General features: G+C 44.0%; 4 protein-coding genes and 3 long non-coding RNA genes across 9 annotated transcripts; 3 read left to right on the top strand and 4 right to left on the bottom strand.

Annotated features, from left to right (window-relative positions):
* Positions 1-16,645: 16,645 nt before the first annotated feature.
* LOC127311429 (uncharacterized) lies at positions 16,646-17,575 on the bottom strand. The gene is made up of 3 exons (XR_007857700.2): positions 17,365-17,575; positions 16,928-17,029; positions 16,646-16,802 (listed from the first exon to the last, which is right to left on the bottom strand). It is a non-coding gene; the product is annotated as an uncharacterized lncRNA (long non-coding RNA).
* Positions 17,576-25,651: 8,076 nt separating this feature from the next.
* LOC139830881 (uncharacterized) lies at positions 25,652-38,231 on the bottom strand. Its single transcript, XR_011744394.1, has 2 exons — positions 38,071-38,231; positions 25,652-25,887 (listed from the first exon to the last, which is right to left on the bottom strand). It is a non-coding gene; the product is annotated as an uncharacterized lncRNA (long non-coding RNA).
* Positions 38,232-41,739: 3,508 nt separating this feature from the next.
* LOC127302381 (uncharacterized) lies at positions 41,740-43,525 on the top strand. Its single transcript, XM_051332857.2, has 4 exons — positions 41,740-41,852; positions 42,654-42,709; positions 42,812-43,040; positions 43,122-43,525. Exons 1-4 carry the CDS (start codon positions 41,768-41,770, stop codon positions 43,412-43,414), a joined length of 663 nt encoding a protein of 220 aa, XP_051188817.1. The 5' UTR covers positions 41,740-41,767; the 3' UTR covers positions 43,415-43,525.
* A 1,948-nt stretch (positions 43,526-45,473) lies between these two features.
* LOC127311421 (nicotinamide adenine dinucleotide transporter 1, chloroplastic) lies at positions 45,474-50,769 on the bottom strand. Its single transcript, XM_051341852.2, has 9 exons — positions 50,424-50,769; positions 50,238-50,333; positions 47,484-47,590; positions 47,264-47,312; positions 47,052-47,161; positions 46,612-46,709; positions 46,419-46,507; positions 46,198-46,292; positions 45,474-46,047 (listed from the first exon to the last, which is right to left on the bottom strand). Exons 1-9 carry the CDS (start codon positions 50,560-50,562, stop codon positions 45,799-45,801), a joined length of 1,032 nt encoding a protein of 343 aa, XP_051197812.1. The 5' UTR covers positions 50,563-50,769; the 3' UTR covers positions 45,474-45,798.
* Positions 50,770-53,523: 2,754 nt separating this feature from the next.
* Positions 53,524-59,046, top strand: LOC127311413 (uncharacterized). The gene is made up of 7 exons (XR_007857699.2): positions 53,524-54,038; positions 54,405-54,482; positions 55,124-55,696; positions 55,997-56,098; positions 56,200-56,329; positions 57,198-57,373; positions 58,616-59,046. It is a non-coding gene; the product is annotated as an uncharacterized lncRNA (long non-coding RNA).
* Positions 59,047-60,945: 1,899 nt separating this feature from the next.
* On the bottom strand, positions 60,946-67,125 carry LOC127311392 (uncharacterized). Of its 3 annotated transcripts, none has more exons than XM_051341824.2 (11): positions 66,919-67,125; positions 65,781-65,950; positions 64,692-65,373; positions 64,515-64,599; positions 64,116-64,203; positions 63,066-63,250; positions 62,538-62,670; positions 62,280-62,422; positions 62,089-62,163; positions 61,365-61,478; positions 60,946-61,286 (listed from the first exon to the last, which is right to left on the bottom strand). In XM_051341824.2, exons 2-11 carry the CDS (start codon positions 65,926-65,928, stop codon positions 61,248-61,250), a joined length of 1,692 nt encoding a protein of 563 aa, XP_051197784.1. In that variant the 5' UTR covers positions 65,929-65,950; positions 66,919-67,125; the 3' UTR covers positions 60,946-61,247. The 3 variants fall into 3 exon arrangements, with proteins under 3 accessions (XP_051197784.1, XP_051197777.1, XP_051197792.1); XM_051341817.2 differs by having other exon boundaries at positions 60,946-61,273; positions 66,919-67,124; XM_051341832.2 differs by having other exon boundaries at positions 60,946-61,273; positions 62,280-62,416; positions 66,919-67,124.
* A 2,049-nt stretch (positions 67,126-69,174) lies between these two features.
* LOC127311381 (uncharacterized) lies at positions 69,175-70,100 on the top strand. Its single transcript, XM_051341808.1, has one exon. It carries the CDS (start codon positions 69,274-69,276, stop codon positions 69,727-69,729), a length of 456 nt encoding a protein of 151 aa, XP_051197768.1. The 5' UTR covers positions 69,175-69,273; the 3' UTR covers positions 69,730-70,100.
* Positions 70,101-71,524: the final 1,424 nt, after the last annotated feature.

Here is a 71,524-nt window from a genome sequence, read left to right as displayed (position 1 = left end):
TAAATGTTGTGACGGATTCTACAAACGAAGGCAGAATATGTCATTATTTTGACAATGACTGAGGATGTTAAGTCAAGAGGTTCTTTGAGAACTTGGTGTAGTTCCGATAGTGTCAGAACTTTGAAGCTATATTGTGTATGACAATATTAGTGACATATTTCAGACCGCGGAATTAAGGTTCCACCAGAAGACCAAACATATTTAATGCCGACTCATTTGGAAAATGAGTGATGCGTGAAGACGCAAATGAATTGCAAAATACATACGTTTCTGAGTATTTCAGAACCGTTGACTAAAGCTCTCCCTAGGGCAAAGTATGACCAACACCAGAATGCCATGGGTGTTAAGTACCTTACAATGTAATCTAGATTATTGACTCTAGTGCAAGTGGGAGACTGTTGGAGATATGCCCAAGAGGCAATAATAAAAGTGGTTATTATATATCTTTATGTTTATGATAAAAGTTTATATACCATGCTATAATTGTATTAACCGAAACATTGATACATGTGTGTTATGTAAACAACAATGAGTCCCTAGTAAGCCTCTTAACTAGCTTGTTGATTAATAGATGATTAGTTTCATAATCATGAACATTGGATGTTATTAATAACAAGATTATGTCATTATATGAATGATGTAATGGGCACACCCAATTAAGCGTAGCATAAGATCACGTCATTAAGTTATTTGCTATAAGCTTTCGATACATAGTTACCTAGTCCTTTCGACCATGAGATCATGTAAATCACTTATACCGGAAAGGTACTTTGATTACATCAAACGCCACTGCGTAAATGGGTGGTTATAAAGGTGGGATTAAGTATCCGGAAAGTATGAGTTGAGGCATATGGATCAACAGTGGGATTTGTCCATCCCGATGACGGATAGATATACTCTGGGCCCTCTCGGTGGAATGTCGTCTAAATAGCTTGCAAGCATATGAATGGTTCATAAGAGACCACATACCACGGTACGAGTAAAGAGTACTTGTCAGGAGACGAGGTTGAACAAGGTATAGAGATACCGATGATCAAACCTCGGACAAGTAAAATATTGCGTGACAAAGGGAATCGGTATCGTATGTGAATGGTTCATTCGATCACTAAGTCATCGTTGAATATGTGGGAGCCATTATGGATCTCCAAATCCCGCTATTGGTTATTGGTCGGAGAGAGGTCTCAACCATGTCTACATAGTTCGCGAACCGTAGGGTGACACACTTAAGGTTTGATGTCGTTTAAGTAGATATGGAATATGGAATGGAGTTCGAAGTTTTGTTCGGAGTCTCAGATGGGATCCAGGACATCACGAGGAGTTCCGGAATGGTCCGGAGAATAAGATTCATATATAGGAAGTCATATTCCAAGTTTGGAAATGATCCGGTGCATTTATGGCAGGTTCTAGAAGGTTCTAGAAAAGTCCGGAAGAAAGGCACTATGGAAGGTGGAGTCCCGGAGGGACTCCACAAGCTTGGCCGGCCAAACCCTAAGGGAGGAGTCCCAGGTGGGCTCCACCTGAGGTGGCCGGCCACCCCACCTAAGGAAAAGGTGGGAGTCCCACCTTGGGTAGGACTCCCCCCTTGAGTAGGTTTCCCACCTTTGGGAAGTTTTAGTGTTGGGGTCTTATTCGAAGACTTGGACTACAACTCTTGGGGCTTCCACCTATATAATGAGGGACAAGGGGAGGGTGGCCGGCCACTCTTGCTTCCAACCTTGGCTGCCCCCTTCATGGCCGGCGCCCAAGGCACCCCTCTCCCCAAACCCTAGCACCCCTCCTCCACATACAACTCCCGCATACGCTTAGGCGAAGCCCTGCCGGAGTTCTCCATCGACACTGCCACCACGCCATCGTGCTGCCGGGATTCCAAGGAGGATCTACTACTTCCGCTGCCCGCTGGAACGGGGAGATGGACGTCGTCTTCATCAACAACCGAACGTGTGACCGAGTACGGAGGTGCTGCCCGTTCGTGGCGCCGTGATCAAGATCTTCTACGCGCTTTTGCAAGCGGCAAGTGAACGTCTACCGCAGCAACAAGAGCCTCATCTTGTAGGCTTTGGAATCTCTTCAAGGGTGAGACTCGATAATCCCCTCGTTGCTACCGTCTTCTAGATTGCATCTTGGCTTGGATTGCGTGTTCGCGGTAGGAAAATTTTTGTTTTCTATGCAACGAATCCCTACAGTTTGCTCTTTCAAAGTCGGCGATTCGACCCTTGAAGTCGACATGCATTTCGCGGCTACCCTCGCGGTGACCCCATCCAGCGAGCTTCCCGAGGTGCCTGTTTACGGGCAGACCGACGGGATTCTCGATTTCTAGATAACTCGTGCAGAAGGAGATGCACTTTTCGGTCAGAAAGCCCTTGGCTATGCTTCCGTCTGGATGTGCCCTGTTGCGAACGTACCCTTTGATGACACCATTCATCCTTTCGAACGGCATCATGCTGTGCAGGAACGTCGGCCCCAGTTGGATGATATCCTCCACGATATGTACCAGCAGATGCACCATAACGTCGAAGAATGCGGGCGGGAAGTACATCTCAAGCTCGCACAGTATCACCACGATCTCTTCCTGTAGCCTTCTAAGTTGCCTCACGCCAATAGACTTCCGAGAGATGACGTCGAAAAAGTTGCATAGGCCAAAAAGCGTTTCACGGACGTGCGCGTCCATGATCCCACGGATTGCAACCGGAAGTATCTGCGTCATCAGCACGTGACAGTCGTGAGACTTCATCCCGCTGAACCTCTGCTTCGCTTTGTCTAGGTACCTGCTTATCTTCCCCGCGTAACCGTAAGGAAGTTTTACTCATAGGAGACAGTCGAAAAACTGCTCGATCTCCTTCTGACTTAGAGTGAAGCACGCGGGGGGCAGTAATATTCAATCTTTTTGGCATTTTTGCCCTTGCGACGACTTTGCGTGTCCTCCGCCTCATCATCGTCATCGTCATCATCATCATCATCATTAGGGCGTCCCGCGTGAAGCTCCTCCCTGATCCCAATTGATTGCAAGTCGTACCTTGCTTTCGGCCCATCTTTGGTCTTCTCTGGCATGTTGAGGAGGGTACCAAGCAGACTGTCGCACACGTTCTTCGTGATGTGCATGACATCAAGGCTGTGAGGCACACGGAGGATCTACCAGTACGGCAAGTCCCAGAAAACAGACCTCGTCTTCCATACCTTAAGCAGTGGCTCCGGCGCCTTTCGCTTCTTTCCTGGCGGTGGGCACTCTTTCCAATTTTTCAATAGCTCGTCTATTTGCTCGCCGCTTCTCGTACGTGGCCGTCTTCGGGGTTCATCTTGACCATCGAACAGATCCTTGTGTTTCCTCCATGGGTCATCCTCGCGAAGCCACCTTCGATGTCCCATGAACACCATTTTCGAGGACCCGGGATCTCTATCTAGCTGGCGGTACGTTGTGTCGTCCATGCACCTGACGCATGCATTGAATCCGTGGACCACCTGCCCCGCGACATATCCGTAACCGAGAAAGTCGTGCACCGTCGTGAGCAGTGCGGCTCTCATAGGGAAATATTCTTCTGCGGCGGCATCCCACGTATTGGCAGGCGTGTCCCATAGCGTGGCTAGCTCCTCTTTCAGAAGCCCCATATACAGATTGATGTCGTTCCCTGGTTGTTTCGGCCCTTCAATTAGCATACTCATTTGAATGTACTTCCTCTTCATGCACAACCAGGGGGGAGGTTGTACATCCACACAAACACGGGCCAGGTGCTATGCGTGCTGCTCTGGCTGCCAAACGGATTGACTCCATCGGTGCTCGCGCCCAGCCTTATGTTCCTAGGATCGTCCCCAAATTTTGGGTACTCGAGGTTCAACGCATTCCACTGGCTAGCATCCGAAGGGTGTCTCAACATCCTGTCCTTTTTCTTTTTGTCCGGATCATCTGCGTCATCTTCTCCCTTCCTCATCTCCGCGTGCCAGCGCATTAGCTTTGCTTGCTTAGGATCCGCGAAATACCGCTGCAGACGAGGAGTGATCGGAAAGTACCACACCACCTTCCGAGGAGCTTTCTTCCCCTTCTTGTACCGACTGACGCCGCACACCGGACATATGGTACACTCCGCGTGCTCGTTCCGATAAATGATGCAATCGTTCAAGCACACATGATATTTCACATGCGGTAAATCCAGAGGACACATGATTTTCTTGGCCTCCTCGATACTAGTCGGACACGTGTTACCTTTGGGAAGACGTTCGTGCCAGAATGACATGTTGTCGTTGAAGGATGTGTCAGTCATTTTGTGCTTTACCTTCATCTCCAGAGCCATGAGCGTTACTTTCAGGCGGGTATCCTCCGGCCTGCATCCTTCATACAATGGAGTAACCGCGTCTACCTCCAGTTGATCCATCTTGGCTTTCTCTCGGGTGGCAGCTCTTGCGTTACTCGTCTGCTTGAGAAGCAGCTCTTGAAGATAAGGGTCCTGCACCCAGTCCATCGACGATGGTCCATCGTCTACATCTTCATGATCGTCATGATGACCTCCATCTTGATCTTCCTCATCATTAGGTCCAGGATCTCCTACATGGTGATCATGATCATCTCCGGGATCTTCTACATCCTGATCATGTCCGAGATCTTCTACATCTTGATCACCTCCTTCCTTATTTCTTGTTGAAATCCCATGGACAAATTCATAATCATCTTCGTCGCCTTCCCACCGATAGCCATCCATGAAACTACGCATGAGAAGGTGCTCCCGCACCATATCGGCTTTAGGGTCCATAAGGCTCGTCAGCTTGCATCTTCGACACGGACATCTTATCTCCTTTTGGTTATTTCTAATCATCTCGGCTGTCGCGGCTTTCAAAAACCTAGCCACAACGCCTTCGCTCATCATGCGGACCATGGTCGCCTGCGGGTATAGAGAAAATGGATATCTTAGCATACCAAAAGAAAATTTTGGCATGACCTTCCCTAAAAATAGGAAATATGTATATGCGTAGTATGCCCACTATTCGCCGAAACGGAAATGAATCAACGTTTCGGCAAAATATTGGCAACTCCATCGCATTTCAAATCCCTGCAAACAAAAACATGCAACACATGTGTGGAGGCTTCGCATATACAACACATGTGGAGGCTTCGCAAACAACAAACATGCACGTGACGCTTTTCGCGCATCCGCACAACACATGATCGAGCTTCGCATAACATATGTGCACACACACGTGTACGTGTGTGCAAGACGATCGGAACCGGTCACACACAAAGCATAAAACCAACAAAGTTACCGATACGGCGAGACCCAGAGTGTTGGATGAGGTAAAAAGTTGAGATTGAGTAGGGTATTGAGCTAAGAAAGCTTCACCATTACTTACCTATGAAGAAAATTAAGTTTACCCACTTAATTTTGGTGAATGAAGAGGTGAAAATGAGGTGGGAAGGAGGGGCAACACGACCAGATCCAGATTTGGTGGGAGGTGGTGGTGGAAGAGTGTTTGGGGAAAGTGGTGGCACATGTGAGTGGAGGGGTGAAAAGCAGGAAATGGTCCCAGGTTAGCAGTGGCGCACCACCTAGCCGTGTGCCACTGCTAGGGTGACATAGCAATGGCGCACTGCTAGGTGGTGCGCCACTGCTAAGCCTCTCATCTCTAAAGGGGCTCTGGCCACCTCCTAGCAGTGGCGCACCTAATGCCATGCGCCATAGGTAAGCTATGTAGCAGTGGCGCACCACTGAAGTGCGCCATTGCTAAGCCTATCATCTCTAAAGGGTCTCTGGACGCCTCCTAGCAGTGGCGCACCTCACCAACGTGCGCCATAGGTAAGCAATTTAGCAGTGGCGCACCCCAGAGACGTGCGCCACTACTAGGTTGGGGGAGGAGCTGGCCTCCTGCCAGCACTTAGTTATGGCGCACCACAATCAAGGTGCGCCACTACTACTTTTGTAACAGTGGCCCACCGTTTTGTGGTGCGCCACTGCTAAGTAGTAGTGGTGCACGGCAGTCATGGTGCGCCACTCCAGGCAGTCTTACGGCTAGGCCTTTTCCTAGTAGTGAACCCATGGACGGATAATGTCGCCGTATGGGGTGCTCAGCAACCTACACCTGATATGTATACATGCTCCAACTTGTGGTTGACACGCTGCAACCTCCTATTTCTTTGGATGGTTGAGACATATAACCCAGAGCGTGTTATGCGACAATTTGGTCTATATTAGCTAGTTCCACCACCAGTACCGAGGCGACTTGATGATGTAGTTCATACGTAAGTGCGCTCATTCCGATATAAAATGTATTGCATCTTTTTGACTTACATATTTGTTATTAACTATTTTATTTCATTTCAGGCAAGATAATAAATGCTTGAATTGTACCGACTGGAGCAGTCGTAATAGACAGTGGATAGAGTTGTGGATTAATAATGCGGCATCCGATATAGTGCAGGAACATAGGTACGTTGTGTATTAAATTGCTTCGATTATTTTCATAGATGTGCTAACGAACAATTGTTTCTTACATTCGTAGACCATATAATGAAGCCACATATGACCACTACAATCAGTGGTATCGCAGTAGCACAAGGACTTTGCTCACCGGCCCTCCACCAGAAAGAACGGCAGATTACACACAGGTCGAGCAGCTGGTTCTTGAGCCTGAACGAACAGCAGCATACCATCGCGAAACCTCGGTACTTACATTTTTTTACAAATATTAATTTATTGCAATTAAAATAAATATTCGCAACATTTTGTTATTATTTTCAGATACGCGAATATAGGGAGATCGCCTGGTCTGCATCAGATGCTTTGCGGCTGCGAAACGTGAATGGCCCTGAAGGAAAATCCCTGATTAGGCATATATTTGATACGGCCATGACCGGGCTTAAAAGATTTGGTTGCGCTCGAGATGATGATGTTGTTACACGAGCTTACGACATGCCGGAGGCACCGTCGTCCAGACCCAGTATGGCGCGGACGACCAGTATCGCGCGTACGAGCAGTATGACGCGTACGAGCAGCATGGCGCGAACGAGCCAACCTCCTACACGGAATCCATCATATGCACGCGTCGACTCATCTCTACTTGATCGCTCACAATCAGCTCACATTTCTCCACCACATGGTGGCACACAGGTATTATCAGATACATCTAAAATTATGAATGGTCGTATGTTCTTGTACAAGATTTACAAATATATCATCTTCTATGCACTACAAATAGGAGGAGAATATTTTCTCTACTAATCCGTTCGGGGAAAGATTTTCATACACCCAAGGGGAGACTTCAAACATCGAAAACACCACTCACGTATGTTCATATTTTACAAATATTCACTTACACAACATAAAAATACGCCTATTATTTATGAACCTTTTCGTACGCAGCAATCTGTTGAAACTAACTGGTCAGAGATGGAAGCTGGACTCGGCTACAATATGCCTCCTCCACAAGTTCCTTCAATTTTAATATATAATTTCTCCAATAAAAAAATATTTATGCCTATTACTCACAACTCATAATTTTACGCAGCAATGTTTTGATCCTGCTTGGCCTAACATGATAGCTGGTTTTGGCCACAATATGGCCCCACCACAGGGTCGTGAGCATATGTAGCAAGAATATTATGCCGGATCTTATAGTCAACCTGACAATCAAGGGATATTTAATCAATTCTTTGCTGCTGACATTATGAGCGGACAAGAAAGTTTAATTCCTCCAGCGACACAATCTCAGCACGTACTACAAACTCCACCACAGAACAATGATGCCAGCACCGATGATGAGGGTGAAGAGTACGACCGAGTTTTGCGCCAACATCGTCCACCACGTCGTTTGTCGCCTTCTGGTGCTAAGCAGAGACCACCACGCCGTCGTCGACAAGCGTGATATGTTGAGAACTGTTACATATTATTATTATTTCTATCTACTAGATGACCTGTTGCGCTATCGCGCAAATGGCAGAATCAAACCAGAATTTAAACCATAAGTTTTAGCTCATTTTAATATTAAGAATTACCACGTAATATCATCATAAAACTCTACAGCAGCGATATCAGATTGCAATGAACCAAGCAATGAAGATGTCTTAGATTTAGTTGTAAGCTACAGAATAAAACAATTTTAGGTAATCAGCTTCATCTTCTGACAGTCTGTCCAGGGAGCGACATCATCACCACCCTGACAATAGAAGTAGTAAATATTTTGAAGGTACATTGATGTCATGAATAAAAAAGTATAGTTCATTATTTACATGAATGGCAATGAAATATTCAGAAATAATACAATTTTTTAAGCAGCAACAAAACTATATTGCAAGTAAAGCAACAATACTATATTGCAAGTAAAGTGACAATAATGTCATCATAAAACTATATGGCAGCGGTGCCAGATTACAATGAACCTTGCAATAGAGATGTCTTAGATTTAGTAGTAAGGTACACACTAAAACAATTTCAGGTAATCAGCAGGCGCTTCATCTTCTCTAGAGAGAAGACATCATCACCACCCTGCCAATAGAAATTCAGAATATATCATGATCGCAAAACAACATCAGAAGTGTTCATCCAGTTCAGCTACAAATAAAGATGTTTTCAGCCTGGGATCTTTATTTTCTTGTACTCAAAACGGCAACCAATATCGTAGATAACATGATTATACCTCATATTGCAAGCGAATAAAAGGTAACGATTGTTGTATCATGCTATATAAGGAGAAACAACTCAAAGAGGGATTTGCCTGAACTATGTCTACCCCATATTGCATACGACAGCTATTTAATATACCATACTTTCCTATCTGCCATGAATCACAAGTTCCTTGCCACTTCAAACTACATCGCAGGGAAGTGAAGGGCTTATATCTGAAAAAGGTACACTACTATTTAAGAAAAACTTGCCAGAGCAGCCTGGGCAGCCGCTCGGTGTCACTGGGAGGATCCACCCATGCTTGTACTCACAAAAAACCCACTTAATAGTTTGACCACTAAAACTGGTTTAAGAGCTTGACAAAAGAAGTTAACATATACATTTTGCTAAAAAAAAATATGAACTGCAGAAGCAATAGTAGTATTTATGTCCATAATGACAACCAAATCACCTACTTACTAATATTACATTGGAGTGTGAATTTTCATATGCTAAAAAACTATGTGAATAAGGACATGATCAATGAATCAATGGTGCGAAGTAATGCAAAAATAGAAATGCTTTAAAGCAACAAATTTTCCCATTTACAAATGTGCTAATACAGAATACTCCTGTAACCCATACCGACAGCGCAAGATTAACTCTGACTCTGAATGCTAGTACCCTAAACATGTGTGTAACTTGCTAATTATTATTATTATATACAAAATGTAATAACAGTTACACGAACTTAATATATGCCAGTACATTGCAAGAATTCTATGATCATATATGAGCCAAATACATTGCAAGTACAAAAAATCAATGGCAGCATGTAGATATGCTCGAAATCCAAAGAGCAAACTTCTAATACACCAATTAGCATTTCCCTAATTTTCATGCCTTAACATTAATCTGTACCTGCCTACCCTCATATGAAAACTTCAGAACACTGAAAATATGATCAATCCATATGCATGGAGAACCTCATAGTCAGAAAACAACATTGCTTTCATAAAAAGGAAACAATACAATATGTTTCTTAACAACATGGGCCATGAAAGAGCATGAACATGTGTAACATTTGCTTCAGAATCACAGAATGTAAAAACTTAAGGCAAATAAAAACTTGGTCAAATTCCCTTCCCGTCCCTTCTCTAAATGAACCATTTTAGCTACGGCAGTGCACAACGAGAGAGAGAGAGAGAGAGGGAGAGAGAGAGAGAGAGGAGAAGGGAGGGGATTGACATGCCTGACCTGGTCGTCGCATGTGGACGCCGCTACATCGCTGACTGGCACCGTTCGCCACAATCCCAAGACACGCCTATGGTCTGAACACCTCCCCCGCATCATGTCCAGGCTGCTGCACTACGTGCTTCGCTCACTGTCGCCCATCAGCGCTAGAGCCGCCGCCGGCACGCTTGCTTTCTTGACGGCTCGGAGCTTCCTCAAGCAGTGAATTGGGCTCATCGTATTCTTCCTTTACATATGAAGTTTCTGTTAATAAGAGAAAAAATTAGCACACATGAAGTATGTTGCACATTCACCGGGAAAGAGAGACACAACTGGGCAAAAGTAAATACTTGATCCTAAGTTAACCAAAAGGTGAAGCATAATTAACCTGGCAATATAGTCTAGCACAGAACGAAACCTGCCCAGGAAGCAACTCATCAAGAGCATACTACTTCGTCGCCTCCAAAAGAGATCTAGAACATGGTGGTAATGCAAGCTTGTGGATAATGTGCTTGGCTGCAAGCTTTGCATTTAAACCTAATAAAAAAATCAGGAGAGTAGTGAATTAGAACCACACAAATTCCAAATAAAAAGGTAAATTTGGAAACAATAGGGATACATGTGTATAAGTGAGCCAGGCAGGTTTTATTTTTAGTAAGAAATAAAATGCACAGAAATAGTAGTGGAGAAACTGATCAGAACCCTTCATATTCACCGGCTCAGTTCTCCAAAAAACAAAAATCAAAGTCTTTCGGAGATGTTACTCTTCGGCTGGACTTACATGTAAGAAAGCGAGGCAAAAGAAACTGAATCTTTACTAACCTGGAGACTAATAAAAAGGTGATGAAGATACTCAATTGGGATGGATGATTTCGGTATATTGGATAACACAAAAGGGAACATAACTCCATTTCAAGCTTGGCACAAACATTATAAAAGAATCAGACTCTAAATAGTTTAGAGATATGTTGTTTTAAGTAAAGTATCTAAGACATGCAAGAGCATAAACACAGGCACCAGAAGCACGATACATATACTTGCAACTGATCTATAAATTAAATTCATGAGAAACTGAGGCATTCACCAGTTCTTAACCAATAAGGAAACACAGGGAAAAAAAATTGGCTGGACTATTTGCCTCACAAACTAAATACACTTCTCATGTGTATTTAGTCCGTTTTTAGACTAAAATTTAGATGCGGGTACATCAAGCAAGTGATCCATATTTGAAATTGCTTCAGCAGACAATGCATATAAGCAAATAGTAGAGGCACCTGAGTTCAGCGAGGTCGCAGTTGAAGGTGAAGAGTGGTGCAGTAATATTCATCATGTTTCTCATGATCTCTTCTATCTCGCCCAATCTTATCACCTCTTATCTGTTGAAGCTGTGGTAGATGAAGTGGGTGGTTCACTTGGATCATCAATTACAGTTGAACCAAGCTGACATGACAATTAAGAACAAAAATAACCTACATAGAAAGAGAGCCTATAACTGCAATAAGTAATGGGCGGGGATCACACACTATAAATTCCCCCAAAATTACCTTGGAGCTCACGCCCCACATGTCTTACTTATCTCAACTCACAACTGTCAGCAACAATTAATGCCTCAAGAAACTAATATATCCTTTTACGTATACGTATTGAATAATAAAGCCTAGTAAAAGGTGGTCTATTTCACGTCATCACCATGGTAGAACCGCAATCAGGTTGCACATAATGAAGCTACACACCAACCAGTTTTGATATTGGATTTGAGGTTTTAACCATTTTATAAACCAGTGATTTAGATTGTACCTAGACGAGGTAAATTATTTATTAAAATTCTACCGCTTCCAAACAAAGATTTTGCATTCCAGTGGTTCATTCATTTCTTGGATCATTTGAGCAAACATAGTTGATATAAAGGCATGAACTACCGGAGCAGGCAGTTGCGGCTGATTGTCCATCGATTGCACTGGACCTGGTGGCCCATAGTAGCATATTTCGCTAGACAGCAATCTGTGAGGATAAACAAAAAAAAACAAATGTTCATTCGTTTATTGTGTTCATTGTGTAAACTACTGCCACTTTAGATGCCATTTACTAAGGTATTTTTCGTTTATAGCACATCCATCAAAAACATGTATGTTACAGTAGAGTGCTTACCATAGAAACAACAGATACATGTGCATTCGTACCTTGAAATAATTGTATGTTTTAAATTTCAACCCACAAAGATTTGAGAAATACAGCGTGCTTGGTACGTTCAAGAGGCTTAACATAAAAAGTTAATGCTAACAAATGAGAAATTTTGTTTGGCCCATCCACCTCTATTTACCATGATAGACCGTACCGATATATGGCATGCCTGCTCAGTGATAAGCATTGAAGGTTTCAAGGTCTCTGAATAATTTGTCGACCCTTAAAACAATACTGCCAATTTAAAATGATGCGTGTCAGAAATCTTATATCACGAACTTGATTTTCCTGACAAACTTTTAGGCATCAGCTGACAGCATATGCTGGCAAATTTGTTGCATCCTTCCCTTCAGTTTCACCATGGAATTACTTAGATGGTAGAAACTGAGATTATCCTGTATAGCAACCTGAATATAGACCATTATATTCTGTGTTTCGAGCCTAACTGCCTAAGTACATTCAGTTATAGAACATAAGAGCAAAGATGGCAACCAATTTAATAATAAAATTACATGAAAGCTGAAAGCTTACCAAGAACAAAACAGAACCTGAAATCCAGCAGAAATTTGAACCACATGCCAACTACAGTGTACCAACCCATGTTTCTTAAAGGCTAGTCATATTCAACTGTTAACTATGAAACGGAAACGAAATGTTCAGTCGTGCATCTATCAACAGGATGAAACAATAGAGATAATTTGGAAAACCCTATCTGTATTACTTACATCACCCATAGTTGTTACAAAATTCAAATTATGTTGATCAAGTGCCTGCAGGTACCAACCTGTCGCCGTTGCTGCACATGCATCGGTCGCCCCGGTGTGATTTACACAGAATTCTATAGCTAAGTAAATTTAGAGATAAATTGTATGTACTACTTAGAAAAGTTAACATCTGTCGGCAACCAGATTTGCAGACCTGTAGGCCTAGTTCAGTTCACATGCATGTCAACGAAAAGGGCAGAGGTCTGAATTCTGAAGGAGACAATAAACATGTAGCAGTAGTAGTTAATTGAACCGCATTTCCTGGAACTTTGTCAAGACATTCGTTTGGTACATAATCAGAATATGACCCTAATAATGGTAAGCACACGTCGACAAATGACTACGAATTCCTGCCTTGTTGCATTCCATATATGGGCTAGGGTCAAACAGCAATAGAGGTACTGAATATACCTGATTGACGATTCCTATGTCCTGCATCCACTCCTATCGCATGCAAGGTAGCACGACATGGCCAAGCATTGAGCACTTAAAAACTAAGTTATCGAAATAGAAAACTCAAAGCATTACAATGCCAACTTCACTTATTTTAATTTTATATTTTCTCAACCTTTTTAGGATGATACTGTAGTTATTCTCAACCTTTTTACGATGGTACTGTAGTTATTTTCTCTATAAACTGAACCAAAAAATTACGTTATAGCAGAAATTGCAGGTTAGCAAGCTGGTATAAACACATTTTTTGATACAAAATTATATTGGCCTCCTAGATTAAATAAATAACTTCATGCACACATAGTTCTCATTGGTGATTAACATGGATCATTATTATGGTATAGTGACAACCGCAAAAACTTGAATACACAACAAAATGATTAAAAGAAGTCGAACCAAAATAAAGAAGTGCCAAACCTTTATAAATACATGATTGGTCACATAGTTGCATTAGCTCCGAAGCATAAATAAAAAATGTCATGACATAAAGAATAGTGGTGAACAATGCTCGAATAAAAGAAATCATTCAAAATATGCCATTTACTTTAAAACAGTCAAGGTTAGCTTACTCTAAAACAGTCATCACTCTGTGCACAAACCGAATCATGGTTGGTTTAGTTTAAAAGAAAAATCGCATCACACTTACAATCCAAGTATAATAATTTCCATTACTCAAAATACCTGAAAACACAAACTGTATTAGAATCACAGTAAACCAACATGTTATATGGACTGAAATATCAAACTCTGAAGTGAAACACATATAAGAGTAGATGCCTACAAGTTTACCTTTTACCATCTCAGGGAATGGTCCAACAAAGAAGGCGCACTGCCTGTTCCGTATCTCCTATAGCACAAGCCCCCTCAACTTTGAACTCAGCTGCACGATCATCCCAAAGAACCAGTTTGATCTCATGTCCTCTGCATATTAAGACAGAACTTATTAATTAGCTGCAGAAAGCATGTAGGTACAAATAGAAAAATTGTAAAAACATAAACTTCAGTCATATTTCTAATTCTAAAAGGCATTTGGTTCAGCCACATGGAAAAATCGTCACTGTGAACGAAAAATGCAGTGTTTCATCAAGATTGCTATTTGTCTACTTCCGCAAACAGAACCAAGCACAATTTCAGAAAACATTGTCTGCTCTCCTTGTGATACCTTACTAAGCTTAGTGCATGTATTTATTTATAGTTCTACATCACAAGAGCTTCATTTTAATTCCGAGCCCATGTTGAACACTACATACTTGTTAATTGCATATAGATCAAATAAGCCAATTCCCATATTCAGAAAAATAGTTATTCCATAATGCAAAACCGACCAGATGGCTTACAAAGAGAGAGGGGAGGCCGCCCGCTCTTCCCTCCTGTCTCTGGCCTCCTTCCTCTCCCCTGCAACTCCTCTAGGCGGAGCACCGCCGCCCTGCTGATTCTTGTCCGCGCTGCCCTGCAGCTTCTTGTCTGTAAATTCAGCCACCTAATAGTTTCAGCGAGATCTATGAAATGGAGATATGTCTCATGTGGTACCAACACATCAGAATACAAGCCTTGTGAACCAAATTAGAAAGCATGACCTCATTGCCATTTATTTATTCTAGTTTCTAATTAACTTAATCTATTTCATAGCCTGTAGATATTTACCCACCCACAAATTAGGCATGGTAACCTTCCAAAATGTACTACTATGCTCTCATCACATTTTGCACCTCCTATATCAGAGTGATTGACTCAAAGAACAAAGTGGTGAGACATAGATAGCAACAACCCGATAGATATTGACAAGAAAGAATAGAGGGAATACCAGCAGTAGAAGCCATTTGCAAAACTTTGGACCACAGCAGCACAAGCGCCCAAACATCCTGTACATTGTGTCATCTATTAGACAGGGACAACACCAATAGCATCTCTTTTCCAATTACATTCTCCACATTGTTCATATTTCCTTGAAGCATGAAATTTCTGCAATACTATGAAGGGAATCCCACAGAACCTAAGCACTCACCTAGGACAAAGAAACGCTGGCTACAGCGCTACATAGCTGAGTCATCATTATGGTCAGAGAATCGTGCAGGAGAAAACATACTGGGTACCGATCTATAAATCATGTTTTTGTGCATGATAAACTCAAGTAGATCAGTAAGGGAAATAACGAAACTATGTTCATCCTATAATAACTTTTCAGGTGTTGTTTCTATAATTCAGTGTTGACAAACCAATTCATTTGACTCGCATGCTCAGCTGGTGTTTTAAATAAAACTGACTGAGAATGCAATATCTAAGCCACACGAGCATTGCTGGTTTAACATAAAGTAGGACCTAAACTGGCCCAACAGGCGCATGGCAGCAATTTCTGGAACACTGTTTGAGCATTGTATACACACTAAAAATAGCAGTCTAAATACAAGTAAAATCATATCATTATATTTTAGCAAAGTAGCAGCACCTATCAACATCTATCTCTTCTCAAAACTAAATCAATAGCAGAGCAGTTTTCCAAATTCTTAATGATTTTCAAATTTGATCAGTGTTTAAGCAACTGCCCAAGCTTCTCATTATATTTGCTTTATTTTGCAAAGTACGCAAACCTTTCTGCTCTAATGCATTGTTACACATGGAAAGAGAAACAACATGCTCGATCTGCAATCTATTTGCCTAGTGCAGTTGATCTGTTTCGTTCTACTTTCCTGTATTGTTCTATGTTTTAGCATGGACTAAGGCCGAAGACCACCAGCAGATAAAAAAACTGATAAAGCCTCCAGTAGCTAACAGGTAAGAATCGATGATAGCCATTGTTAGCTGTACTACTTGCTCAGCAATTGATACCACAACAAGGTAAAAAAAAAATACGGCATTTTTTCAAATTGAAGACTATATCAACATTACTATTTATTACACAACATAGAAAATGAGAGAATAGCATATAGACAGTTAAGTAAAAAAAGAAGTACCTTCGCTATTTAGGCATACCAAATATGTAACCCTCAAAGAGCAAAGACCATAGCATTAATAATCCTAAGCCTCCCTTATTGTTTCATTCCCAGAATAGAAAATCACGACACATGAAAGTAGAAATAAAATTGCTCTGGCTTTTGCCTCCAACAATGACGACAACCATAGTTCTACACTCCTAGACAGAACTGAACAGACTTTGTGAGAATGAGAAAGCTGCAAAATGGCAACTTGTGGACAGAGAAGGCAAAACAAGGAACGGGTAATTTTAAAACTTGTCACACTAAAGGGGTATCATCTCCTTTCGTAGCTAAACACCTGAATAAATGCCCATGGTAATTGGGATATGGATGTAAACCAATATAAACAAAAAAACATGAAACAGTCAAATAGAACCGTAGAGTAGCCTAAAGTAGCTATCCAGCATAAATATAAGCACATCTACAAAAATACTTTCTAGTATAGAAAAGCAACCTACAGCAGCCATGAAGTCCACGAGAATATATCAATTTTCTGGAAAAAGAAATATGTGGGCAAGTTTCTTTCTGCCCTTCATTCTATTGATTTTCTCTATTGGATCTCGACAATCTGACTGGAACATGCCAATACTGGGATCTCCACAGATCCCCACCTTCTCTGGCTGATGACGCACATTACAATAGTCCAGAAGTTAATACATGCAAAGTTGTCCTTTTCTAGCATATATGTTGACCTGAGTCTCAACTAAATCATAATAGATGACAAAAAGAGTAGTTGCTAGTGCACCTGAATCCAGTATTGTGTGGGTGTCACAATCCATAACAAAGATGTTGTACAATCTAACAGCCAGAAATAATGTCGTCAAATCCTAAGACTTGAGTGATAGTCCTAAAAACAATATAAGAAAAAAGAAGTCTTGAACAAGTCAGAGCATAGGCATGAAACTACACGGTAGGTAGCAATAGCCTCAAATCAATAGACAAAAAAGGAGGCCACTGGGAAGGCTCACAACACTATATGCAGCCCTTGAAAGTGTAATGGGTCCACAGGGGGTGTAATGGGTCTCACGCTGCACAACATATCAAGTAATTCCGCAAGGAGGTGTAATGGGTCCTTGAAAGTGCAAACAACTATCTAATAAAAGATGAGAAAGTATAGCACATCGCACAAGCTTGATGGAAAGAGACAGAGATAGAAAGAAAGAGGATTTGGGAAAAGCTCACCTTGTTGTGTCGGAATCAGACGCTGTCGCTTGACAGGCACACCACTCCCCAAGACATGTTGTCTTGACCGCCATTTCTAAAGCATGTCGAGTCTGCTGCACCGTCCACTGCGGTCGCCACTGCTCGCCACCATCCCGTATCGCTTGAGCCACCTCTCTTTAATCCCTAAGATGGACCGTGCCTGAGCAAAATCAACATTAACCAACTCTGGGACCTGAAAAGGAGAAGAGGACATTAAATTCAGTGGCATGAACAATTCAACTAAAAATCTAGAACATGAATGCTTCTAGCGCCAAAAACTCTACAATACCTGGACATCAATATCTGAATCTTGGCCTAGCTCCATATATATTCCTGCCAGGGACGAGAGCATGTGGACTGCAGTGCAAAATATCTGAAAACCCAAACTGTATTAGAACGAACACAACCCAATCTGATACATGCTACCGAAATTATCAAACTAACTCCATTTACTGAAGAAATATCCACTTGACCTAATGGCAAGGAAAATATAAAGAAACATATGTGAGAGAAAATATTGCTTGGCCCTTGGCCGCTTCGAGACATGTGCTGCTACTCCATTAATAACAGGGAGAGAGAGCAGAGAGAAGCTATGCGAGAGGAAAGCACACATGGGGAGTGGCCGGAGTGCAGCATCGTGTGTCCGTGTGTGTGTGAAACTGTGAATGAGATGAGCACAAGTCAAAAAAGCTTCTCAGTTTTCTGTAGGATCTTACGTTACAAACTGCCTCGTATACCTATTAGTGTTTCAATGTTTCAGAGATAGACATAGAAGAGGATGCATAAACATTTGAACATGAAATCCGGGGGCCTCAAAAATATTCTGCAGGATAGGGGGGGCACCTGCTTGAGCGTTCTGTACCGGCTGTTCGTGCTTCACCTGGTGGCCACCAAGCAGGAAGAAGAGGTCGACCAGAGCAGCAGCGCGAGGTCGGTGACAGAGAAAGGGGCGCGAGAGGAGAAGGGCTGGGGCTAGCGGCGGCTCCCCACGAACCGAGACGGATGCCTCCTGCCGAGTGCCCCTCCAAAGAAGGGAACAACCAATTTTTTGACGAGATCTGCAGCTCTTCTCTGTCTCGTCTAGCAACTATTAATGGCAGAGTAGATAACGAACCAGAGAAGAAGATCTCGAGCCAGCCGCCTTTGGATGACCTTCTCAAGCCGGCGCGCCGCCGCCCTCCATGCTTGCTCCTGCAGCCCACGACCCCGGCCGTCCCCGTCGTGGTCATCCATCCCGCTCCATCCGTTCGGCTCCACCCTCCTCCGGCCTGGGAGTGCCCTCTCCGGCCTCACATGCGGCTGGGGCGGGGAGAGAGGGGCGGAGGAGGAGAGAGGGGATTGGGCCATTGGGGAGCCAGAGAGAGACGCCCAGACGCCGCCGCATCCAGGGAGAGAGGGGCGGAGGAGAGACGGGATTGGGCCGGGGATTGGAGCAGCGATTAGGTTTCACCCCTGCCATGCGGAGAGGAAAAAGAACGCGACCGAACAATCTGGCGTCTCTGCCTCTCGCTGTCGGGCCCCGAACATAGCTGGTCCCAGGCGTCATGGACGCTTTTAGAAGCTAAACGAGTGGGAAAGGTTTTTACTTCATCCAACGGCTGAAGTGAAAAGTGGGAGGAGATTTTCACTGTGCACAGCTGATCCAACGATCTACGAAGGTTGCCCCTTTCAGATGGCCTGGTTGGCCTGGTCATCTAGGAGCATTTATAGAAGAAATGTATGACCTAAGTATGAGACATATTTCTATAATTTCGCATAATAATTCAACAAGTACTTCAAAATAAGATACATCAACATGCAAAAAATTCAACATAAAATTAAGTTACTACCGAAATGAAGATACATCGGCACTGCCAACACCACAACTTAAAATAAACGCTACGAGTAACATTATAAGCTTCACTTTTTTCCTTCTTCTTGCTCTTAGATGATGAACTAGCCTTGCCCTTCTTACTCGGTGGCATAAAATCATCGTCCGAGTCAACGCAAGCGGATGCAGCGCTTTTTCCCTTGAAATATTCATTGCTCTTAGCCAGGCTCCTCGGCGTGAAGACTTCTTCGTCATCCTCATTCGAGGAAGCCCAGGTAAATGGATACCTTAGAAATTCTTCTTGTTCCTTCTCATCCTTTGGTTTCTTCTTCTTAAACCTTGCTTGCAACCAAAGAAGCTCTTGTCGTATTTCCACCGGAGTTCGGCCAGGCATACATGCGTGCCTAGAAAAAAACTTGCCTACCTCAACGAGGAGGGTCACATTCGTGACCAGATCTTCGACATTGTCTATGTTATTGGCACTCATAACTGAAGAAGCAGAGGAGATAAGAGGAGCAGCCATACGTGCAGTAAAACTACGATCGCCACGAGAAGCCATCTTGGGGCGACTTCGATTGTGTACAACAAATGAATGCCCAGGGAGGGGTTTTATAGCACGCGGCTCAGAGAAAAGGCGGGAGATCTTGGCGGGAATTCATGGCGCGAAATTTTGGCGGGAAAAAATAAGGTGGGAACTTTAGGCGGGAAAATTTACGCGCGAACTTTGTGAGGGAAATCAACATTTATTATTAATACATCTGCAAAAATAAAGATGGAAATATAACTTTAATTAAAATACGGCTGATCACTACCACGGAATTTAAGATACAACGCGAAAGTAAAACAAAAATTAAAATACGTAGTTACTAAAACAGATCACTCTATTTGCCCTGCGTCCAGCGTGGCCATTTTCCAGTCTTGTCGCCGCGTTCTTCTGCTGCCTGCGCCTCAGCAGCCCTTTCTCTTAATCTCTTTCTTTTCGCTTCATGGGCCTCCCTGCGCACCTCTTCCTCTGCATACCTACGTGCAGCCTCATCATCCATCCGCTTCTAATTTACCTCGCGATTTCGAGCTTGCTCTGCCCTTAATTTTTGTATTTGTCTCTCTCTTTCTGCTTTATCATTAGCAATAGCCTTTTCGAAACGCTCCTCCTCACGTAACCTTGCCCATGCACGCCTCTGTTTTTCCTCCACCTCACGACGCGCCCAATCCGGATGCTCCTGGTCTATCCAGTAAAATCAGTTGCAAAGGGGTGGGGGAGACTGCAACAAAAATAAGACGGTTAATAAACGAAAATTAATGAAACATACCGCAGGCCTCGAGGATTTTTAATCATGCTTTTAGAACATACCGCAGGCCTCGAGGACGATGAACTTGTTCGTGCGGGTGGATCATGATCATAATAAGCGCACATGCAATATTTCATGCCGAACTTATCAGAAAAATCTACCACCTCCTTCACCTTCGCAAGGCGGCCTTACCAACACCTCTCTGTTGTAACCCCCGGTGGCAAGCTTGCATTCTTCCCCTTCATCGGCCTAAAATCCTGGTCCGAGCAAGGCACACTCATGCTGGCTAAGGTATAACGACTTGTCACTTGTGTACCAAATAACATCGATGGCTGTTTTTATAGAGAACTGGACAGATCGAGCGGGAGAATTAGGCGGGAAATTACTGCAATCAGCAAAAAGAGAAGCAATCATCAAAAAGCGAAGCGTGGAAATGAGTGCGCGTGGGTATCAGTGCGCAGGCCTGCTGGCTGTGTCCCCCGGCCTGGGTACTTGCCGCCACGGCTGGTGGAGGCAGGCGCCACGCCAGCGTGCCGCCGCACCCTGTGGCGGAAGGGCCTACCTGGCTCGACGGCGCTAACGGCGCGACGGACGGCGACCATGGCGACAGACGTGCCGCCACACGCGATGGCAGCAGGGCCTGCCGCCACAGCAGGCGGCGGCACCCGCCACGTGTCACCTGGCTAGCGTTTCGCCGTGGTACTTTTGCCATTTTCACTGAGAGGTGGTCCTTTTTACCATTTCACTGGGGCAGGTGGTCCTTTTTGACAAAAATTCGGCGAGACCGGCCTTGAGCGTGCGGAGGAGGCCGTGGAGCGTAGTGCCGACTGAGCCAAAACACCCGTTGGGTGTGCCTCAATCCGTTTCGGCGCCAACGAGATAGGAAATTTTGAACTTCAAAAATCAGTTCAACATCCAAAGACGAGAGGACTCTGGAGTCCGGACACGATCAAGGATTCCTCCTACGTGCTACATATACACATGCACGACCTACCTACAGTACATAACATACCTATACCTACTCTAACGTCGGAGAACTGCGAAGGGGGGCTTCGTCTCTTGGACAATGGGTGCCAACGCGAGCCGCTCGTCGAAGTCAAAGACGGGGAAGAAGACGGGCCTCGTGAGGATCTCCGAGTACTCCAACCTGGTGCGGGCACCTCTGCCTGAGCCTGAGACTTTCAGCGCATTCCGCTTCAACGGTCTCGCGTGGCAAGTCACGGTAAACCCGATGCGTTTCAACGAGGAGGGCCTAGCGGACTGCGTCAATATCACGGTCGCCGTCGGCGACGCGTATAAGTACATACCGAACCTGGTCCTCGAAGGCATCGACATCTCCATAGAAATCCTCGACGAGACCGAGAAGAACACGGTCTTCCACAAGAAGAGCAATTCGACGCTAGAATCCAGTAGGCGCCTGATTCTGGTCCTGTTTAGGAGGGGGCTGGAGCCGTCGTCGTGTGTCCGCGACGACAACTTCACTATCAGGTACACTCTTTCCAAGCAGCAAGCGACAAGCTGGTGCCCCTTCTCCCAACCTAAGAAGCTAGCGGTCTTGGAGCCGTAGGTCCCCATGTCCGGATCCCACATGCTCACCGTCGGCAGCTTCTCCGATCTTAAGGCGGTGCTCCGGAATGGGGAGTGCACTTACTCCACGCACTTCATCGTGGTGGGGTGCAGATGGTACTTCCAATTCAACCCCGCTGGGGTAATTGGCCTCGTCCGCATGAGTGACGACACACCGCCGACAATAGCCGAGTTCAGCTTTGAGCTCGAAGGGTTGGTAAATTTTAAGTCTGAGAGGATGACTCACACGTTCGACGGTATGAACTCTAGATACTTATACAGGCACATACTGGAGCCAAGCACGTCGGCCATGCACGACCGCCTCGTTGTTCCGTGTTGCCTCGCCGTTATGAAGGTGGAATTGCCAAGCTTGCCCTGTGTCGCTTGATACGTCCAAAACGTATCCACTTTTCCGAACACTTTTGCTATTGTTTTGCTTCTAATTTGTGTATTTTGGATACAACTAACACGGACTAACACTGTTTTCAGCAGAATTGCCCTGGTGTCTTATTTTTGTGCAGAAAATCAACTTTCAGGAAAATCCACGGAAATAATTGCAATGGGCCTATTTTTACAGAAGACCCACGGAGCCAGAAGACGAGACGGAGGGGAGCCACGAGGCGCGCACACCACGTGGCGGCGCGATGGGCCCATGGCCGCGCCGCCACATGGGGACGCCGCCTCGGCCAGCCCCAGGCGCTCCCCTCTGGACTACTTAAAGCCCTTGACCTAAAAACGCACGGGGGTTCGACCAATCTGCCAGAAGACATCCAGAACTCCGCCGCCATCGAAAACCTTATTTCGGGACCAGAAACTCCGTTCTGGCACCCTGCCGGGACGGGCAATTGGAGGAGATCATCGCCATCATCACCACCGACGCCTCTCCATCGACCATCCATGCTTCCCCCATCCATGTGTGAGTAAATCCCCACTGTAGGCTGAAGGGGATGGTAGGGATTGCATGAGATTGTTCATGTAATAGACATAAGATTGTTAGGGCATGGTGCCTAGTATCCGTTGTTAGTACTTTTATGATATTGTTGCAACTTGTTATGCTTAATGCTTGTCACTAGGGCCCGAGTGCCATGATTTCAGATCTGAACATGTTATTGATTCATGATGATATTCATTGTTTTATGATCTTACCTGCAAGTTGTATACACATATTATTGTCCGGAACCCGAGGCCCCAAAGTGACAGAAATTGGGACAACCGGAGGGGACGGCTGTGATATCAGGATCACATGTGTTCACGGAGTGTTAATGCTTTGCTCCGGTACTCTATTAAAATGAGTATCTTAATTACCAGTAGTTTCCCTAGAGGCCCGGCTGCCACCGGCTGGTAGGACAAAAGATGTTGTGCAAGTTTCTCATTGCGAGCACGTACGACTATATACGGAACACATGCCTATGGTTATTTAGTACTTGGATACTATTTTATTATTATCTGCAAATGCCTAGTCTTGATTATTACATGAGTTATCTTATCCATGCAGCGCCCGTTCATCCATCCCTATGCCTACTGTATTTTAATCCCGTTGTTTACTATAATCACTACTGTTGTCTTTATTACACTGCTGCTTATATTTCACTACTGCTACTGCTATAAAACTGTTGCTACTGATAAACTATTGCGAGCAAGTCTGTTTCCAGGTGCAGCTGAATTGACAACTCCGCTGTTAAGGCTTACAAATATTCTTTGGCTCCCCTTGTGTCGAATCAATAAATTGGGTTGCACTTCCCTTGAAGACTGTTGCGATCCCCTATACTTGTGGGTCATCATCGCTTCACCTCCTATCGCCACCACCCCCGCCATTTTTTTTTGATCTGTCCACCCCCGTCTAACAGACCCCCTAAAAGACCCAACCCCATAAAATAACCGCTGATATACGGGGTAGAGCTCTACCCGACCATCTAGCAGACCTCGTAAATCAGCCCTCCGCATCGAATTTTTTCAGTTTTGGCTACGGGGCGGCTCTTCGCCCCCTACTTGTGCGGGGTGGGAAGGGGAATAGAGGGCCAACCCACCATTCTCTCCTCCACTGCGCGCGAAGTGTTTCAGCGAAACCCAACCGCCGCCGCCCGATCTCCTCCGCCCCGCCCTTCCCGGCAACAACGCAGCCGGATCTCGCTGCCATGAATCCCCCGCAAGCCCCGCCGACCGCCGGCGGTACACCACCTTCACCCGCGGTGGTTGATGTCCCCGTCGGAGGTCCGCCAAGCGCCGACGACGTGTCAGCCATGATCTCCACCACCATCCCGTTGAAGAGGAAGAGGATCCCGAAGCACTTCTTTGAAGCCCCTGCGGCGGCCGCAGCTCCACCGGCTGTGACTGCTGGAGCTGCCAAGAATGGGAGCAGGGCGAAGATGAAGGAGGCCGGGCCAAGGGGTGCCCCGCCGAGCAAGGTGAAGATAAAGTCAGTCAGCCGCATCGGCCTCGCGCCTCCACCGCCCTCCAAGGCCACGGCCCCTCCTCCCTCCGTTCCGTCTGTAGCAACGCCCGTGCCGCCGCCACCCTCCATGGACGTCGACAAGGTGTTCGATGTTGAGTCCACAACATCGTACATGGACATGCTCAACGCTTCCTCGGTGGACTTGGACGCCGGCATCGATGCGTTCGATGGGGAGAACAATGTCGAAGGGATTGAAGATTATGCCGAGGAGGGGGGTGAGGGTGACGAAGCGGTCGATGACGAGGAGGTGGTTGAGGTTGATCTAGCTGCCGCCGGTTCTTCCGCGCCGCCGAAGCCACGCACCTCGAAATACACCGAGATTGAAGACGTGACCTTGGTCCATGCTTGGGGTAGGGTGGGGATGGATGCGTGCACCGGAGTGGACCAAGCCGGCAAGCGCTATTGGCGGCGCATCGAGGATCTCTACCACCAGCTGAAGCCTCGCACCAAGAGTATGGCCGATAGATCTTACCGCTCCCTTGAAGGCCGGTGGAACACCATCAAACCAGCTTGTTTTCGTTGGAGTGCTGCCATGGACCAAGTGTCCGATAATCCCCCTAGTGGATCCGTGCCGGAGGACTATGTAAGTTTTCCAAGTTTGTTGATGTCCATACTATGTGTTGATGATGTGCAAACATCACATTAATATTGTTGTTGTGCAGCCCAAGTATGCTCAAATGAGGTACAAAGACATGGTCGGCTCCAAGCACTAGGAATTTCTGTTCCAACATTGCTTTTCCTTGCTTCAACATCTTCCCAAGTGGAAGTTGAGGGACAATGAACCAAAGTGCAAGAAGGAAGCAATGCTCAGCATGGATGATGAAGCGGAAGACATGAGTGCGAGAAACAAAGGCAAGCCCGAGGGCTCCAAGAAAGCCAAGGGGAGGATGAAGGTAGAAGGCGAAGCAACTAGCTTCAAGGAGAAGTTGGATCAACTCATGAAGTCCAAGGAGGCATTGACGATGAAGACATTGGAGACCAAGCTCCTCATCACCGAGAATAAGAAGGAGGTTGTGACGCCCCGGAACCGGTACCATGAGGATTCCAGCGATCCCGCCGAAATCCGCACGATATCGATTCAGAGACGCCCTCCGACACGACGTGCATGACGAATCACACACGTGATGCCAGAGGAATTAACACGAGCGGTAACATTACAACAGGATTACAATAGAGCCCACAAGAGACATATATTACAACAACGACTCCAACGAGTCAAGATACAAATATACAATACAAAGATCCAAATCATACAGAAGATCGAATACGTCCGAGTACGGACAAGATACAAATTGGACTAAGAGTCCTGAAGATAACCAGTGGCGTCCATAACCCTGCCCAGGCCAAGCCGGAAGGGTAACCTTGCTAACGTCGTCATCTCGTACCTGTCAAAGTCGGGCCATCGGTTGCCGACAAAAGGGGGGAGGAGACAAAAAGAAAGGAAGGCGAGGGTAAGTACCATTGGCACATACTTGCGAGACAAGACCAGCTATGCTCGCTGGTGGGCGGTATAAACTTCACCCGGCTATATGTGGAGTTTAGCGGCAGCAAAGCTACTATCCAATAGAGACACGCTACAACATCCGTCTACTCAGAGAGGATAAGAGAGCGCACAAGGTAACAGTTCTATACTCTGCAAACATAACACAGCCGATGCGATCCCCCTTCGCAAAGAGGTACTGGCAAAGGCACACACACTTTTTGAAAAAGTTTTATTAGCAAATTATTAGCAACATGAAATAAGGTGTATGTTGTTCTATGATCAAGCTATACAATTCCAAGTCATCCATAATCGCGGACACGGCTTATCGATAAGATGTACACCCTGCAGGGGTTGCCCAAATGTAACCATACGCATGCTCGACCCACTTACGACAGGTGGATGTCTCACAAGAAGACCGTTCCCAGTTCAACAAGAAAGTCTAGGGGGGGCCACCTGACTAAGCTACCCGTGACGAAGTCCGGCCGTACTCCGAGATGGACTCAGGGTTTGCGACGGCGGCTAGGCGTGCGAACCACACGCTTCGCTAAATGTCCCGCGGGGTACAGTACAGAATATAAACACCTGAAGGCAACAGGAAGTAAACACCCGAAGGCAACAGTAAGTAAAGCATGGCATACATGGCATAGGCAAATAAAACCAAGGTTGTGGCCCCCTTTTCAACTGACTTGAGAAAAGGTAAAGGGTGAGGGGGGGTCCCGATAATCGTCCCCACGCATGGGTAGAGCGCTCAATCTCGGAACAGATAACAAGAACTCGGGTCCTAGGGGACATTAGCGAGTCAAAGTTCCGATGCTTTCGCAAAGGGGCTCACAGATGCCTCTGCTTACAATTTTAGTTGTTAACAATAAAGTAAAGTGTGATTATCTCCAACAATTGATATAGCATGTGATAACCTCCCAACAAGATATCCCGAACATTTCGAGATATCAACAAAACCCTAAACTCGCCTACGACTCGCAAAGCTGGCAAACAACAAACAATAGGTAGGGCGAGGAGATGTATCTCGGACATATAGGTAACAGGTGGATAGGACACGTGACACAACAGAATCGCAACATAAGGATAGCAATAGATCAAAAGAGCATGTAAAAGTAAAATAGGTGAAGGGGTGGGCTCGCCTGTGAAAAGCTACAGAAGAACTTGTCGGAGCACTCGTCGTATCTCACATCACCACTTCGTGATCCTATCCGGGAAGAAGCAAATGCTGGAACACACAACGTATGCAATCTTACTACTACGGATAAAGAACCAGCATGCTCAAGATGATATGCATGACATGGCAAGGATGATGCGGTGCAACTTATCCATATTAAGCGGGATCGGAATCCCGGACAAGCAAATTAGGTTGGATTTTGCATTTTCTACCGACAAAGTTAAGTGTTGATTAGCATGGCATATCATGGCAGGGGTGCGCTACTTCAATATTAAACGGAGCGGGGAAATCCTAGTTGGAATTCCGAAATACTCCGCATATATGTTAGGTGAACATGCATAACTATCAACGTGCGACATGATGCGACATGCAAACAAGCATATGAATGGCATATTCATGTTCAGCACATTTTTCTGATCAATTTTCATATAAAATACATTTTATTTCGAGTTACAGATTAAAAGTTATTAACAGATTAGTGTTTAGTATTTAAAATAGGAAAACATAAATTATTTAATTAGGATAAGGGTTCAGTTTTAATTTCGAAACAGGGGGAAGGACCCCGGGTTGGTTTACAAACATGCAGGGGGGTTTTGCTAAAACCGACAGACGGAGGGACTGCGGGTTAGGAATCAAAACTGCCAGGGGCCACTTTGCAAAAAGGAAACGGATCTGGATCTGAGAACGGTTTTCTCACCGAGCGGGGATCTAGCCCGAGGCGCTGACGGCTGGGGCCCGTGGGTCGACGTGGACGCCGCGTGGCGGATGACGTGGCGGCGACATGGGGATCATGAGCAGTGATACGTCTCCAACGTATCTATAATTTCTGATGTTCCATGCTTGATTTATGACAATACCGACATGTTTTGTTCACACTTTATGTCATTATTATGCGTTTTCCGGAACTAACCTATTAACAAGATGCCGAAGTGCCAGTTCCTGTATTCTGCTGTTTTTGGTTTCAGAAATCCTAGTAACGAAATATTCTCGGAATCGGACGAAATCAACGCCCAGGTTCCTATTTTTCCCGGAACCATCCAGAACACCCGAGAGCCGCCAGAGGGAAGCCCTGGGGGCCCCACACCACACCCTGGCGCGGCCAGAGGGGGGGCCGCGCCGCCCTATGGTGTGGTGGCCCCAGGCCCCCTCCGAGGCTGCCCTTCCGCCTATTTAAAGCCTCCGTCGCGAAAACCCTATCACGTTCGACGAAACCCACAGAAACCTTCCAGAGCCGCCGCCATCGCGAGGCCAAGATCTGGGGGACAGGAGTCTCTGTTCCGGCACACCGCCGGAACGGGGAAGTGCCCCCGAAAGGCTTCTCCGTCGACACCGCTGCCATCTCCACCGCCATCTTCATCACCGCTGCTGCTCCCATGAGGAGGGAGTAGTTCTCTATCGAGGCTCGGGGCTGTACCGGTAGCTATGTGGTTCATCTCTCTCCTATGTACTTCAATACAATAATCTCATGAGCTGCCTTACATGATTGAGATTCATATGATGATGCTTGTAATCTAGATGTCGTTATGCTAGTCAAGTGAATTTTACTTATGTGATCTCCGGAGACTCCTTGTCCCACGTGTGTAAAGGTGACAGTGTGTGCACCGTGTGGGTCTCTTAGGCTATATTTCACAGAATACTTATTCACTGTTATGAAGAGCATAGTGAAGTGCTTATTTATATCTCTTTATGATTGCAATGTGTTTGTATCACAATTTATCTATGTGCTACTCTAGCAATGTTATTAAAGTAGTTTTATTCCTCCTGCACGATGTAATGGTGACAGTGTGTGCATCCGTGTTAGTACTTGGTTTATGCTATGATCATGATCTCTTGTAGATTGCGAAGTTAACTATTGCTATGATAGTATTGATGTGTATTATTCCTCCTACATAAGCATGAAGGTGACAGTGTGCATGCTATGTTAGTACTTGGTTTAGTCGAATTGATCTATCTTACACTCTAAGGTTACTTAAATATGAACATTGAATTGTGGAGCTTGTTAACTCCGGCATTGAGGGTTCGTGTAATCCTACGCAATGTGTTCATCATCCAACAAGAGTGTAGAGTATGCATTTATCTATTCTGTTATGTGATCAATGTTGAGAGTGTCCACTAGTGAAAGTCTAATCCCTAGGCCTTGTTCCTAAATACTGCTATCGCTGCTTGTTTACTGTTTTACTGCGTTACTACTGCTGCAATACTACCACCATCAACTACACGCCAGCAAGCTATTTTCTGGCACCGTTGCTACTGCTCATATATATTCATACCACCTGTATTTCACTATCTCTTCGTCGAACTAGTGCACCTATTAGGTGTGTTGGGGACACAAGAGACTTCTTGCTTTGTGGTTGCAGGGTTGCATGAGAGGGATATCTTTGACCTCTTCCTCCCTGAGTTCGATAAACCTTGGGTGATCCACTTAAGGGAAAACGTGCTGCTATTTTACAAACCTCTGCTCTTGGAGGCCCAACACTGTCTACAGGAAAAGGAGGGGGAAGTAGACATCAAGCTATTTTCTGGCGCCGTTGCCGGGGAGGAAAGGTAAAAGGTACTCACACTACGGATCTCGGCTACCAAGCTATTTTTCGGCGCATTGTAAGTACTCGAAGCTATTTCCTTTAGATCCTGCAATTGCATCTTTTTGTTTCTTGTTTACACTAGTTTGGCATAATGGACAAAAATGAGCTTCTTATTCTATTTCCTGATTTAAAACATGGATTGTTTGATGCGAAAATTAAAAAACCTATGGAATCTTATTTGCATGCTGGTAGTAATATTAGTATGAACGCTTTGAACACCATTGTTGATAATAATATAGAAAGTTCTAAGCTTGGGGAAGCTGGTTTTGATGAGCATGATCTTTTTAGTCCCGCAAGCATTGAGGAGGAAATTTTCTTTGATGATACTTTGCCTCCTATTTATGATGATGGTAGTAGTCTTTTAGTACCACCTGTTATGGAGGATAAATTTGATTATGATTACAATATGCCTCCTATATATGATAGCTACTTTGTTGAATTTGCTCCCACTATTACTAATAAAATTGATTATGCTTATGTGGAGAGTAATTATTTTATGCATGAGACTCATGATAAGAATGCTTTATGTGATAGTTATATTGTTGAGTTTGCTCATGTTGCTACTGAAAGTTATTATGAGAGAGGAAAATATGGTTGTAGAAATTTTCATGTTACTAAAATGCCTCTCTATGTGTTGAAATTTTTGAAGCTACACTTGTTTTATCTTCCTATGCTTGTTACTTTGCTCTTCATGAACTTGTTTATTTACAAGATTCCTTTGCATAGGAAGCATGTTAGACTTAAATGTGTTTTGAATTTGCCTCTTGATGCTCTCTTTTGCTTCAAATACCATTTCTTGCGAGTGCATCATTAAAACTGCTGAGCCCATCTTAATGGCTATAAAGAAAGAACTTCTTGGGAGATAACCCATGTGTTATTTTGCTACAGTACTTTGTTTTTATTTTGTGTCTTGGAAGTTGTTTACTACTGTAGCAACCTCTCCTTATCTTAGTTTTGTGTTTTGTTGTGCCAAGTGAAGCCTCTAATCGAAGGTTGATACTAGATTTGGATTTCTGCGCAGAAACAGATTTCTATCTGTCACGAATCTGGGCTGTTTTCTCTGTAAAAAAATCAGAAAAATATGCCAATTTACGTGCGTGTTCCTCAGATATGTACGCAACTTTCATTAGTTTTGAGTTTTCTGATCTGAGCAACGGAAGTATTTATTAAAAATTCGTCTTTACGGACTGTTCTGTTTTGACAGATTCTACCTTTTATTTCGCATTGCTTCTTTCGCTGTGTTGGGTGGATTTCTTTGTTCCATTACCTTTCAGTAGCTTTGAGCAATGTCCAGAAGTGTTAAGAATGATTGTGTCACCTCTGAACATGTGAGTTTTTGATTATGTACTAACCCCTCTAATGAAGTTTATGAGAAGTTTGGTGTGAAGGAAGTTTTCAAGGGTCAAGAGAGGAGGATGATATACTATGATCAAGAAGAGTGAAAGCTCTAAGCTTGGGGATGCCCCGGTGGTTCACCCCTGCATATATCAAGAAGACTCAAGCGTCTAAGCTTGGGGATGCCTAAGGCATCCCCTTCTTCATCGACAAATTATCAGGTTCCTTCTCTTGAAACTATATTTTTATTCGGTCACATCTTATGTGCTTTTCTTGGAGCGTCAGTATGTTTCTTGTTTTTGTTTTTGTTGAATAAATGCTTGTGTGGGAGAGAGACACGCTCCGCTGGTTCGTATGAACACATGTGTTCTTAGCTCATAATATTCATGGCGAAGTTTTCTTCTTCGTTAAATTGTTATATGGTTGGAATTGGAAAATGATACATGTAGTAATTGCTATAATGTCTTGAATAATGTGATACTTGGCAATTGTTGTGCTCATGTTTAAGCTCTTACATCATATACCTTGCACCTATTAGTGAAGAAATACATAGAGCTTGTTAAAATTTGGTTTGCATGAGTGGTTTCTCTAGAGTCTAGATATTTTCTAGTGAGGTGTTTGAACAACAAGGAAGACGATGTATAGTCTTATAATGCTTGTAATATGTCTTTTATGTGAGTTTTGCTGTACTAGTTCGTGCTTGTGTTTGCTTCAAACAACCTTGCTAGCCTAAACCTTGTATCGAGAGGGAATACTTCTCATGCATCCAAAATACTTGAGCCAACCACTATGCCATTTGTGTCCACCATACCTACCTACTACATGGTATTTTCCGCCATTCCAAAGTAAATTGCTTGAGTGCTACCTTTAAAATTCCATCATTCACCTTTGCAATATATAGCTCATGGGACAAATAGCTTAAAAACTATTGTGGTATTGAATATGTACTTATGCACTTTATCTCTTATTAAGTTGCTTGTTGTGCGATAACCATGTTCACTGGGGACGCCATCAACTACTCTTTGTTGAATTTCATGTGAGTTGCTATGCATGTTCGTCTTGTCTGAAGTAAGAGAGATCTACCACCTTATGGTTAAGCATGCATATTGTTAGAGAAGAACATTGGGCCGCTAACTAAAGCCATGATCCATGGTGGAAGTTTCAGTTTTGGACATATATCCTCAATCTCATATGAGAAAATTATTAATTGTTGTTACATGCTTATGCATAAAAGAGGAGTCCATTATTTGTTGTCTATGTTGTCCCGGTATGGATGTCTAAGTTGAGAATAATCAATAGCGAGAAATCCAATGCGAGCTTTCTCCTTAGACCTTTGTACAGGTGGCATAGAGGTACCCCTTTGTGACACTTGGTTAAAACATGTGCATTGTGATGATCCGGTAGTCCAAGCTAATTAGGACAAGGTGCGGGCACTATTAGTATACTATGCATGAGGCTTGCAACTTGTAAGATATAATTTACATGATACATATGCTTTATTACTACCGTTGACAAAATTGTTTCATGTTTTCAAAATCAAAGCTCTAGCACAAATATAGCAATCGATGCTTTTCCTCTATGGAGGACCATTCTTTTACTTTCAATGTTGAGTCAGTTCACCTATTTCTCTCCACCTCAAGAAGCAAACACTTGTGTGAACTGTGCATTGATTCCTACATACTTGCATATTGCACTTGTTATATTACTCTATGTTGACAATTATCCATGAGGTATACATGTTATAAGTTGAAAGCAACCGCTGAAACTTAATCTTCCTTTGTGTTGCTTCAATGCCTTTACTTTGAATTATTGCTTTATGAGTTAACTCTTATGCAAGACTTATTGATGCTTGTCTTGAAGTACTATTCATGAAAAGTCTTTGTTATATGATTCAATTGTTTACTCATTGCATTTACATTGTTTCGAATCGCTGCATTCATCTCATATGCTTTACAATAGTATGATTAAGATTATGTTGGTAGCATGTCACCTCAGAAATTATCTTTTATCGTTTACCTACTCGAGGACGAGTAGGAACTAAGCTTGGGGATGCTGATACGTCTCCAACGTATCTATAATTTCTGATGTTCCATGCTTGATTTATGACAATACCGACATGTTTTGTTCACACTTTATGTCATTATTATGCGTTTTCCGGAACTAACCTATTAACAAGATGCCGAAGTGCCAGTTCCTGTTTTCTGCTGTTTTTGGTTTCAGAAATCCTAGTAACGAAATATTCTCGGAATCGGACGAAATCAACGCCCAGGTTCCTATTTTTCCCGGAACCATCCAGAACACCCGAGAGCCGCCAGTGGGAAGCCCTGGGGGCCCCACACCACACCCTGGCGCGGCGGACGGGGGCCGCGCCGCCTATGGTGTGGTGGCCCCAGGCCCCCTCCGAGGCTGCCCTTCCGCCTATTTAAAGCCTCCGTCGCGAAAACCCTATCACGTTCGACGAAACCCACAGAAACCTTCCAGAGCCGCCGCCATCGCGAGGCCAAGATCTGGGGGACAGGAGTCTCTGTTCCGGCACGCCGCCGGAACGGGGAAGTGCCCCCGGAAGGCTTCTCCATCGACACCGTTGCCATCTCCACCGCCATCTTCATCACCGCTGCTGCTCCCATGAGGAGGGAGTAGTTCTCCATCGAGGCTCGGGGCTGTACCGGTAGCTATGTGGTTCATCTCTCTCCTATGTACTTCAATACAATAATCTCATGAGCTGCCTTACATGATTGAGATTCATATGATGATGCTTGTAATCTAGATGTCGTTATGCTAGTCAAGTGAATTTTACTTATGTGATCTCCGGAGACTCCTTGTCCCACGTGTGTAAAGGTGACAGTGTGTGCACCGTGTGGGTCTCTTAGGCTATATTTCACAGAATACTTATTCACTGTTATGAAGAGCATAGTGAAGTGCTTATTTATATCTCTTTATGATTGCAATGTGTTTGTATCACAATTTATCTATGTGCTACTCTAGCAATGTTATTAAAGTAGTTTTATTCCTCCTGCACGATGTAATGGTGATAGTGTGTGCATCCGTGTTAGTACTTGGTTTATGCTATGATCATGATCTCTTGTAGATTGCGAAGTTAACTATTGCTATGATAGTATTGATGTGTATTATTCCTCCTACATAAGCATGAAGGTGACAGTGTGCATGCTATGTTAGTACTTGGTTTAGTCGAATTGATCTATCTTACACTCTAAGGTTACTTAAATATGAACATTGAATTGTGGAGCTTGTTAACTCCGGCATTGAGGGTTCGTGTAATCCTACGCAATGTGTTCATCATCCAACAAGAGTGTAGAGTATGCATTTATCTATTCTGTTATGTGATCAATGTTGAGAGTGTCCACTAGTGAAAGTCTAATCCCTAGGCCTTGTTCCTAAATACTGCTATCGCTGCTTGTTTACTTGTTTCTTTGCGTTACTACTGCTGCAATACTACCACCATCAACTACACGCCAGCAAGCTATTTTCTGGCACCGTTGCTACTGCTCATATATATTCATACCACCTGTATTTCACTATCTCTTCGCCGAACTAGTGCACCTATTAGGTGTGTTGGGGACACAAGAGACTTCTTGCTTTGTGGTTGCAGGGTTGCATGAGAGGGATATCTTTGACCTCTTCCTCCCTGAGTTCGATAAACCTTGGGTGATCCACTTAAGGGAAAACTTGCTGCTGTTCTACAAACCTCTGCTCTTGGAGGCCCAACACTTCTACAGGAAAAGGAGGGGGAAGTAGACATCAAGCAGCAGACGGTGAGCGACGGTGACCACCGTAGGGCGGCGAGGGCGAGCGCGGGCGTTGTAGAGCGCCCCAGGAAACGAAACTTGGCGCGCTCGAAGCGCCTAGCCGGCGCGGATCCGAAGGTGGCGGCACCGGGGGCGGGGGACCACCGGAAGATGGTCGGCGGCGAGCTGCTGCAGAGGAGAAGGCCGGCACCATGGTGAGAAGCAGAAATAGAAGTAAGGGGAGGGAAAGAGGAGGTCCAGGAGGGAGAGGGAGGTACCAGGAACGTGCTGGTGAGTTCGAGGTCGCCGGGGAAAGAACGCGGTGGCCGGAAACGAAGAATTTGGCCGCCGGTGCTGATGGGGAACGAGGCCGGTGGCGACGATTTAGGACGTCCCTGGACGATTCCTTGCAGAGGGAGGTAGAGAACGACGACGCGCATCTATTGGCGGTGGCGGTGAGGCTTGGGGACGACGGAGACAGCCGGCCGACGAAGAGAAACTCGTGGTGGTGCGATGGGGTTTCTCCCTCTCTCGTTGGCTTGCCGGAGAAGAAAGAAAAAGGGACGAGAGAAACGTGAGGGAGGAGGATGGGTGGTTGCAGTGGTCCAGGGAAAAAGGTGGAGAGGAGGAGGCGCGTGAGACGCGTGAGGGAGCAGGTGGAGATGGAGCAAGGCGCAGTGGTGGAGGACCAGCACTCACGCTCGTTGCGTGAAGATGGAAAACGACGAGGGAGGGGGACTTGGTCTCCCACCGAATCGGTACGTGCAGGTGATGATGGGCTCGGGCCAGAGGGAAAAAGATGTGGGCTGGACCGCAGAAGAAAGGGAGAAGGCCGCGGCCTGGATAGGATAGGGGTTAGGGTTTTCTTTTAAAATTCATGTTTCTTTATTTATTTTGAAAACTGGTTTGAAGCAAGATTTAAATTCAAAAGCAACTTTGAATTTAAACAGAGATGTGGGGGAGAGAAAACAAAATAAATAAAATAATAGTTTATCTTAGAGTTTGTTAAAAGAAAAGAAAAGAGTAGGTTTATGAAAACCATATGAGAGAGAAAATAAAGTGTTAGGGTTTAATAAAATAATTTTGGGATCCAAATATGCATGATGCACATGATGATGCATAAAAGAAAAACAACAGACAAAATCTATTAGGGGTATATCCGGGGCCGTTACAATCGACACCACTAACAAGGAACCTCGCCCCGAGGTTCCACGTCCGGGTACGGGGGAGAGAGGTGGAACTATCGGGTCTTCAGGCGTGTCAATCTCCTCGACACCACTAACAAGAGTTCTTGCTCCATGTAGTCGGGCGGCACCACTAACAAGAAGTTGTTGTTCCGTTGTTGATAATGTGCTTCCGTCGGGATCCTCCGAAGGTTGGACCTATTAGGATAAAGGCAAAGATCGTCCACCCACGTCGAAACCTGAGACTCGGAGAACACAGATAAGAGAGAAGACTCAAACTCGTAAAGGTAAAAGGAGAAAGAATGGAGGTAAGGAGAAAAAATCAGAGCTAATCAGATATATCCAACGAATTTTAGAAAATAGTTTTGACACTCTACACAACAACGTCCGTTGGCAAGGTTATCCTACAGGCTGGACTAGTGGGGTACCGTCAACCTGAGGCTCTGATACCAACTTGTGACGCCCCAGAACCGGTACCATGAGGATTCCAGCGATCCCTCCGAAATCCGCACGATATCGATTTAGAGACGCCCTCCGACACGACGTGCGCGACGAATCACACACGTGATGCCAGAGGAATTAACACGAGCGGTAACATTACAACAGGATTACAATAGAGCCCACAAGAGACATATATTACAACAACGACTCCAACGAGTCAAGATACAAATATACAATACAAAGATCCAAATCATACAGAAGATCGAATACGTCCGAGTACGGACAAGATACAAATTGGACTAAGAGTCCTGAAGATAACCAGTGGCGTCCATAACCCTGCCCAGGCCAAGCCGGAAGGGTAACCTTGCTAATGTCGTCATCTCGTACCTGTCAAAGTCGGGCCATCGGTTGCCGACAAAAGGGGGGAGGAGACAAAAAGAAAGGAAGGCGAGGGTAAGTACCATTGGCACGTACTTGCGAGACAAGACCAGCTATGCTCGCTGGTGGGTGGTATAAACTTCACCCGGCTATATGTGGAGTTTAGCGGCAGCAAAGCTACTATCCAATAGAGACACGCTACAACATCCGTCTACTCAGAGAGGATAAGAGAGCGCACAAGGTAACAGTTCTATACTCTGCAAACATAACACAGCCGATGCGATCCCCCTTCGCAAAGAGGTACTGGCAAAGGCACACACACTTTTTGAAAAAGTTTTATTAGCAAATTATTAGCAACAGGAAATAAGGTGTATGTTGTTCTATGATCAAGCTATACAATTCCAAGTCGTCCATAACCGCGGACACGGCTTATCGATAAGATGTACACCCTGCAGGGGTTGCCCAAATGTAACCATACGCATGCTCGACCCACTTACGATAGGTGGATGTCTCACAACAAGACCGTTCCCAGTTCAACAAGAAAGTCTAGGGGGGCCACCCGACTAAGCTACCCGTGACGAAGTCTGGCCGTACTCCGAGACGGACTCAGGGTTTGCGACGGCAGCTAGGCGTGCGAACCACACGCTTCGCTAAACGTCCCGCGGGGTACAGTACAGAATATAAACACCCGAAGGCAACAGGAAGTAAACACCCGAAGGCAACAGTAAGTAAAGCATGGCATACATGGCATAGGCAAATAAAACCAAGGTTGTGGCCCCCTTTTCAACTGACTTGAGAAAAGGTAAAGGGTGAGGGGGGGTCCCGATAATCGTCCCCACGCATGGGTAGAGCGCTCAATCTCGGAACAGATAACAAGAACTCGGGTCCTAGGGGACATTAGCGAGTCAAAGTTCCGATGCTTTCGCAAAGGGGCTCACAGATGCCTCTGCTTACAATTTTAGTTGTTAACAATAAAGTAAAGTGTGATTATCTCCAACAATTGATATAGCATGTGATAACCTCCCAACAAGATATCCCGAACATTTCGAGATATCAACAAAACCCTAAACTCGCCTACGACTCGCAAAGCTGGCAAACAACAAACAATAGGTAGGGCGAGGAGGTGTATCTCAGACATATAGGTAACAGGTGGATAGGACACGTGACACAACAGAATCGCAACATAAGGATAGCAATAGATCAAAAGAGCATGTAAAAGTAAAATAGTTGAAGGGGTGGGCTCGCCTGTGAAAAGCTGCAGAAGAACTTGTCGGAGCACTCGTCGTATCTCACATCACCACTTCGTGATCCTATCCGGGAAGAAGCAAATGCTGGAACACACAACGTATGCAATCTTACTACTACGGATAAAGAACCAGCATGCTCAAGATGATATGCATGACATGGCAAGGATGACGCGGTGCAACTTATCCATATTAAGCGGGATCGGAATCCCGGACAAGCAAATTAGGTTGGATTTTGCATTTTCTACCGACAAAGTTAAGTGTTGATTAGCATGGCATATCATGGCAGGGGTGCGCTACTTCAATATTAAACGGAGTGGGGAAATCCTAGTTGGAATTCCGAAATACTCCGCATATATGTTAGGTGAACATGCATAACTATCAACGTGCGACATGACGCGACATGCAAACAAGCATATGAATGGCATATTCATGTTCAGCACATTTTTCTGATCAATTTTCATATAAAATACATTTTATTTCGAGTTACAGATTAAAAGTTATTAACAGATTAGTGTTTAGTATTTAAAATAGGAAAACATAAATTATTTAATTAGGATAAGGGTTCAGTTTTAATTTCGAAACAGGGGGAAGGACCCCGGGTTGGTTTACAAACATGCAGGCAGACGGAGGGACTGCGGGTTAGGAATCAAAACTGCCAGGGGCCACTTTGCAAAAAGGAAACGGATCTGGATCTGAGAACGGTTTTCTCACCGAGCGGGGATCTAGCCCGAGGCGCTGACGGCTGGGGCCCGCGGGTCGACGTGGACGCCGCGTGGCGGACGACGTGGCGGCGACATGGGGATCATGAGCAGCAGACGGTGAGCGACGGTGACCACCGTAGGGCGGCGAGGGCGAGCGCGGGCGTTGTAGAGCGCCCCAGGAAACGAAACTTGGCGCGCTCGAAGCGCCTAGCCGGCGCGGATCCGAAGGTGGCGGCACCGGGGGCGGGGGACCACCGGAAGATGGTCGGCGGCGAGCTGCTGCGGAGGAGAAGGCCGGCACCACGGTGAGAAGCAGAAACAGAAGTAAGGGGAGGGAAAGAGGAGGTCCAGGAGGGAGAGGGAGGTACCAGGAACGTGCTGGTGAGTTCGAGGTCGCCGGGGAAAGAATGCGGTGGCCGGAGACGAAGAATTTGGCCGCCGGTGCTGATGGGGAACGAGGCCGGTGGCGACGATTTAGGACGTCCCTGGACGATTCCTTGCAGAGGGAGGTAGAGAACGACGACGCGCATCTATTGGCGGTGGCGGCGAGGCTTGGGGACGACGGAGACAGCCGGCCGACGAAGAGAAACTCGCGGTGGTGCGATGGGGTTTCTCCCTCTCTCGTTGGCTTGCCGGAGAAGAAAGAAAAAGGGACGAGAGAAACGTGAGGGAGGAGGACGGGTGGATGCAGTGGTCCAGGGAAAAAGGTGGAGAGGAGGAGGCGCGTGAGACGCGTGAGGGAGCAGGTGGAGATGGAGCAAGGCGCGGTGGTGGAGGACCAGCACTCACGCTCGTTGCGTGAAGACGGAAAACGACGAGGGAGGGGGACTTGGTCTCCCACCGAATCGGTACGTGCAGGTGATGATGGGCTCGGGCCAGAGGGAAAAAGATGTGGGCTGGACCGCAGAAGAAAGGGAGAAGGCCGCGGCCTAGATAGGATAGGGGTTAGGGTTTTCTTTTAAAATTCATGTTTCTTTATTTATTTTGAAAACTGGTTTGAAGCAAGATTTAAATTCAAAAGCAACTTTGAATTTAAACAGAGATGTGGGGGAGAGAAAACAAAATAAATAAAATAATAGTTTGTCTTAGTGTTTGTTAAAAGAAAAGAAAAGAGTAGGTTTATTAAAACCATATGAGAGAGAAAATAAAGAGTTAGGGTTTAATAAAATAATTTTGGGATCCAAATATGCATGATGCACATGATGATGCATAAAAGAAAAACAACAGACAAAAGCTATTAGGGGTATATCCGGGGCAGTTACAGAGGTGAAGCTTGCCATGGTGGAAGCACGACGGGAAGATGCCAAGGTGAAGGCCGAACTGAAATCGAGGATGATCGCACCCAAAGAAGCCAAGGCGATGAAGGAGCTCTTGGCCAAGGAGAGGGAGATCACGATGATGCGCACCGAGGACATGGACGAGGATCAGCTGGCGTGGTGGAAGGAGACCAAGGCGGACATCATGGCAAGGAAGATGCTCGCGCGTCAAGCTCGTGCTGCAAGTGATGTTGGTGCGTCGACTCCTCGAGGTGAGCCTCCGGCGAGTGGTGGCGACGCTGGCGATGGACCCGTTGATGGTTGATCGCATTGATGGTGTTGGTGGTGTCAACATTTTGGGAACCTCCGTGGCTTGAACATTGGCTATGATCGTGTTGTGATGTAAAAACTATGAATTATGTATCACATGTTTTGGATGTGCTATGTTTGATCAGAAATAGTTGTCTGAAATTGTTGTCTAAAACCCTGTTTTGAGGGGTTGGAAACTCGTCCGAGCTAGCAGACCCGTATCCCCACCCCGTAAAACAGAATCTTCTGTAGGATTCTGTTTTACGGGGTGGGGATACGGGGTCTGCTAGCTCGGACGGGTTTTCGGCCGGTGGAAAGTGAATACATGACCCTCTACTCACGGGGCAGAAAAATAGGGGGTCAGTTAGACATGCTCTAAGAAAGATATATTATCACTACTCCCTCTGTCTCAGTTTACTAGTTCTTCCCATATCTCTAGATCACTAATTTGGCCTATATAATTTAAATTATATAATGTAAAAATTATATTATTAGAAAATAGAATATCTAAACTTTCTAATGATATAATTTTTATAACATATAACTAATGCTAACTTGATCAAATTTACGATCTAGAGGTACGCGCACGTCTAATAAACTGTGAGAGAGGGAGTAACACAAATCTAAGGCTGTCAATGGCAAACGGAAATGATAAATTGTGTGCGGTGCGAAAAATTCCTTACGGCCGAAGATCAAGGTTAGCGCGCCAAAACATCTCAATTCATCGGTACCGAGCGAATAAGTATAGAAAATCCTTAGTTCGTCGATGCATATTGGCTGTGGTTGGCTACAAAGTTGGCGTAAGAAGTGACAAAAAAAAAAATCTTGTGCAACGTAGCACTTGGACAAAGATTAGTTTGCCCGGTAGAACTAACAAGGGTTCGGTCAAGAAAAGTTCGAGCCCTACGAAAAGAGGTCGGATTAGACTAGCAAATGCAAACCTGCTCCACACTTTTCACGTTTCCTGGGCTGGATCAAACGCTGAGACGAAACCCACTGCCCATAAAAATGTTGATTTTAATGGAATCTGTTGTACACGACTTACCAAACCTCCATTACATCCCATGATAGGAGTAGAAATAATCTCACAAACTCTTCACATAAACTAGTTAGTTCAGAATTCAGATCCTCTCATCAGGAAACCTACACTGGCTGTTACAACTTGGCAACAAAACATAACAAAATATTGTGCAAAGTTAGACAGATCATGGGCATTTCTTATGGGCAAGCTTAGCAAAGAGTGAACAATCGGCCATCCTTTGGAGTAATGGTAGGACAAGGCTGGTGGTAACTTTTTTTTCATATTCGTAGCATCAAATTGTTGGTATGTTGTGAGCTCAAACGGGCAACAAATTGAGCATGTATATATAGTGAATGAACCCACAACCTGATGTAGAGACTGACACTGGCCTAAAACATCTGCTCGGCAATGGCGATACCTCAGGCCTCTCGAAGCACTCGCTGCTTAGCCCTGGCCGTTGCCATCTGCATCTTAATCCCAGGCTGCTTCTCTAGTGAGTACATCTATCTTAAGTGTTTATCTACTCTCCCCCGTTCGAAATAACGGAATTGCTAAGTTTAAGCTAGCTGAGACGTAGCTTACGTCTCATTCTTTTTTTTGAGAACACAGTACAACGCAGACGCTCACAAACACGCACGTACAAACACCCCTATGAACGCACGCACGCACACCCTACCCCTATGAGCACCTCCGGGGGACTGAGCCGGCATATCTTGAGGTTGACGAAGTCACCACTGGCGCCTCGCTGTTGACGGGCACGTCACCTACCACTGAAAGCATAGCGCCGGTTAAATCCTGGAATAAATTCAGGTAAATGCAAACACCCATGTCAAGTCTAGGACTTGAACTTGGGTGGGCTGGTTCCACCACAAGGGACCTAACCACCAGAGCCAAGCTCTGTTTTAGCTTACGTCTCATTCACGTGCTCTAGCGTTCTACTTGAAGATTCGTGTTTGCTCATGTTTGTACTTTGTTTAGGGCCGCATTAAAACACACTGATGTAACTCGACTGAGACATAAGTCTCAGTCGACTTAGCGTTAGAGACACCCTCAAAATAATTGCCCAAACTAAGGTGTGTCTTTACTGAAATCGGGAGTCTTGCTCCTTCTTCTGAATGAAATGTTTTGAATAAAACAAAATAATGAGTACAAGGGAGACGCGCATATAACACACTCGCCTATGCTCGTTTGTACTACGATATGGATCACAATCTCAAGAATTCAGTTCAACTCCCCCACCTGAGTTGAAGCTTTTATTTTCAACTTAACCTTCTTTTTTCTCCACGGTTTGCAGACGAAACTGAACCAACGATTTTGGAGAGGGCAAGCCAGTGCTTCGATGACCACAATGTAAGTCACGATATACCACTAGTTAACGTTTCTGCGTGTATATATGCTAGTGTGAGACTCTGAATGTGATGTGGACTCGCGTGGCTGAACTGAAAATTGAAGGTGTACAAGGAGTGCGCGGAGGAGCTGCGGCTGGGCGTGGAGGGGGCGTTCCACGTCGGGAGCGAGAACGTGGACGCGTACTGCGGGGGCATGTGCCTGGTGGAGACGAAGATGGCGCTGCAGTGCGTGGAGGCGATCGCCGACGAGAGCTTCAGGTTCTCCAACGGCGCGTCGGTGCTGGAGGTGAAGGCGGCGCTCGGCACGGGCTGCAGCTACACGCCGGAGAGAGGTATGTATAGATCATCTTGATCCAGATCCTCGCATGCATTGGCCAACTACGAAATGATTTGTGCCATTGTGTGATGTGCAGGAACCTTCGAGATACGTGAGAGCCGGGAGTACTGCGGCGGCGCGTACCATGACAACAGTTTGCACATGCAGGAGCAGCTCGGGCACGGCGAGCAGGAGCAGTACCATGACCAATACCAGGACCAGTACCAGGATCAGCATCAGGACCAGTACCATGATCAGTACCAGGACCAGCACCAGGGCGGTGGGTTCAGCGACTACTGCTCCGGCGCCGCCGGCAGCTCGTCGCGGATGCTCTTCCTGACGATCTTCTTCGCCGTCTCCGCCATGTCGATGCTGCTTGCTGCAATATGATCTATGGTGATAACTTTATGATGTAATTTCTGAACGTTTTGGTATCAGGTTGAATTATCTAATTTACCCGCAAAAAAAAGGGTTGAATTATCTAATGATATCTATATTGCAGTGAAGTGCGCAACCGTGTTAGAAGGATCATGCCGCCATTTTTTTTTTTTTTTTTTGCACACTATACATTGGGATGCATGCGCAGTTCCAAATTAGTTAGTTGACACTGTTTTTTTGTTCAAATGAGCGAACCTACACACTAAAACACGCTAAATACATACCTATCTAACCAAATATGCATCAACTAATTTGGAACGAATGCGGTAGTTTGAATGTCAGGACTTGCTGAATGCTCAAGAAACATACCAGATGGACTTGCAATAAAGAGTTCTAGAACACAGATGCTCCTCCACAAAAGACATCTCACCAAATGTGGACAAACTCAAACAGGCCTCATAATTTACTTAGGATTAATTGGAACTCTACATATGCGCATGGCTAAGGCCCTCCTTTTAGGAATTCCTAACAGCATGTACAATTGGAATCCTTGTGAAATTTTACTATATAGGAACAATTCTGATCATAGAGATGGTACTATAAAATTATTCGTTTGTTTTTCCATTACCTCACTTATAGAACAACACAACTCAGGTAAAAATGTAGAAACACGTGTTATATTATCCTTCCCATCAGAACAGAAGGAAAAAAACCCCGAACAGAATAACAAAACTCAGATAAGGATAAGGGGTATAAATGGATCATATCCGATATTGCTATTGTCATACTTTTACCACATTTTTTTAGAAGACTCGGATCGAAGCGAATAATGGCCAGATGAGGATTCAAATGTGAAGTATCGGATTACGGATCTGAAGCAGATGCGGCACAAACTCGGATAATGGCCGAACGCGGATTCGAAGTTTTCGTGAGCAAAAAGCGTGTAACAAATACGCACATTTGTTCGTACAACATACCAATTTACGATGACTCAACATTACAATAATCCAATTTAAGGCAGCCAAACGCATTAATATGACCAGTTATAGTAGTGCAGATGTGTAATAGCAATACTAGCATGAGATGGGGAGAGGAGGGAGCATTCGTAGTTGGGCTAATGGAGTAATTGGTTTGGCTAGGTATTTAGATTTGGGCTAATTTTATCGAATAATCCTCTTTGAGGATCTCCAATAATCCGAAAAAATTAAGGATAACATGTATTTATCAAATACTATCAATACCATATCCTCTACCGTATCTGTAAGATATCCGCTTGCCCATTATCCACATCCATAAGCATATTCATATGCAGAGAATTCCTAAAAGTACATACCATATCCTCAAAAAAGAATCGGATGCAAATCTGGAGCAGAAATTATCGGTAGCATTCACAATACAATATCTGCTACAGTATTCATTAGATATCCCCTTAACCATTATCCACATCCATAACCATATCCATATCTGATGAATTCCTGAAGGTTGTATACCATATCCTCAAAAACGGAATCAGATGCAAATCTGGAGCGGAAATTATCTGTAGCATTCACATCCCTAGTAAGGATGCACTTAAATGGTAGGTTCTACTTGAGATGTACCATGTGAAAATTATAATTTGGTGCAGATCTATTTTCACCTAACTATGGAGTTCTAAAAAAAATTCCAAAACAATTATCAGATGTAGGCAGTATGCCCTAAACCTCTGAAATAATGTTAAGATCAAATTCTATCATATTTTTAGCATAAAAAAAACCAAGCACTTGCTGAGATAATACCCAAACAATGATACTATGTCAGCAAGTATTTGCATATTTTGATCCTCAGATCCTGCAATAGAAACCAAACATAACCTCCTCCCTATTTCTGGTTTGGTAATTTGGAAACTTCTAAGTCGGTTGAAAGGAAATTTACACCAAGTCCAGATTTGCATCTGCTATGTCAACTTATATATGTACCAGTTAATGCTTTCTGACCTTGTCGAGCTCAAAATTTCGAGAGCTTGGCTTATAATATCTTAAGTAGAACCAAATACAGTAAAAAGCTCCAAAATAAATGTATATAAGATCACGTGTTCAAAGTAAAAAAAGGTTAGGGTAATTATTCATGATCCTACAGTAAAATCCCTTTCTCTTTTCATCATCATCATCAGACAACAAACCGACCAATATCCATGTTCCCCCACATCCTGTATACCTCCACACTGCGTGCTGTCAAGACTAACTCATACACAAGTGCTAATTCCTGTCCTACACTATGGTTTGTGCTTTGAATGGCAGCTACTTGTTGCGATACCAAAATCTCTGTTATGAGAGCCCCTCAAGGTAAATGGCGCCGCTGCATACTTATGATTTCTAGTTGTCAGATTACAGCAGGGATAGGACACATGAATGGTACAGTCAATGCTTCAGCGGCTGGGGATGCTGTTCAGGTTCAGGAGGGCATAGATCGAGAAGGAACCTGTGAATCATCTCGAAGCTGGTGAATGTTATAACTGCAGCAGGAGTTGTCCGCAACAAATTTGTAGCGCATCCACGGTAGAACCCAGCTAGACCCTCTCCATGATAAACCTTTCTAACGCAGTCTATTACCCCTCGGTATCTCGCCTCAGAGTGTGCCCCCTGATCTTGCAACCTTGATCGAACAACCTGTAATGATTATCATGAGTTAAAATAGTCAGAGATTATATAACAATGCCAAGAACTTGGGATGACAGTGACACTTTTCTCTATATGACTCTTACTCATTAACAAATACCAAGACTAGGTAAATCATAATTGAGAGGATTGACTCAATACCTCATGAGGATATGTTAACGTTGATGCAGCTAATTTCGCCACAGATGAAGCAACAGCAACATCACCAAAACTTAATGCTTCAACAGTAGTATTATCTGTGAAAGCATGACACTGTTATAGGTAGAATTACAAGACAAGCCATCCAATATGGCATCTAAAAATTAGCAGGCATGACCATCCATATACATTCTTATGTCGAGAACATGGATTGACAGAAATACCTCGCTCAGCTAGGTAAGCTTTTATCTTCTCATATGCAGGGAACTGAATGGCAACATGAGTGATACCAGCCAAGGCAGGGACGAGTCCACTTTTGGAATAAAAAAACAGCAAGTATATCAAACATAGAAATATAGTTATCAACATTTTTAAATGGTATCAACAAAAGATTTCCATCGTTCCATGGAAAGTTACCTGTATAGCCCACGGATGCCTTCCTCATGTGCTATTCTTGTCAGTGCAGCAATTGTACCTTTATATGGGATTGCCGCACCAGCTCTTATTCCTTGGGTCTGCAAGATAAAACATATAGGTGTTGACTATCATTTTGGGATAATATTTCTTGAAACAATACTAGTACAGCTGCTAAATACAAGGGGACCCAAAATGTTATCATATTTTAAAGCATGCTAGCTAAAGATGACTCCCTTACAAACTGGATGCATTCAATCTATCTGCAATAGCCTCTCTGTCGACTTTATGAAGCAAATAAAATTGCCAAGATATTTTGGATAATCTCATATTTATGAGCAATTGGAAGTATTTTGGAAATGGAATATTTCCGAGTGCATTTATACAACTTAAAGCATCTTATGTCTACTACTGCTCAAGACAAGGCATGAAACATACCATACCTGAAATCTTGTCTTGACAACCCAAAGTGGATTTGTTGCTGTTGTAGTTGCAGCTCCAGCACATGATGCAGCAATTACATTTGCTCCTAGCGAGAGTTGATGGTTTCCTTCTACAATATGATGTAAGATACAATTTGAGAAGTGATATGACATGATCTTACGTAAGGGGTACAATTCCCGAACGAAATAACATTCGGAAGTTAAGCACTAACCGCTGGAAGAAAGCGAAGTTTTAAGCTGCTCATATACAGTAAAGTAGACCTGCCATTCGTAAGGGAAAAATGTTAGCTCCACAACAGACTATAAGCATTTGTGTGATTAGTAGCAGCAATATCATACAGGTGGATATAAAACATGACAGCAACAATTGTTGTTGTCCTTTTTTTGTCCTCGTAGTAGATATGAAGCTGCAAATGTAAGGTAAATACTCACTGCCCAGTTAGGCAAAAGCGCCAGAACAGTCGGGGAGAGACCGCGATACAATCCCCGTAAACCTTCCCGCCTAGCAATCTGTTCTAAGCTCCCAATAATGACACTACCTAGTCAAGATAGAACAGACAATCCTGTCAAAAAAAATTGAACAGAGAACTGATGTGAAGTAATAAACCTCAGCTTTCTAAGCCATCTTAAAATAGAGCAATAAGAACGTCTTGGTACAGAAGAAATTATGTAAGTCCAGTACTCATTTTTATGCACGTAATTTCCGCTAAGCATCAAATTTCAAGATGCAAAGTCAATAGTAATTAGTAGTGCTCTAAGAAAGAAGATGCACACATGACGTTTTCTGGGTTCATGGGATTGCTGACTGCTTTCTTCAGGAGTATTGTTGGGAAGAGATATGCTCAAAAGCATCACTGTAGCATACTTGGAGTGATTCTCTTTATTTTACTTTTTTGCATCCAGAGCATGCATGCCAGCATAAGTTATGGGAAATGTAATTGTAAGATCAGCACATTATAATTCCAGGAATGCCAGTCTTAGAAACCATAGCTAACTATGTTGTGCCCTGTGCACAACATAACTTAATAGATTATTGATTCTCACATAATAAATCCAATACATACAGGGCTGCTATGAAGTGTAAAAGGGGCATATGGTAACTAGGTGCAAAGGGACTCCAGCGATTAGACGAAGAATGTGTGGTCAAGATCAATTAGACCCAATCTGTCACCCTACAGACCCTCTTTCATGTTATTTCGTGTCCAGATGCTTCCCAATAATACCGCCTTCACCCTTCTACTTCCACGTCATTCTCATCTTTGGAACCTTCTGCTCGTCAAAACCACCCCTTGGAGGAGACATTCGCTGGCTACCTATCCTACTGAGTCCTTTACTTTTAGAAAGCATCTTCTATTTTTGGCAGTTGGCGTGAAGAACATGTTGTACCCTTTTTCTTGGAATTTGGTAAGGCTTTGAAGTCCACTGCTTATAGCAGAGATTGTCGTGTTTCAGTGCTGTTCCAAATCAAACAAATACTGGAATTGACGAGAAAGAAAGGAAAACAAGATGGGATTGAAGGATCAGGCAAAGCACAAATGACTGACTAAGTTGGCACTGCTAGCAGAAATCACGAAAGATTGGGAGAGAGATTGGTGTAGGGCAGCTAGACCTAGATTGATCTCCCAATCATATTTTGACCTGACAACTGGAGACGCCCCTCCCGCCTAGCTAGTTCCGACGTAAATCCCCATTGCACCAAATATCAAACCAAAACAATCCAGCACTAAAGCAACCTATCAGCAAATGACGCGCACATGGATAGCCGGTTGGAATCTCCAATCGTTCTTGTTTTCCACATGATGAATGAATACATGCAGTATTCATGTGTTTTTCCACTAAACATGCTTTCATCGGTCTGACAATCCCAGATCAACATGTGGATGGATGCCTTCCATATGGTTCAAGTAATAAGTTAGACTATTGAATTAGACGTGAATCAATAGGAAGGCTGGGGATGAGATAAATGGTCCGAGAAGCCATTCACACCATTACAACATGGATTGACAAGCAGGTACTACTATTTCATTGCCGAAATGGATCCTCTCTCTCAACCCTGAACCTTGGATGATCAAGAGAGGAAAACGAAACTTAATACTAGACAATCGTCCCTCTCCACACAGACGCTGAAAACCCCGGTCCATGTACTGTTCTAACACTAGAGCAAGGAACTGAAGTGAAATTCGCAATGATTCTTCTGAAGAAGAAATGCTCACCTCCGGCCGTGCCAGGGGCCAGCTTGGAACCTTCTGCTCATCAAAACCACCCCCCTTGGAGGATACATTGGCTGGCTACCTATCCTACTGAGTCCTTTACTTTTAGAAAGCATCTTGTATTTTTGGCAGTTGGCGTGTAGAACATGTTGTACCCTTTTTCTTGGAATTTGGTAAGGCTGTTAAGTCCACTGCTTATAATGCAGCAGCGATTGTTGTGTTTCAGTGTTGTTCCAAATCAAAGAAATGCTGCAATTGACGGAGAAGAGAGGAAAACAAGATGGGACTGAAGGATCAGGCAAAGCACAGATGACTGACTAAGTTGGCACTGGTACCACAAATCATGGAAGACCGGGAGAGAGATCGGGGTAGGGCAGCTAGACCAAGATTGATCTCCCAAGCGTATTTTGACCAGACAACTGGAACGCCCCTCCCGCCTAGCTAGTTCCGACGTAAATCTCCCAATCCAGCAGTAAAGCAACGTATCAGCAAACGGCGCCCACGTGCATAGCCGGTTGGAATCTCCAACCGTTCATGTCTTCCACATGATGAATGAATACTTGCAGTATTCATGTGTTTTTCCACTGAACATGCAAGCTTTCATCGGTCCGACAATCCCAGATCAACACGTGGATGGATTCCTTCCATATGGTTCAAGTAATAAGTGAGACTATTGAATTAGACGTGAATCCAATAAGAAGGCTGAGGATGAGATAAATGGTCCGAGGATCCATATTCGCACCACTATAACATGGATCGACAAGCAGATACTACTATTTCATTTGCGAAATGGATCCTCTCTCTCAACCCTGAACGGTGAACCTTGGACGATCAAGAGAGGAAACGAACTTAATACTAGACAATCGTCCCTATCCACAGAGACACTGAAAACTCCGGTCCATGTACTGTTCTAGCACTAGAGCAAGTAACTGAAGCGAAAATTCGCTGTAATTATTCTGAGAAATGAAATGCTCACCTCCGGCCGTGCCAGGGGCCAGCTTGGGCCAGCCGTGCACCTGGAACCTCGTCTTGATCACGTCGAGCGGGCACACGAAGGTCGCCGCTATCACACCTGCGGACAAAGGCCCCAAATCCAGCAATCACGCTTCCCGCACAAACCACCGCACCGAAATTGGATTAGAGCTCTGGGGCCGAAAATTACCGGCGGAGGCGCCCGCGGCGGCGTGGGCGAGGGCGCTGCGGGCGGAGGTGGAGGGGTGGTGGTGGCTGGAGGAGGACGCGGCCGGCAGCGGCGGCACCACGGCCGCCGTGGCCGGCGAGGTCGCGACGTCCCCCGGCATCTCCCCCGATCTGCGGCTGCGGCGCGGGCGCGGGATGCAGGTCCGGGGATTCGCCCTCCCTGCAGCGCTGCGCTGGATGTACGTCAACGAGGGCGGCGGGCGGGGCCCGATCGCATCGGCTAGCCGGCGGTCGCCGGCGGGGCGAATGGGGGTGGAGGCGGAGGCGCCTAGGGCCAGGGTTCGGGATCCGAGGAGGCGGGCATTTGGACCCCAACGGGACGGGGGATTTCGTAGGCTGTTCGCCTACGTCCTCTGCAGCTCGCTCGCTCGCTCTCTTCGTTTCCTTCCTCTCAAAGAGAAGACGCCTTGGCCTGCGCTTCTCTTCTGATATCCAGGGCGACGGGGAGGGAGCACTGACATGTGGGGCCGCGTCTGCCGCACCGGGCCCACGTGTCACGCACCGGCTTGTCACATGGTGCTACTCCCGAGAAACGACCACGTCCCGCGTTCAGGCCACGTCACTGTCGCGTGGGTCCGCCGCACGTAATCACGGCCCGGCCCGGCCCCGGCGCCATGGACCTGTGGTAGTAGTGGTAGCTGCGCGTTCTCCGTCGGCCGGGTCCACGGCGATGTCCGGTCGCCGCTTACCGGTGGCGTGGCGCGACGCTGGCCACCCGCCGCGGCGAGCCGGGACTGACCACGGCGCCGTCTCCCTAGGGCCTCCTGAGTCCTGCCGCACCAGCATTTCGCTTTCGATAGGAGGAAAAATAGGATGCACTAGCCCCCCGTGCTTATCGTTATCGATCCGCGGATGCTCACTCGCGAAGAGTTCTTCATTACTCTCCATTCGAAAACGATGATATCATCTGTAGGTTTCACATAAAACTGAAAATAATTCTGGACTACCAATAATATATCTTATGAGCACGCAAATGGCAATGCGAAATTTCCGTTTGTTATAGATGACAAAAATAAACCTTCCAGGACTCCGGGGAGCTACGCCAACGACCAACATCGAGGGCAACTTCATAGTCTACACGACACGAGATCGACGCCCTCGACAGTGTCAAATTTATGCCACCCGACCCCGCCACGCCCAGCAGACCGCCAGCACCACCTTCCACGGTCAACATCCCGACGTACCGCCGCTCGGGTTCGAGCCACGACATCGCACGACCCAATGCACGTGGAAAATTGCTCGTAAATCGTCGCACCAACGTGCAGGGCCTTTACCCCGATACAAAGTCCAATCGTCTAGGCCATGCAAGCAAGCAACTCCTCCACTAAATGAAGTTGTTGCCTACCACCATGGATCCTGAGGCCGTCGCTTCGACGCACAACCACCATCAGTGGTCCTTGCCCCGGCTTCCACCAACCCCAACGCAAAAGCAACCACACACAACCGCCAAAGACGACTATCTAAGGCGAGGCCCTCAAAAGGGAGACCATGTTGGAGTCGTTCTTGCCTGCTCCGGCTAACCGAAGCTTCGATTTTCAGCTGGAGAGAACGAGCCATATCCATCGAAAGAGAAAAGCAAAGTTCCCCCTATGAAGCCTCCAAGAAGAAAAACGACGCCCGTAGACGCCACCATCATCGACAGTGACAAGAGGGTTGGGGCAAAGCTTTCCCCTGGATCTTCTCCTCTCCAAGAGAGACACTAGCTAGGCTGGGGCACTCGAGAGCGCCCATGCCCATGGAGCTAAGCAAGTCATGTCGCAGATCTCCAATGTCGAATGCCAAGAACCACAAAGCAGCGTCCAAAGCAGCATGTCATGTTGCGAAGGATGTTGCCATACATCTACCAAGATCGGATCAAGCACGACAAAGATTCACCGTGCCTGGCCAATGCGATAGCCCGCACTGTCGTTGCCCTTGTCTCGGACTCTCAGGGCCACATGCCTGACGTCCTCTTCGCTCAAGACCACCCATCGTGGTGGTGCCACCATTGCCGCTACGGAGTTGTCAAGCTGCATTAGCCACCGGGCGTAGGGGGACACGCCCCCGTGATGTCATGCGACGGTAGTCGTCGTCCCCATCCGCATGCATCCATACCCACCCACCGCCGCACCCTCGTACCACCGAGCATCAACCCGCCACCTCGACGGTCCACGCACACACGCCACCACACCCTCGCATTGCTAGAGCCATGCTCGAGTGCCCGCCGCCACATCCGCTACCTGCTCGTCGAGCAACCCGGTCCGCGCCACCCGCATGTAGGAGGGGAGAAATGGCCACCCGCCGCTGCCGCTGATGGCACCCACGCCGCTAGGGTTCCGCCCCCAGGTCGCTCATAGGAGCAAACAATGGGGTTTCTTTTTTATGCCAGGGGTAAAACGATGCCGTGCAGTTGTTGGCCTTTTGCACGTTTGTGGTATACATCACTGGCTACATTCTGATTTCTTTTTTCAAAAATATAAAAACCAGAAATATCTTTTTTTTTTAAATGAATCACTTGTGGCCAAGTGCACCAAATCTCCACTCGTCTCATTCATCGCTCATCTGTTCTTTCAAGCTAGGCTATAATCTTAACACTTCATTTCAGATCCTTAACACCGTTTTCTGGGAGCCAACTGACACCTTAGTTTGTGTTACATCCCGCATATGCATCAGAGAGAGCTGTCACCCTTCTAGCACGATCCGTTGTGCGATCCCTTTGACTGTAGAGTGCATGTGCAAGTATTTGGCACTAACTGAATATGTTATGCCAACTCGCGCAACGTGGCGGGTGTCCTTTTATACTCTTTGGCCTGTAGTCAGTTATGTGATTCGATATTTTAGCATTTTAATACAGTAGTTAATGATGGGTTAATATATGGACTTGTGGTTTTTGCCTCAGAGTCAGTTTTCTCTACTACTTAAAAAGAAGGAACGTGTTCCCCCTTCTCCCCTTATTTTCGTCGTCCTTCTGTCGTTCGCTTCGTCGTTCCGCACGGGCTCAACTGGGCCGAAGCCCAGCTACCAGGCCATGAACTCGTGATGGAACCTGAACCCAGCACCCGAAACCTTCGCCCCGGAGCTCGTCATCCTTCCCTCGCGACAGAAACAGAAGAGTAGGGTTCCTCCCACACATCCTCCGCCGCCGCTGCACCTGGACCTGGCTGCTTCGGCCTCCGGCCTCCGCACGCCCCTGGCCAGCCGATCGTTGCCAAGTCGATCCCCGTCTCACCCCGCATCCATCATCCCATGGAGCAGGGCTAGCCCGCGGCCATCCCCTGCTCGTCTTTGGCCCATCAAGCGGAGCTCGAGCTCGCCGGATGACGATCCCTCCGCTGCGGCCTAGGATCAGCGATGCGACTCCAGCCCCTCACTGCCGCTCCCTCCGCCGGCCTCCTCAAGCCAGAGACCCGCCTACACCTCGTCGGTCTGAATCCAGGCCGCGATGTAGCAGGCATCCTCGTGGGCGTCTTGACCAGGATTCATCCATGCGCAGTATCCCGCAGCATCTTCCATGCCGCTGCCGTGTGCACCGTTGTATCCCTCGCGCTCAGTCTCCTCACGGAACTGAGAACATGTCAAGATACGGGCGGGTGCCAAGGTAGGCAGTCCCAAATCTACTGGCATTTTCCTAATACTGTATATTGTGGTGGAAGAGTTTTCATAATTCATGAGATAGTAAGAAAGACAATGGAGAAAATCTACAGTATTTTTCTTCACAAAGGGAGAGATATATTCATTCTTGTCTTGTGAAACTTGCACGTACAAGCTAGCCTGCTAGATTGATGTCACTAGCACTCACGCACATACAAGCTAGCTAGCTATCTTGGTATATTGTCTAGATGTATAGAGCTATCACTCAAGCACAACACCTACAAGCACCTTACTATATCGGCCACATTGATGCAGTGAATATATGGTTAGTTAAGCTTTTGTAGCGCTCTCATTTTTTGTTTATACAATTCAGGTTTCATGGTTCAGAGCATGTACCTCCCCAGCTCGCCACCACTGGTCAACTAAAGCTGACGGGGTCATGTATCACCCGGTAACACCATTCCTCGATCTGTTCCTCCTTCGCTTCACAATGTTTGCTTTTTCCAGGATGTCCCATTGTTTTGAATTAGTATAAGTGTATAACTGGGCCAACCCTTGCGCAGCTGAGTCTGAAAATTTTGATTTATACTATGATTTTGGACACACAATTTTTTCAACTGTGGAAGTGCAAGAGCCCTTTGTTGTGTGACATAGCATTTTGCATTTTGATCTTGCTCAGTTTTATAGAGTTAGAGACACCAATTTGGGAAAAGAAATGAGTACTGTGGTTTATTTATTCATACATAGGGTGTATTTGCTCAATGTTGTTTTGTTTGTTGTTTCATACCTGCAGTTTACTTCCACTTTGTGCTAGGAATAATTTGTATCAGCCAGAGCTACTTAAGTCGATATATTCTAAAAAAACTAAAAGTTCTACTTCAATTTATATTTTTGTTTGGCCTGAGATCTGAATTGTGTTTACCCTTTCAATTGAATATTTGATGTTTTGGTGTAATCACTGAAGTGCTTGCTACATGAGAATCAATGATTTGTCTTCTGAAATGGGCTTGTTGCATGAACATTCATCTCAGCAAGAGGAAAGAAAACGGGGAACTTACACGAGTGTAAACTCTGAATTTGTGCTGAATATAGGTACTTGTCGCCGGAGCACGCATCGATAGGGAAGTTGATGGAGAAATTAATCGGACGTGTTCTCCTTTCGCACGGAGCTCATCACCGGACGGCAACCTGTGGACTCGTCATTCATAATATCTCTTTGTTGTAAACGGTTGCTATTGTCTGACATCCATGAACTGAAATGCTAACATGTTCGTACAAAAATTAAATTTTTTTGTTGTCCAATACTTAACTTTCTAGCAAATAATCTCCATTGGATGCAGTGATGTTTCCAGCTAACGAGGAGCCCTGAGATTATGCAGCTGACGGAATCAACAAGGGTGTAGCATTCGCCTTCTACATTAACTTCTCCCAACACCCGCTTTGTCGTCCCTCTGCCCTGCTCTATCCTGCTCTGTCCTTGCTCTATCCTGTCCTTGATCTATCCTGCTCTGCGGCCCTCTACCCCCTTGGTTGCAGGTGAGCCTGATAGGAACTCAACAAGGATTTTGGATCAACGCGATATGCTATTTTGTGTTGAGTAGATGGAAGCTCCAAAGGATAATTTTGGATGCTCTCATACATTCTTATTCTCCTTTAAGGTGCAAGGTAATCTTTGATGCTCATACATGGTTATTCTCCTCTGTATCTCCATGCCCTATGTATATGCACAATGTAGTTTTAGTACATCGATTTCCATGTATGAATTTTGGCATGATATATATTTGGTTTAGAATAGGGTGTACAGTGATGATATGGTAGCTGCTTGTGGTCTAATCAGAGATTATTCTTGCATAGCAGGCGTGGTCAAAAAATACAAATTTTTCTTTCATGTTCTTCCCATGTTCATTGCAATATGGAAAGCTTTCTTGCAGAACCTCTAATTCTTGATCTGCTTTTGTTGTTCAGTAATATCATGTGTGCAAGGGATCGCATGGACGTTATTCACATTGGGGAGAGTACACATCTCAAAAGAATATAAGAGTCAGATGACGGCGCTCGGTGGCGGAGGTAGAGTTAATAGGAGCATTGCATGTAGTTTTGCACTTGCATAAATTTTCTCATGATTATTCGTTGTTTAGAGGTTGTCTAATCATTGGTATTTTCTCTAGGTGGGCTCGGATGGGAGATATTTGGCAGGCAGTATACTTAACGGATCAAATCAAAAAATGGAGTCCTTTCTCACATTCAAACATATACCTCCTACAGGCTACAACATGCTGCAAAGCGGGAGAAATGCAGGTATGGAAATGTTGCAAGGATATTGCAATTCTATCTGACATGATTCAATATTTTCTAGCACGATGAACTTTATCCTACATGGCTTGATCTTATTATAATTCTTATTATGAACTTAAGCTTTTGTATTTTAATCGTGGTGCTCAGCAAAACTTCTTTGTTCATGTTTGGAGGAATAGAGGATGGGCACTTCCATAGTTTACACATCAATTTAAATTATGGGTTTAATATTGTTTCATGTAATACTTAATTGATCATGGCTCCTGCTTTTGATGAAATTTCTTGAGATTTGGACAAGGCTGCTTTAACTATATTATAAGTTAGCACTAGGTTGTACAATATGAATTGTACTATTTTATCATACATGTCACAGGATTTTGGCAATGCTGTGTGTGTGTAAATAGATATATTCTTTGGCAGTATTTGAGGAGATCTCTATTTACACACTTTTATTTGAGGAGAACAATATGAAGTGTTCAGTACCAAATTTATTCTTAATGCCATGTGTTCAGTCGGGAGTAATGGTTTATCACTTCGATATGAGTGAAAGAATATCAGTGTTCAGTATCAAATTTATTCTTAATTCCATGTGTGTTCGGTTGGGAAGGTACTCTGGAGTCTCGAGTTCAATTAAATCTGGCAATGTAGTACTCTTCACCTGCCAACATTATTGCATTAGCTCTTCTGGACTGGGATGGTCACATTGAACACCTTTTTGGCTGGTCTTGTTCATTTGACATTTCACTCGAAATTGTAGTCATTCTGTTCATTATGTTATATACATGCTTTCTAGCGGTGCTTAATTTACCTGGATGAACTTGAATGAAAACTATGACCGCTGGATATTGATCCCATGTGTACTCTCATGTAGCCGGGATACGGTTTCCAGCAACAGCTTGTTCCAGGCATGAGGCCTGGTGGTGCCCATATGCCAAATTACTTTGTTCCAGTTGTCCAACAAGGCCTCAGGGTCCGCGCGCAGGTATGAGGCGCTCTGGTGCTGGGTCTGGGCAGGGACAGCAAACTCCTCAGCCATTTCAGCAACAGGTTAGTAAAAATGCATTTCATGACTAACTCCTGCAATTATACCAATTCTAGGATGTTGTTGGGTGATGCTCGTATATAATTGGTAAACAAAAATCAGGTAGGAGACATGGTTTCATGTAGAATTGTAGATTATCCTAAATAGCCAAATCCACTTACTTTCTTGCCAAGAGAAGTATGCTGTGCTACTTTTTCTTATTCTCCAATCGATGTCGAGGAGGTGAACAGCTGCAACACCAGTTTGCTGAAGTTTCACCGCTCGGCAGCCCATCAGACGGCAGCCGACGGCATCCCTTTTCACACGAAAGAAAGGAACACATCCTCCTCTCCTGCATCAAGCCATCGACCGTGCATAATAGATTCATCTACAAAATAAAAAAATATTATGTATTAATTACACCGTATTAGATTCATCTGCAGAGAAATACGATTAGGGCAACGAAAAGAGCCTGCTGGTTTGGACTTTTATCTAAAAAAAAGAGCCAAAACTCTTTTATATAAAAAGAGCATGCTGGCCTAGATCGTACCAATGCCGGCCGGCCGGCCAGGGCTTGCTGCCTTGCTCCAATCCACACGTACGCAGCTACAAGTCTAGCTCCTCTACAACATAAGCCATCGACCATCAAGGATAGATTCGTCAACGGAACCAAAAATAGATCATGTAGTATTGCAGCAGCATGTGTGAGATGCAAAGGTGCACATCGTGCGTGCATACATGTCTTTGGGCTGTCCGGCTGTGTGCACCATGCGATTCTTAATTCGGTCGATTGATCGATCAATGTCTGCATGATGTATGCATCAGATGAAAACTTACCCGACGTTCACGGGAATGCATACACGCGGTGGCGGCCGTGGAATTGCCCTCACCTGAGTACACGCTAGAATGCGCTAGAATACGCCAAAGGGCGGTGGATGATTTCTTTTGGCTGTGATGCGATTCTTAATTCGGTCAATCGATCGATCAATGCCTGCATGATGTATGCATCAGATTAAAACGTACCCGACGTTCACGTGAGTCCCACTCAGCGGATCACGTTACTAGAGCAGCAGCACGTGCCAATTCTTGTACATGTTCTCGTTGTAGAAGCTCTATTAATTATCCTATGATGCTATTTTGATTGCTTGTGTTTGTTGCATGAAAGAGCACAGAGGATTCATGATTATTTGAACTTGTGTGTGGTACTACTTGTTGGGAAGCAAAGCGGGTTGAGAGAATATAGGTTTATTTTTCTCATGCTTTTGCAGGATCTTCACCACAACCAGATGAGCCGTCGACTTACCGGACCTACCAAGCAATAATCTTAGTCGAATATAAAATTTGTATTTTTTTTGTACGATTTTTAAATGTCTAATATAGCTACACGCCATTTTTGAATGTAAATAAAGCAGGGCATTATATTGACATTGCATTCTTATGAGTTGCACTCAGAGTAGCATAATGATTGTTCAATCTCTTTGAGTCTATTGGAGTGACACGTTGGATGAGATGACTATGAAATACATTGTTGGCATTGTTAGTGAGGTGACTACAACAACGCAATGGTGAAAGAGGTGAAGTTGAGGGGCTTGTTGGAAAGGTGAAAAGATGAACATTTTCTTAAAGAGTGACATGATGATATTGATGTGTTCGTTGATGCTCTAGCCTGAAAATAAACTGATTGTAATTCTACTACCACTATTTAAGGTAACTCAATATTATCATCTAACATGTATTATACCTTCACTATGAGTTATTTTCCAGTTTACATTGTAGATCACCTTCCAGGTTTTGCATCGTCTTTCATGTTGTATCATTGTGAAAGTAAAGAGTACATGGCATGGTATTTGACAATAGTAGATACTCAAACTCTCAAACAATGGTATTTGACAATAGTTTTGAATTTTTATAGTGAGTTGTGAATTATATTTGTGCATTGAGAAATAAAATTTGAGGACCCGTAGCAACGCACGGGCATTTGTACTAGTCACTAATAAAAGTATGAGTGTATGACTCGTTGCGTTTCAAGGCAGAGCTAATGGACAGTTTTTTTTTTCTTTTTGAGGATGCAGATATACATTGATTGCCAACAATAGTTACATCGTTTAGAAAATTGTTCGAAAGGAAACTGAGGATTCATTAGTCCAATTACAAAATAAAGTATATTGATATAACTAAACTTAGCTTTAAGTGATGATCACTTCATTTGCTTCCCTGGGGCGAACGGTGTATGTGTCTATGTTTGACTGTTTGAATTTGAGCTGTTATGGTGACCATACATGATTCACCAATCATTTTTATGCGTTTGAATAAACAGGTGTTCTCAAAGAACTGCCAGGGAAACAAAAGAATGTTTTACTTACATCAAACATTCATGAAACGAAAGAAGTGCCCACTTTTGATCCTGAAAACGAACCATCCTGAAATGAATATCCGTGCTGTTGAAAGAACCGAGGGTTGACCTATAATATCAGTGTCTTAATATTCAGTGTATCATAGCTTGATAGATACCCTGCTCCCCAGGCGCTACCATTCATATATAGATAACATCGAATCCTTGCAAGGAAGAGTGCAACAGGCAACTAGAAATGATTCTTGAATGCGAAGAGGGGAATGGAAAGTGAAAGCAACAGGGTTATATTCTGGGAACGAAAGCTGAAAAAAAAAAAGACTGATGGCCTTTCTTATCTAATACTGTCATGATCATCTTTTTTTCTGATGGTTTTTGTAGTGCCACGCCATCGTGAAAGACAACAATGCAGATAGGAAAATAACCCAGAAATTTTCTGTCTCCGTCTCGCGTAATTGGCAGTTTTGCCTTTACAAGCTGAGATCCTTGTCATGTGATATAAAATTCAGATGTAAAGCAGTGCTTAGGTACCGGGCAGGTAAAGTCAGTGTAAAGTGAAGACGTCCTTCATGCCCGTTGTATTTCTAGTTGCTGCAACTCTTGACTTGCGAACTGAAAAGAAAGAAGAAAAAAAACGATCTTGCTTGTATATATGGAATAACAAAATTCTTGGTGTGTTCCCTGTTTCTATAGTTTAATGGTTTATAATTTCAAGTTTTGTTTATTAACCTGGTCTGAGTTTTTGAAGAAAACCTCATTAAGAATGCCACAATATTAGCCTACTACTACATCCCAACTGACGCCGGTCAATCTAACCAACTCGCCCCACGGCATACACTCCTCGAACCTATCCTCCCTTGCCAATATTGTGCATAACCAACACATTCCATTTAAGGTTTCAATGCCCATCTCAAGCAAAATAAGTTCTCAACGTTTTTTCTTGAGATGACCATTGAAAACTTCGGCCCTAAGTGTTGTAGTGCCTCATTTGAGTCATTTCCTTCTTTATTTGGATTATTATTCGATCCGCCATATGGGCCCCTCTTACGCACACCCCCGTGGGCCTTGTTTGGGCCTAATTTGACGTGGACTGGGTGTGTCCGTGCAAATGGGGATTATCAACAAGACACTAACCCATCACTAAACTATAGTTTTCCCTACTAAAAGGAACATCACTAACCTATATAATTTCACTATTTCATACTGTACTAACCACTAAGGCACCAACAAAATGCTCTCCTCCCAACAAAAGAAGAACCCCTAAAAGATTCAAGCTTCAAATGGCAGCAATTGTGTTAACTGGAATGCAACAGACAAGAGACCGCCCAACTCCAACCGTTGCAATATTTACAAGGGGAATTACTACCAAGTCATAGCAACAGCCACTGAGATCAGCTAGGGTGCAACAAAACTCGGAATCCTACCAATAGATAGGTTTCTTAGAAGATGAAGCTAACCAGCAGGTGTTTGTTTATAGCTGCCAGAACTCAGAAGTACTTCATTCCCAACAGTCACCTTTCGCAACCCAGTAGTTTTAGAACCGCAATGGGCTACGTGCACGATTTACCCGGGAAACCTGTGAAAGGCAACTGTATCACATTATGCCTGAGATTAGCATATAGTTAAGTCAATTTTCCAGTCCCTTGAGGGTTGGAGTGAGAACTTACGATGTGAGACTTCCACTCCGCTTGGCGTCCCTCGTTTACACCAAACTGAGGTTGCCCCCTGACATGATGGAATATATGAACAAGGACCACGGCATCAAGAGCAGCATACTCTTTCTGCAAAAGAAGGCATTAAGATATCTATATTAGTGGTGTCACTTCACATCCTTGATAAGCAAGGTAAAGCATATTCGACCTAGTTTAAACTCGCGTTTCTAGCCGAAAACTTTGCTTGTACATAAGCACCAAGTAGCTCATATTTCCCCGAAAAAACTTTTGTAACTTATATCACAAACTATCATATTAGCCTTCAGATCCTACGAACTGACAATTAAATGCGCAATTTTACTCTCCTTTAAAAAAAAAAATAGGTGCTCACCTTGAGTGTGTACTCGGGTTTTTCCCTTATTATGTAGTATATTCTACATGTAAATACAGTGGAAGTTACAGAGAGCATATATACTCATGATTATACAGTTTACCACATTACCAATTTAAGATATATATTAGTCTAACCTAAACAAGATGGCCATCTGGGTCAACTCATCCTATAGGGATGCCACATTTGACAAAACAAAGTAGCAAAGCTCTGAGAGGACTCTAAAACTTGAGAATGTCCAAATTATTAGGAATAAATCCTACACACATAAATGGGTCACCAGCTAATAAGGATTAACAATTCCACATGACTGCTTTGAAGGAAAATAAAAAAAGGTGAATAACAGACCTGATTCTGGGTGAGAGGACGCTGCTCCCAGTTGCTATTCCGTCGTGTCTTGTTCAAACCAGCTCCTAATATTTTCTGGTGGTATTTTCAAATACAAAAAGAACATAGCTTGTTAGAGGCTCTACGCTAGAAAGATGTCAAAATCATCTGGATATCAGCTGAGGGTTTTAGAGTTTAAGATCATAAAATACCTTTGACAACCCAGAGAGACCCCCAGTAGTCTCTTTGAACAGCTTCTGGATATCAAGTAGCATTTCATAGGACTGGAAACATAACAATTCTCCATACGACTGTGATAGTTGATGCAGATCGCATTGCAGGTTATAGCCTTTGGTTTGCAAAAATGGTCAGAAGGTAAGTTATTACCATGCATAATAAGAAAGTGTTTTTATACACAGAAAACAAACATGTGGAATACAGGAGCATTTTGATCATATTAAACATAGTACCCAGCTTTAGTATGTTAGAAGAACACATGATTCGCCTGAAGCAGCAGTCCAATTCTTTAGGATCATCTTCGTACAATTTAATCAGATCAAAGATGAAAGCTTTCTTATCTGACGCAATTTGAATGATAGAAACCTGGCCATACAGATAAAACATGTCAGTGGAAGAGCTGAACTATGCAGACAGATTGGAATTGAAATCTTCTAGCAGGGGAAACTTGAAATATCATGGAAACTACAGTGAGATAGTAGTCCCGAAAAAGTTAGCATTAGAAAATGATTACCACCCAGATGATTTCCTATGACGCATTGGCACAACAGATGACAAAGTGAATGCACCAGCCAGTAAATAGGAAACATGGTAGTACATGAAATAATTAGCCCCCTTTATTCAGAGATTTTTTGAAGAATATTAGATGATATCGCTATAAAATTGCATCATAAGGTTACAACAGATTAGGAAGATCACGGTTATACTAAAAAAAAGAAAATATGGAGGCCAACAGCAATTTGAACTGAGACGTCACTTACCTTGTTAGGTTTGCTGCCTTTCTCGTAATTAGGTTTCCATTCACAATCCACGCCAATAATTTTACAAGCTTCAATATAACTTGTTGCATTAATTAGGCCGTTGATCTCATCAACCCAGACAATTTCTTCTAAAATCAGTTTCTTCAGATCTAAATAGTCAGACCGACTGAGGACTTCTTCTGGGACTGTGTCAGGCATAATAAATACACATCAAGAAGAGAAATGGAACTATGTCCATTATATCGAGTGCACTCTTTGTCTCTTTCCAAAACCACTATTCAGATTATTAGGTCAATAAAATTAGTGTGAGGGTGTGATGCTACACAATGGGATGCCATCAAAACTGCATTAAAAAATTGCGCCTGTAATATTCGATCAACTGAATTGAATGGCTTAACTACAACCAGTCGACCGCACTCACATAATGATCATATGCCAGGATCCATGAGATAGTACTATCCGAAATTGGGATGCATAAAGTTCAAAGACTATATCATCCTCCTTTTGATGACTTGTATGTTAACTTCACATCCACCCGTCAGCATGCATTCACTTTATCTTCGAGGATTGGTGCTGCCTCTTCATTTCTTTGGATTGGTAAAAATGCTATTTTTAAGTATTTGTTATACTTTATTAATACAGCCCTTATAAGATAAATTAGTTAACTTGCCATTATTTGTAAGTCTATATCATATATGAATTGACAAATAAACCTGCATGCCAAATTTCTAAGTCTATATCATCTATGAATCAATAGGTTGGTGTTTTAACTGTCCATCAATTTGTAGATCTTTGAATTGACCCTCGAATCTGTAGTTTTGGGGAAATTTGTACATTAAACATGTAGTTCAATCATTCTACTGAGTAGATAAGTATTATATGACCCTAAGGAAATATGACCGGGGTGGCTTTTATACAGATATAGGTGTGAAGCTGTCCTAGAATAGAAGCTAGGTGTTTATAATACCCCAAAGAGAATGAACAGCAAATAAACAGAATATAGCTCTATAGCTTAATGTTGTATCAATAACATCATAGGTATTAGCTTACCCAAAGAATTGACATAACCTTCAAGAGAATATCGTTCGCAAAGCTCATCAACCTTCTCCATATAGCCAGCTTCCATAGCAAGATAGACCTGTACACAACACAACCAATACGATACAATCACCTATTACAATACACAGATATTATCAGCAAAAAATGTATTCATCCTATAGTAGATGAGGATCAGCTTGCAAAAATCATCATAAATGTCCCACATAACAGAAGAGGCATTCTCCTACCCACTTCATCCCATGAAAAAAGGTAATGGTGTATATGAAGCTATTCTTAATCAAATGAACTGGACCTTCTACTGATGCAAATACCATCATCATCATGCCTAGGGCATGTATAAACAGCAAACACATCCATAAAATTTATTGTCATAATGTGGATGCAAGTTACCAGGTATTCCATTAGCTTCGTTTCCTTCTTGGCACGGACTTCTGCAACTTCCCAACACCCTTTCTCTGCCAGCTTCTTCAGCGAACTGTAAATACAAAGATTCCATAATAATTATAAATAATATGCACTAAACAATATATCCTATAATCAGTTCCCATTGAGTAACTGGGAAGTCACCTCTCTTTATACAAATAATTAACATCTGGGAACTCTTCTGTAAGATCATATTGTTTCACCAACTCATTTGCGCTCTTCAGCATTTTAATATCTAGGTACTTTTGAATTATCAAAATGATCATTTCTTTCCCCATGAAAGCTGCCCACTCCTCTGCTGCCTTGAGTTGATTACTTCCAATCAGTTTTATGAGAAAGGACTCGTCGCAACATTGGATGTTAAAGCGTGTCATCAGGGCCACAGCAGTGACATAGGATTCTGATTTCATAAAGGACTGCACGTACTGCTTAAGATGTTCTCTTGTTTTAGTTAGATCTTCATCACCCAACTCTGAACCACACAAAGCATGGGCCATATCTTTCAACTCGATATCAAATGTCTCAAGAAGTTTAACCAGTATGCGTTCTTCATGGGGTACAACAGAAGCAAGGATATCGAGAACAAGTTGTGCAGCAAGACACTTTGCATCAATGAAATCCTTCTGCACTGACTCCACGGATTTCAAATGCCTGAGAGAAGATATCAGCATATGGCTGAACCCTTCAGCATGACTTTGGCCCAACAAAGGTATAATGTACATGCATTGAACAATGTATGTGAATGGGCCTGGCTGAGGACCATTATTTAATGCTCCCTTAACTTGCTGATGAAGGACCCTGAACTTTGGGGTTGCTTTGTGGGTTCCTAAATTACAGCTTACAAAAGGTCAGAGGTATGAAAATTGAAAAGTGTAAGTACATAAACGAGAAGATCAGGCTCAAGGCAATAGTACATCTGTGACAGAGTAGATAACTACAGCTTTTATTTGGCTAGGCATAAATTGCACAATGTTTGAAAAGCAAAAGAATTCAAGATCATGTGCTGTATTGCAATGGTAAACTTTACCTTATCCCAATCATTCCAAATTGCACAGCCGCTATACTTCCTAACATAATTTCTGTTTGTTTTGGAAGATTCTGTTTTCATTAGTCTACAAAACTAGTTGCCACAGGGCTTACAAAAGACATTTCAGCAACAAAATAATGATAGTAGATAACAGAAGCACCACATGCATGGAAATTTAAGGATAACATGAAGGAAAGAAGTATTACCATATAGGTAGCAGTCCTTCAAGAGATACATAAAAGTAGCTGCGGACACATGTGACAGATCAGAAAATGAGTGTAAGCATATGGAGCGATGTTTATTCTTTGGCTTCCATTCAGAGCCTTCCTGCGTCCCTCCCTTCAAACGACCCATACTTCAATAAATCATGCCCAGCCTGTGCACCAAAACAACAAATATGCCAACTTAGACAACATACAATGAAATATTCCTAAGACTGAAAAAGAGCAGAACACACCACAGGTGCACGGCCATGTCACTTGATCCCCTAAATTTGAGAACTGCACACTTAGGCCTCCACAATTGTAGAAGTGGGTAAATAACAAAGAAAGAGGACTAAATTGAACTTAGGCAGTAACTATAATGTGGCACTTAGATCCTATTTAAAATAAAGTTTGACCATGCAATTGCTAATTAAGATATATTTAGAGCTTGTAAAAAGTACTCAAAGGCATATGTGAAAATTTCTTCAGATCAAAGAATATTAATTCTCCAATGACTTGAAATACTGATCACACAGATTTAGACGCAGCTAAGGTATCATGTGACTCATACTCATGTACCTCGAATGACCAAGATTTATACATTTGTTCACCCAGTTATACAGATTTACCTAAATGTGAAAAATTCAAGCACAGGGGCCGAAGTGACATGCTGATGCAAGCCTTGGCACATCTTTGGTAAACAAGAACCGCACATTTGAACACCGTTTTAGATCCCCTTCGTTAATATCAAAATCTGGGAGACAGGATAAAGATCATCCTCAGCAAGAAACATATGAAGCCGAGAGCATGTTATCAGTTTTCCTGCTAAATCACATGCGAACAAACGAAGAAAAAAATCCTGCTAAATGAGCAACAACATGGAGCACTCAGATGGTACAAGTTTTGTCCTTGAAAAAACGCAATCCCCGATCCGAGAACCATTTTCTTCTATCAGAAGCACATAATCAACAAGCTACCGCTAAAAATGGCTTGCGATGGGGAATCAGGACGAGTTCAGGGAGGAACTAGCTGCGAAAAAGAAGAGAGGCGAGTTTCGTTTCTAACGCCGCCGTGGTCGCATAGGAAATACACATAATCTCGCCCCCAAAATAGAGAAAACGGAATAGAGAAGATGCGATACCTCGCGGATTCCGGTCAAACTTCGTCTCCCGCCTCTCTTTTGGGAATCAAGGAGATTCCTGGTAATGAGGGATTCTAGGGTTTGTGGCTTTTGAGAAGCTGAACCGCGAGGAGGGGGACTTGGGGAAAAACGGCAGCACGGGAGCAGCGCCACGCCACCTCAGGTTTCCGTTTCCGGCTCTCCTCTTGTGGTAGGCTGCTCGTGTTCCAGACCGTGTCCTTACAAAAACAAAAGCTTTTATTTACTTACGTTTTTGACCCTCGATTTTTTTACTAAATATTTCGTTGGACGTTGGTGCCAAATAATTTTCTCTGGCTCTCCAGAAGCTTTGGACATTGGCTCGTCTCCCGAGTACAGCTTTCAGCCTCTCATCACGGTTTTGTAAAAAAAAAATGTATATCATGAAATTTTGGCGCCTCCCGCGCCTCACCTTGTTAAAAAAAATTATATCATGAAAATTCTTTTCTATATACTAATTTACACATATCCTAAATTTGCAAAAGAAAGTTGAAAATAAATAGCCACATCGACACAGCATGTACTTATCATAAATATTTTCTGACAACTCCAAAATGTAGAAGGCAAATCTAGGGTTGATGCTTGTAATGGGCCAACTATTGTAGTCCAATATGAGGCTCTGTTTAGGTGAAGTTTTTCTAAAACATGTTCTATAACGCAAGTATTTGCAGGCCTAAGAAATAAATATTTTGTTTTTGAAGAAAAAAAAAGGTCCATACCAATTGGTATATAGTACTACAATTTTTGCAAAATCCGAACATGCAAACACCTCGAAGAATTTAAAGCCATCGTATTTTCAGAAAACCACAATATTTGTATAATACTTCCAACAAACTTTGATGTGAAACACACCCTTAACTATTAGTCTTCGACTGATTTTTTTGTGTCGAGATTCTCGTGTTCCTAACGCATTCTAATAAAATCATTTTATTTAGGTTTTTGACCCTCTTGCTTTTTACTATTTCGTTAGCCCCAAATAATTCCCTTTGGCCCTTGAGATGCTTTGGAATTGTCATCGTTTCATGGGGACAAAGATCTGACCACGATTTTATAGTGTAGTATGTTTATTTGTTGAAACCCTAGAAAATAATATATCATGAGAATGCTTTCTCGGTGTTACTTTTAACACATCTTAAAATAATAAAACAAAAAACATAAATTAAATTGACAAAAGATATATCTATGGCAAAAAAAATCAAATATAATTTCTAAATACATATGAAAATAAAAATAAAGCAGCAAGAAATGTTGATATTGGTGATGGTCTTTAGTTTCTCAAGCTAAGTTTGGACTCAAAAAAAAGCGAAGAGACGATAAGAGATCATGTATAGTTCTTCTGTTGCCATTTCTAGGAGTTACCTTTGAAAGTGGGACATAAAGTCCCTTCATATGCTCTCACCAATGCATCTAGTACAGAATGAAAATATAATGCAAACATCGACAACCAATATGATTCCAAAGAACACATTTATATCGAATAGGATGTTTTTTTGGTGATGGATAGGACAAGCATCACTCATAAATTGGCTTAAGATCCGCACTCATCATCTATACAAGTTTTTCTTATAGTAACATTTTGCAGAGAAACACACAAAATCAGGTCAAGACCCAAATACGGTTTTAAGAGGAATAGAGCATATGAGTACAGACTAGAGATTCTCACGATTTGAACGGTATAAGAGACTAAGAGAGTTGGGATGTAACTTAAGAGAACTAATTTTTGTAAATATGGCATCTCGACTCTCATGACATATTTACCTATTGTCGTGTCCAAGCTAATTTGATTTGCTACAACACTAAGATAAGAAAAAAAACTAATTTCACTTTCAATCTTACAGCAAATTCATTTAACAGGATCGGGTAGGAACTAAAATGCCTTGTGTGTTCTCTTAAAACACGAAGCTGGCCCGGTTTCCTTGAAGTCCTTTTTGGAGTATTCAAAGTTATAGATTCTCACTTTGTATTTATCACCTTTTTATGCAAAAGTATGTTAATATGCTTTGCATATCCATACATGTATTTTTCTTGTAGTGCAAAAATATAAATTTCAAGAAAAAAGTTTACATGAGCACATCTCAGTATACATGTGAGATTTTATCAACAAAAATAAAACATCAAAGTGTATTATTTTATATTTCATAAAAAATCAAGCCCCAAGGGATCTAGGATCAGAAATTTCAAAACCAGCCCACTCCGCGTGTCATCTTCTTCACCTTTTTTTTCCTGTCTGCCACTGCTACTGCCACTATCATCCCAACAAAATCGAAACCACTCTTCCAAAATTTCCCCAGCATTCCATTTCCTCCCCCTCTCCACCGCCACCTCCCCCTCCTCTCCATGGCCGACTACCACCGCCCCTACCAGAGCGATCTCCGGCCCCCGCCGTCCTCCGCCCCGGACTCCACCACCCCACACGGCAATGGCTACTTCACCTCCATCTCCCCCCATGCCAATGGCTACTTCTCCGCCACAAAAGACAACACTTTCCCCGGCGCTGGCGACCGGCGGATCGAGATCTACACAACGGCGCATCCGCCTCTCCCCCCGCCTCCGCGCCTCGCACTGCCACCGCCTCCGGGCTGGAGGGAGGGAGGCGTGGGGAGCGGCCGCGTCGGAGGAGGCGGCGGCGGGGGAGGGGCCAACATGTGGTGCTTCAGCGACCCGGAGATGAAGCGGCGGAGGCGGGTGGCGAGCTACAAGGCGTACTCCGTGGAGGGCAAGGTGAAGTCGTCGCTGCGGAGGGGCCTCCGCTGGTTCAAGGGCAAGTGCTCCGATATCTTCCACGCCTGGTAACCTCCTCTGCTTGGACGGTGACAGGGCCCCAAGAAACCTAAGTTCATCATGAGCGTTTTAGAATCGTTGTTCGAAGGCAGTGTTTTTTTCCAAATAATCTCTACCACTAATCGTATGCGTTTGAGGTTGTGGTTGTATATTGATGAGCTAATGGAGGCCTAGAGGAATTTGCAACGGGTGTGAATTCATGAAATGCTTGTGGTGTGTGGGTATTCGCACCTAGAAACTCTGTAGATTTATCCGCGAGCGGTGGTGGTGGTGATGACTAGTCCTGTTACCCATCTTTTTTACTGATCAAATACTGGGGGTGTGTGGGTAATGTATCTTTATTGGTAGATGAAGATCTTTCTTGATGTTTGGGGGGTTTGATATTTGAAAGTGCTTCATCTGCACATTTGATGCTTTTGTTTGCTATAATTAGCACTGGACGGGGAAATTGGTTAGATTCAGGAATTGAGGAAATGTTTGTGTTTTTTTTTTTTTTACTCTGTATGAATGCTTCAGTGGTACCACATTTCTCTCTTGTGGGTTGAATGGCTGTGAAGTGTGTGGTACTGGTGTCAGTAGGAGGATTGAAGTGCAATAAGGTAGATTGATGAACTCTCATCTGAAATTAATAGAAGGAAGGACGTACGAGACTGAACACCCCAACACCAACTGCTTGGTTCAAAACTGTTCCCACAATCCAGATATGTGCTAGAATTAACTAATCACATCATTCACAGCTAGTCAAATAACTTGTGCAGTTATTTGAAGGACATAGTAATTTGGGCTAGTTCCTTCTTGTTATCTCTATGTGAAGTGATTCAGAAAAGTATAAAGTTGTCCAGTGGTTGGTTTGTTATTTCTATGTGAAGTGTTCAGAAAAGTTCTCCAGTGGTTGGTTTGACATACCGAGAAAACTGTTCATTTGGTTCACCTCTATGTTTGGCGTGTCATGGTTCTCTTCACCAAACTTTCTTATGACTGCCCATCTGATAACATCTGTTGATATATAGATATGCTGATGGCCTACTTTTGTTCTTTATGATAAGAACACAACTTTTATCTGAGCCCTTCAGTCCTTATGACATTAACATCATTTACGCGTCGAGTTCTAAATCAAGCATCATTCAAACAATAGTGCATTGATGTTGCGTGTCAAACCTTAGTTTCTCCGTCGCACATAGACCAACAACAAAACTATGTGGTGTTCTGGCCACGAGACTGAAGTGCTTCTTGCTAGGGTTTCTATCATGGGACGCTGGTTTTTATTTCACGCGGTAAAACGCATGGCTGAGATGTGTGAGGCTGAGAGATCCAAGGGCAAGGAGGGCGAGTTTGCTGAGAGGCCTCTGAATGCTGAGTGTAATTCTGTCTATTCACTCATTTCCTGCTGATTGATGATTGTTACTTTTTTTTTAATTTGACTGAACAGTTGCTTTCATTCGACTTCTTTCATAAAGTTTCTTTTTTTCGACTGAACAGTTGCTTATTACAGTACTTCTTTTTAATTTGACTGAACAGTTGCTTTCATTCAACTTCTTTCATGAAGTTTTTTTTTTCTTTTGCATGAAAAATGATACAACCTGGATACTGCACTGTGGGCAACCGTGTTTATTGTTGCCAGGTTGTGCCTCTGGGCTCTGTGGGCAGTGCAGCATTGCAATGAAATGCAAGGTCAGGGGAGACACCTCAACATGCCATTGATACTGGAATCTTTGACTGCTTGTGTTTCTCCTGACATAGCCCACATGTTTCTTTATCTTCATCCTCACTCTCTTACAGTTATTTCAAACGATGGGATCGGTCCATA

Source organism: Lolium perenne, chromosome 1, assembly GCF_019359855.2.
Source record: "Lolium perenne isolate Kyuss_39 chromosome 1, Kyuss_2.0, whole genome shotgun sequence".
Classification (NCBI taxonomy): domain Eukaryota; kingdom Viridiplantae; phylum Streptophyta; class Magnoliopsida; order Poales; family Poaceae; genus Lolium; species Lolium perenne.
This window is presented reverse-complemented; position numbering and strand designations above follow the sequence as displayed.

What these genes read in the sequence shown, in the direction of transcription:
- LOC127311392 (XM_051341817.2), bottom strand. Translation starts at nt 65,928, where the DNA reads ATGGGTCGTTTGAAGGGAGGGACGCAGGAAGGCTCTGAATGGAAGCCA. An exon ending in AATTATTTGTATAAAGAGAG is followed by an intron (nt 64,600 to 64,691) that starts GTGACTTCCCAG and finishes TTGTATTTACAG; the next exon opens with TTCGCTGAAGAAGCTGGCAG. An exon ending in AAGGCAGCAAACCTAACAAG is followed by an intron (nt 62,671 to 63,065) that starts GTAAGTGACGTC and finishes CTGTATGGCCAG; the next exon opens with GTTTCTATCATTCAAATTGC.
- LOC127311381 (XM_051341808.1), top strand. Translation starts at nt 69,274, where the DNA reads ATGGCCGACTACCACCGCCCCTACCAGAGCGATCTCCGGCCCCCGCCG.
- LOC127311421 (XM_051341852.2), bottom strand. Translation starts at nt 50,562, where the DNA reads ATGCCGGGGGACGTCGCGACCTCGCCGGCCACGGCGGCCGTGGTGCCG. An exon ending in AACTTCGCTTTCTTCCAGCG is followed by an intron (nt 47,162 to 47,263) that starts GTTAGTGCTTAA and finishes ATCATATTGTAG; the next exon opens with AAGGAAACCATCAACTCTCG. An exon ending in AGCTTACCTAGCTGAGCGAG is followed by an intron (nt 46,293 to 46,418) that starts GTATTTCTGTCA and finishes ATGCTTTCACAG; the next exon opens with ATAATACTACTGTTGAAGCA.
- LOC127302381 (XM_051332857.2), top strand. Translation starts at nt 41,768, where the DNA reads ATGGCGATACCTCAGGCCTCTCGAAGCACTCGCTGCTTAGCCCTGGCC. An exon ending in AATCCCAGGCTGCTTCTCTA is followed by an intron (nt 41,853 to 42,653) that starts GTGAGTACATCT and finishes CACGGTTTGCAG; the next exon opens with ACGAAACTGAACCAACGATT. An exon ending in CAGCTACACGCCGGAGAGAG is followed by an intron (nt 43,041 to 43,121) that starts GTATGTATAGAT and finishes TGTGATGTGCAG; the next exon opens with GAACCTTCGAGATACGTGAG.